The sequence below is a fragment of the Argopecten irradians genome, unplaced genomic scaffold (genome assembly GCF_041381155.1).
Source record: "Argopecten irradians isolate NY unplaced genomic scaffold, Ai_NY scaffold_0317, whole genome shotgun sequence".
Taxonomy (NCBI): domain Eukaryota; kingdom Metazoa; phylum Mollusca; class Bivalvia; order Pectinida; family Pectinidae; genus Argopecten; species Argopecten irradians.
In genome coordinates this window covers 1-63,075 of record NW_027187784.1, presented here as the reverse complement: position 1 = coordinate 63,075, position 63,075 = coordinate 1, and the positions used below count along the sequence as shown (strand labels likewise).

At 34.6% G+C, this 63,075-nt stretch overlaps 2 protein-coding genes, 1 long non-coding RNA gene and 1 pseudogene across 3 annotated transcripts; all 4 read right to left on the bottom strand.

The window, feature by feature from the left end:
* Window positions 1-14,717: 14,717 nt before the first annotated feature.
* LOC138312431 (adenosine receptor A3-like) lies at window positions 14,718-20,407 on the bottom strand. The gene is made up of 2 exons (XM_069253306.1): window positions 19,273-20,407; window positions 14,718-15,009 (listed from the first exon to the last, which is right to left on the bottom strand). The coding sequence occupies exons 1-2, from the start codon at window positions 20,087-20,089 to the stop codon at window positions 14,813-14,815; spliced, it is 1,014 nt and encodes a 337-aa protein (XP_069109407.1). The 5' UTR covers window positions 20,090-20,407; the 3' UTR covers window positions 14,718-14,812.
* A 3,682-nt stretch (window positions 20,408-24,089) lies between these two features.
* On the bottom strand, window positions 24,090-35,138 carry LOC138312432 (BTB/POZ domain-containing protein 10-like). The gene is made up of 8 exons (XM_069253307.1): window positions 35,128-35,138; window positions 34,505-34,607; window positions 33,870-33,990; window positions 33,330-33,427; window positions 32,791-32,890; window positions 29,798-29,908; window positions 29,533-29,586; window positions 24,090-29,169 (listed from the first exon to the last, which is right to left on the bottom strand). Exons 1-8 carry the CDS (start codon window positions 35,136-35,138, stop codon window positions 28,907-28,909), a joined length of 861 nt encoding a protein of 286 aa, XP_069109408.1. The 3' UTR covers window positions 24,090-28,906.
* A 94-nt stretch (window positions 35,139-35,232) lies between these two features.
* LOC138312433 (uncharacterized) lies at window positions 35,233-37,207 on the bottom strand. Its single transcript, XR_011206947.1, has 3 exons — window positions 37,128-37,207; window positions 35,800-35,984; window positions 35,233-35,558 (listed from the first exon to the last, which is right to left on the bottom strand). It is a non-coding gene; the product is annotated as an uncharacterized lncRNA (long non-coding RNA).
* Window positions 37,208-62,043: 24,836 nt separating this feature from the next.
* Window positions 62,044-62,804, bottom strand: LOC138312430 (uncharacterized; annotated as a pseudogene).
* Window positions 62,805-63,075: the final 271 nt, after the last annotated feature.

The following is a 63,075-nucleotide window of genomic DNA, read 5'->3' as shown; positions in this document are numbered from 1 at the left end:
TTTTTGAGAAATAATGCTACTAAAGAGACAATTCACTCAGGCTAATTCGTTTACATAACCAAGGAAGCAAATATGTCATAAAAAGTATTGATCTACATTTATCTTACGAAACATAATAATAACATAAATATTGACAATTCCACGTCATTGCTTATATTTTAATTGACAAACCTGTTGTAATTACAAATCGTTTGATACAATACGATTAAGCAGGTACAATTATGTTCGCATGCAATCCCATATAAACCCGAGCCAAAAGTCTCTAGCACGGTTAAACAAATGAACTCACATAACCACAAGGATGGTGTGGATAAAAATGATTTTTAGGCAAGGCAATTCACCACTTATAAGGTAAACAACAAGTTTGTCTGAGCGATTTAAGCAAGTTTCTAGACAAAATGTCTGCATTACACAACGAGTCAAGGCACAGTGGTATCGGCATACAAGAAGTTCGACCACAATGTGAACCATGGCGTACAGCGTGGAAAGTTTTTGAACATTGCTCACGCATTTTCACCACTAATGGGGCTTTTCTGGCATATCACAACAGATAAAACGGACTGATCAATTACTCCATTAAGAACTGGGGTTTTTTTTTTTATATATGTCCAAATTTTAATGTTCTCCTTTAGACTGAATTGTCCTTTAAAATATTACTGGGAACCAGTTTTTTTCCTAAGTTCATATTGAATGTGTTTTGAAGATGACGGCCATAATTGGATTTATCGGATCGATACTTGGTCAGGACCAGAGGTTTCATTATATTTTTCAGGGGAGGCAATATAATTGCAATTTCAGAGGGTACTTTTTTATACTAATCTGTATGCTATCTATAATGTAAATTAGCCCCAAAACAGGCCTGTACCCATCACTGTGTCACAGTAATTTTTTTTAGATACATTTCGGGGCCAAATAATTATATATAAAAGGCCCATTCCCCTTAAGAAGTTTTGCCCTAGTTTTCTTTCCGAATTTTATGTAAATATTTTTCACAAATGAAACCCCCTCCAGGACCATGGTCAAAATCATTTCCATGCAAGTTTCAATTAAATCACACAGGTAGTAACTTCAAAGGTTCAAAATGTGAAAATTAGTTTCAGCAATGGATGAAACATAACCTTCGGGTCAGATGACCCTAATAAATGCCCTGCATGCATATGGTTTTCTAAAAATGCCTACTTGCATTGCCTGGCATGGGTGTAATAACCCAAAACAAGAGGCCCAAAGGCCTGTATCGCTCACCGCTGGTTTTTTGTTAGTAATTATCACAAGACTCAAACAATTAGAAAAATAAGCAAAATTGACTCCAAAAGTTTAATTTTGAATCACAACCATACAAATATGCTATCCAATACATAGGTTCAGAGACAAAGTAATCTATATGAAAATAGTAGCGTAATTGACCTTTTGACCTCGCATCTATTGCCGTCTAAGGCCCCGGGGGTCAGCCCTATCATTTGTACAATTGCAAATCCCAACCCTAAAAGGATGCTACCATTGCATTATAAGTGCTCTTCCATTCTTAGTTGCAGAGAAGAAGTCGTTTATATGGAAATAGCTAAATTGACCCCTTTTGACCCCACCCTTCAGGCCCCGGGGGGGGGTCAGCCCCATCATTTGCAAAATTTTGAATTCAAACCCTATAAGGATGTAACCATTGCATTATGAGCGTAAATCCCATGTTAATTGCAGAGATAAAGTATTTATAAGGAATTGACCCACTTTTGACCCCGCCCCTCAGCTCCGGGGTCAGCCACTATCATTTGCACAATTTTTGAATTCCCACATCTATAAAGGATACAACCATTTGTATTAATGGGTGCTATATAAACGTGCTTAGTTTCAGAGAAGAAGTCGTTTATATGGAAATAGCCAAATTGGCCCCTTTTTGACCCCGCCCCCTCAGGCCCCCTGGGGGTCAGCCCCATCATTTGGACAATTTTTGAATCCCCTTCCTATAAGGATGCTACATTTGGCTTAAATGGGTGCTATCCCATGCTTGGAATTCAGAAAAGAAGTCGATTATATGGAAATAGCCAAATTGAACCCCTTTTGACCCCGCCCCTCACAGGCCCCCCGGGGGTCAGCCACATCTTTTGTACAATTTTTGAATCCCCAACCTATAAAGATACTACCATTGCATTATGGAGTGCTATCTCATGCTTAGTATTACAAAGAAGAAGTCGTTTATAATGGAAATAGCCAAATTGACCCCATTTGAACCCCGCCCCTCAGGCCCCCGGGGTCTGCCCCTTCAATTTGTACGAATTTTGAAATCCCACCCTATAAGGATGCTACCATTGCATTGTGGGTTGCTATTCCCATGCTATGGTTTTCAGAGAAGGAAGTCGTTTATAATGAAATAGCCATAATTGAAACCCTTTTGACACCGCCCCTTCATGCCCTCCTGGGGGATACTGCCCCGATCATATGTACAAATTATAGTATCCTACCCATAACGATACAACCATTGGCATTATGAGAGCTATCTCCATGACTTAGTTTCAGAGAAGAAGTCGTTTATATGGAAAGTAGGCCAAATTGACCCCATATGACCCCGCCCCTCAGTCCACCGGGGGGGTCAGCCCCATCCATTGTCCAATTTTGAATACCCACCCTATTAGGATGATACCATTTTGCATTAGTGGAGTGCTAGCCCATGCTTGGTTTTTTTCAGAGAAGAAGTCGTTTAATATGGAAATAGCCAAATGGACCCCATTTGACCCCGCCCCTCAGGCCCCCGGGGGGTTCAGCCCCACCATTTGTACAATTTGGAATCCCATCCTATAAGGATGACTACCATTGCATTATGGGTGCTTATCCCATGCTTGGTTTCAGAGAAAGAAGTCGTTTATATGGAAATAGCCAAATTGACACCCTTTTGGGCCCGCCCCCTCAGGCCCCTGGGGGGTCAGCCCCATCATTTGTTACAATTTTCTGTTAGTAGCCCATAAGGATGCTACCAGCCAAATTTTGTTGAAATCCGACCAGCGGTTATGGAGAAGAAGTCGATTGTTGACGGACGGACGGACGGACGGACCGGACGACGGACGACGGACGACGGACGACGGAAACGAAGGACGACCGGACCGCCACGGTAATGCATAAGCTCCACCTTGGTCCTTCGGACCTGGTTGAGCTAAAAAAAGGACTTCGCAACAGACATTTTTTGGACACCTATGATACTTTAGACTACTGCCTTTATCTACTACAACTTAGGATTGTACTCCCTCTGAGAAGCTCAAAATTTTCTTGTAATAAACTTTATTTCTTCATTTAGATTTTGGGAAAGAGGAGTAGTGAAGTAGTTCATTGACCCCTGAAACGAAGTTGAAAAGAACAAGCATATGTCCGTGTGCTCGGTTTATGAGCTACTGATCACTCAGCGATAATTACTAGATTGACAAATTGTATTGGATTTTATGGGAATTTTGCCGTTTTGGACCATATACACTTTAGATAAAAAGCCATAATTTCCTAATAAGGTGTTTGAATATGTATAAATGTTTGTAGAATTTATATTCCAGTAGTCCTTCTTTTAAAAATTACCTTAGTTTTATGATGAATAAGACTAATCTATTTTTTCTCAGAATAACAAACTTATGCTACCCCTACCCCTTATTTTTTGAGCTACAAAATGCACCATTTTCAGCCATGTTTGCCAAATCTAACCGCTTTATAGAATAAGTTTCTGGTAATTCAAAACTTTATTGTTAATATTTTTGCATATCAATAGGGAAATGGTTGTTCTTTCAAAATCATGGCAGAAAAATGGGGGGTCCGTGTGCTTACTTTTTTGCCCCACTTGAATATTTTTTTGTTTATTTTTTTTCAGTATTTTAGAGTAAAAAATAAATGTGCTCAAAATACCATTAAATGTAAAAATAAAGTAAAAAAAGTGAATCATATTCACGCATTAATGCTCAATATTTTAATTACCACGATCCAAAGTAAAGATTTACAGCAAAAAATTAGCTCGATAAAAATGCTGGAGCAGTGATGGATTTAAGAAAAAAAACAATTTCAGTAAAAAATGGATAAAACTTTGGCTCTACTCAAAGCCAAAAAGTGGGACACAAATTTCAAAATTGGCCCGCCAAATGGGCCATTCTTAAAATTCCCCGTATTAAAAAATCTGCTAAAGTTAGAACTGTATTTTTTGACAAAATTTGAAACTGGGCAACTTGCTAGATATTGATAAACTGTGTATTTGAAAATCTCATAACTTCTTTGATCTTTGTCGAAACGAGACTTCAACGAGACTGAAACCTCAGAAGGAATACATCCTTAATTTATGATAATTAGCACTAAAAAACCACATTTACCTCCTCCAGTAAGTTCTTCAGAAACGTTTTCTTTCTCAATTTATCTTCCCATAATTAAGCAAATAGCTTCTCCTCTTTTCAACTGTTTATGGCTCGTCTTCTCCTCCATTTCCAGAATTCTTAGAGTGTCCCAATGTAGATGATCGTCTTAGCTTCCACCGTAACATTTAATTTTCCATCAACTGTTTCAACTTTGCTCTTTACACTTCCCCCTCAGATTCTAATCAACACTTTTTAGTCCCACACCAGGTTTTCTCCTCTAAAAGATAAAACCAAAAAAAACTGACAATCAATTGATAATTTTTTCTCCTGAACTGCCATCCAGTTGTACTATGAGATAGTCCAGATCCAGGTGTGGCTCATACTGGAATTACTCAATATAATACTCCCAGGGGTTACAATCACTTACCATGATTAAACCCCTGTACCTATCTCATAGCTAAAAATGGAGGCAACAGAACAGGTAATTTAGTCCTTTAAAATTTGATGCCTATCAAAGTGAAAAGAGTTCGTATAACGATTGATAACACTGTAGTTGACTATATGTGGCTTTGAAGTTGGGTTGTCACTCTCTGTGTTGTCTGCATAATGAAAATTTTTGTGATTTGTTCAGATTTTTTTTCTGAGCTGCCTTCAGTTTTACTATGAGATAAAGGGCAAAAAAAAAATGTATGTTTCAGGTACCCCTACCTACCCTACCCTATTTTTTTACTTTCCGACCCTTGCTATTTTATCACACTTTTTCAAAACAAAAATGTAGAGTGTGAAGTTTTCAACTTAGATTTTTACGCTGGCTTTAAGTGGTAATGATAAAATAAAAGACTTCTAGCCAGCCAATAGCCTGAAAGACAATTTACTGTCGTAATTGTAATAATAAAGCAACTCAACCCCTCCCCCACCCCTCCTAAAAAAAAAAAAAAAAAAATAATAAATAATACATGTAATACTATTATAATCAAAATTAATGTAAATTTGTTTATGTTTTGAAGTGTAGTGGAATATTAGGTACTTTATTCAACATTGTAATATGGTATTTATATACATAGTCATGATAATCAGATTTCTGATATGTAAAAAAAATTAAAATTAATGGAAAAGATATTGGATGAAATATGATATTCCAATAAATCTTGAAATAAATGTTTTTAGTTAACTATACAACTTGGCTATTTAGATTATTTTTAATTTTAATATATAAAGCTTCATTAACAAATAAATTAAAATGCACTACCAGTTAAAACACATATCCATATTGAAACTAGCATTGTTTTATAACTGTACGTATTTTGTGAGATGTGTACAATGTATGTATGTAGAGAGGCTGCCACCTAAGTACAAGCATGCTATAAATGGACCTCCTGGGTGTTAGGCATAAGGTACTACATGTATACAGGTGTTGTAAAGTCTGTGATACTCACTTAGACTTGAACATATAGCAGGCCCCCTGGCCCCCACTCTGACCAATGTTAGGTAATTGGTATTATCATACCTGTGTGGTTTGATGGAACAGTATGAAGTCCAAGTGACTATGGCAACTGCAGTCCTAGACCTAAGGTGGATCATAACATTAATATATATATATTGTTATCATATAACTCACACGGTTTGTAAAAGAAGGTCAGAATAGGATATTATCAAATTATCAAGGTTTCTAGAATTAAAATAATTATGACAAATTCAGAATCTAATCAAACAACTACTAAGAATCTACAGTTTAAAGGGTTAGAAGTTGGATTTATTTTGATTCTGTCTGTTTGGATTTTGTTATCAGACATGTGACCTACATTTTAAGCGATCGGCATCCTTTTGAACAGTGTTTGATGCTCACGAGCAGCCAGCATGCCCGATAATAAATTTTTGCTTTCTTAAGCCAGTGCTTACAGGTTCCTAAATCGGTTGAGTGTAATTTCTAATGCCGATTTTTAACGTCTATGGACGATTTCTCATTTTCCAATGCTTTGCAATGCGCCAGGTTCCATGTAGCAAATGTATACGTATTATACAAACTATTTCGCGCACCTTGCCGTTTAGAAAACTATATTCCATACATACATAGTTGAACATTTTATGAAGAATTTAATTTGTTTATGTTTATATGTCCTTGCTTTTATTATGTCCATCAATATATTCTTTTTTAATCAAAATAATTTGCCGATCAAAATATCTCTTTTGGCGACGATTTGCTTATACTAAAAACCTACTCCACGCAAAGGTTCATCACTTTATGCGTACGAAAAAGAATTTCATCTTTAGACTACTTATATAACTAGCTAAGAAAAATAGTTTTTACTGGGAACTATCCATTGATGATCCAGACATAACCAGGTATGTGGTTTACCGTACGCAGTTAATTTGCAACGCAGTTAATTTGCTTTTATAAATTCTATAATATTAACGTCCTTATTTATAAATTAAATTGTATGATAATATATATTGGCACATTTTACTTTGTATCTATTCAAATAAACATTACACTACGAATGATTTCCAGTAATTAACGGCAATTTTTATGTTGCAATAAATATTATGTTTCTGATCGCCAATAACTATTTCTATCTGTCAAAGTCCATATAGACATGCAGAATCAATACATATTTCCTCATATTTCTGTGGCACATCATCTAGTCTGTCTGTGGTCTGGATGTAGTGGATATTTTACCTGGACACGATGTCCACCACATGTAGTGGACACCGTGTTCACAGGTATTAGTGCACTCTCCAGTGTCTACCTGTTAGTCTCAACCTTGTGCACTCCGTGTCTACCTGTAGTCTAAACCTCGTGCACTCCGTGTTCCACTTCGTGGTTTTCACACCCGTGTGCACAATGTGTAACCTTTAGTCTACTACTACAACTGTAGTTATAAATTGTAATTTTCTGGCTATCTTGTTATTGGCCCAGACATACTGGGACCCAACCAGTAGTCTGATTGTGAGCATATTCTACTGTGTGTCCATATAAATTTCTGAATGTATGGAAGCTGTTGACAAATACTCCATGGTTTTTTTGTTTAGGTGGAAATATTGTGTTTTCGTGAAATGCAAACAATTACTCTTTTCCTACATCACGACTACGGTATACAGGGATCACTCTAGGTTTGTGGGGGAAACTACCCTTTTTTCAAAATAGGGGAAAAGTTTGGCGAAATATTCATTTTGAGACGAAAAAGTACTGTAAAACAACTGATTTTATTTTTTAGATTTAGGAAAGCAAGATTTTGAGCTCAATAATGAACAAGAGGCCCAGAGGGCCTGTATCGCTCACCTGGTTTGTATATATACGTAATGCCTAGGAATGTTCCGAATACAAGTTCATTGTTTCTTTTCTGAAGGAATTTGAATGTTTACCTCTATTTCCCCTATTGGGGGGCCCCTTTCTTTCTGCTCCAGGGGGTCAAAGCCAAAAGCCAGAAGTTCTGTTCCCCTTCCCCCAAGACATTTATGGCCAAATTTGGTTACAATCCATGCAGAACTCTAGGACAAGTAGCGATATATAGGATTTACCTCTATTTCCCCTATTGGGCCCCGCCCCTCCTGCCCCCAGGGGATCAGAGCCAAATTAAATTTATACAAGTTATGTTCCCCTTATTACCCCAAGGATGTTTCTGGTCAAATTTGGTTACAATCCATGCAGAACTCTAGGACAAGTAGCGTTTTATAGTATTTACCTTTATTTTCCCTATTGGGCCCCGCCCCTCCTGCCCCCGGGGGGTCTACTATTTGACTAGTATAGCGATTTACGATGAAAAAATGACAACGAGTGACATGTTGACGGAAGGACGGCCCACGGACGACGCCATGCATGCCATGACATAAGTTCACCGGCCCTTCGGGCCAGGTGAGCTAAAAATTTGAGTTAATTATGAAATATGCAGTAGCTATATGATAAATATGAAGAAATTTGCAAACAAAAGTATAAAACATTTAATGAAAAATGAGTCACAGGGAAAATTGTGTTACAAAAACGGTCATTTTTGGCTTCAAATGGAGAATTTTTAAATCTTCAGGGGAATTTTAGGCCAGAGGGGAATTCATTCCTTTAGGGGAAACTTACCCATAAACGATAGTAAATCAGAGGCAGATTTATCGATGGTAAAGTAAGTAAAGTATCGGCCTACCTTGTCTATACAGTTAGTAGTATCACCAGAAAAATAACATCAAGAGCGAGACCCTATGGATGAAGCTCTTCTTTATGTGTCTGTATATATAATGTGTTTAGCGGAAAGAAAACAGATGTAATATGATTAGATGTATATCTGTATGTGTACACATATCTGTATGGATTATGCCACTCTATTCCAAAAGGCCAGAATTAATAAATTGTGTGTTTGCCTAAACCCTACCCAAGACTTTATGACTGGGTAGGTAGGTAGGAAAAATATTTTATTTTATTTACATAGTTACATTCTAATTGCTTTCTCTATATGTTTTAAAGCAAAATTTATATACATCACTTACTATGATTCCCTACATATCCAATGAGTGTCAAGGATAAGTAGCAAGACATGTACAAGCAGATACCAATGTAAATGAAATAAAGATCTGATTCTGACATCAATGAAAACAAGTTTTAAAACTAGAAATTGTCACCGGGACAATTTGACAGGCTTTTCACCTAAAAGCTACTTCGTTCAAGGTCATTTATAAAACACTTGGTAGCGCTTAGTTTCAATGTACCAAAAGTCCAATACCAGGTCTTAGGCCTTTCAGAACTTTACAATAAGTCATTTGAAGATTTTAGGATTTTTAGCCCGAGTGCCCTTTGATATAGGTCAAGGTCAAAAATGAAAAAAATTGGCTCTGTGGTTAACGAGCTACGGCTGTCTAAATGAGCTGTATTTTCACTGGATCATTTTCATAGCTCTACAATCACAAGCACTCTGTGACCTGGGATGAAGGTCAAGGTCGTTTATTTTTTCAAACTTGATAGTCAACTTCCTAAGCATACTTCATGCTCAATATCAAGCCTCTATACCATGTAGAACTTGACAAGAAGTTATTTTCGTGATTTTCACCGAAATCGGTGAATTTGCATTACGAGTCAATGATCAACCGGAAGTTGACTCTTTAGAGAAAAATGTTCAATTACAAAGTTTCTCAGTATTCTATTCTACATTCTCAGTGGTTAACGAGTTATGGCTGTCTAGGTTAAACCGAAAGTGACGTCATTGCGAAATCAAATCAATACCATATTAACAAGAATTGGTCACGGTGATAAGTGGAAGATCATGTGTGAGTTTGGGCTTAATCGGACTGGTGAAATCAGAGGAGATGTTTAAAATATAATTGTCGAAATTTTCAAAAAATTCTTAGATAAATATTAATTACGTCATAAAAAATTATTTAGTGGACCAATATTTAATTTGAAGACATCAAAATCTTCAGAATGAGATACTTCACCGATTTAATGCAAAAAGTTTGGAAAAAATTGAATAATGAAAAAAAAATCTAAAAATAGTAACATTAGGTAAACTTTGACCTGTAGCGAACTTTTTAACGAGACATATTTTGTATTAACATGTAACGGAAAAAACTTAGATATGTCCATTCCCTACAATAAAATACCTTCATATTTGAAATAGCTTTCAAACTTTTTGAGTTAGAGCAGTTTTTTTGTGTGTTTTTAGGTTTTCCGTCATGGCGGCCATATTGGATTTTTTGACCTACTTAATTTTGTTCATGGATCACCTTTAGTTTTATGTCTTAAACATACTGAAATAATTTTTATCCTATGTCTTACCGTTTGTCCGATAGAGCGTTCACAAAAACAGGAAGAAGAATAATAATAACTAGAAATTGTCACCGGGACAATTTGACGGGCTTTTCACCTAAAACGTATTCCGGTCAAGGTCATTTGTATTCACAAACTTGACAATCATTTATTTCTGCATCCTGCATGCGTAATATAAGATCTCTAGGCCTTCAAGAATTTGAGAAGTAGTCATTTTGATATTTTATATTTTTTGGCCCCTGTGACCTTGAATATAGGCCAAGGTCAATCATATTGAATAACTTGGTAGGCATTTATGTCAGCATGCTTCATGCCTAATATTAGGTGTCTAGGCCTTCTAGAATTTCAAAAGAAGATTTGTTATTATATGTTAATGATTTTGCTGAAAAATTGCACTTTTGAACTTTGACCCTTATTTACAATCGAAAGTTTACGTATAACAGAAAAGTGGTTATAAAATTAATTGTTTCACTTTCAATTCTACATAACATATCCAAAAATGAAAGAAATTGGCCGAGTGGTTAACGAGCTATGGATGTCTCAATGAGCTGTATTTTCACTGGATAATTTCCATAGCTCTAAAATCACAAGCACTCTGCGACTTGGGATGAAGGTCAAGCTCGTTTGTTTTTTTTTCAAACCTGATAGACAACTACCTAAGCATACTTCATGCGCAATATCAAGCCTCTATACCATGTATAACTTGAAAAGAAGTTGTTTTCATGATTTTCACCGAAAACGGCGAATTTGCATTATGAGTCAATGATCAACTGGAAGTTGACATTTTAGAGAAAAATGTACAATTACAAAGTTTCTCAGTATGATATTCTATATCACATATATAAAAAATCAAAGGAATTGGCTCAGTGGTTAACGAATTATGGCTGTCTATGTTAAACCGGAAGTGACGTCATTGCGGCCATATTTGAATTTGAATCAACATCATATTAACAAGAATTGGTCATGGTGACAAGTGGAACTGGAAGATCTTGTGTGAGTTTGGGCTTGATCGGACTGGTGGAATCAGAGAAGATGTTTAAAATATAATTGTCGAAATTTGCAAAAAAATCTTACTTAAATATTAATTACGTCATAAAAAAATAATTAGTAGACCAATTTTAAGTTGAACACATCAGAATCTTCAGAATGGCATACTGCATAAATGAAATGCAAAGAGTTGGGAAAACATGAATAATTAAAAAAAAATCTAAAAATAGTCACTTTTGGTAAACTTTGACCTCTAGCGAGCTTTTTAACAAGACATATTTTTGTGGAAACATGTAATGGGTAGAAGTTAGATATGTTCATTCCCTACAATAAAATACTTTCAGATTTGAAACAGCTTTCATACCTTTTGAGTTAGAGCAGTTTTTGTGTTTTTAGGTTTTACGTCATGGCGGCCATTTTGGAATTTTTGACCTACTTAATTTTGTTCATGGAACCCCTTCAGATACATATTTTAAAGAAACTGAAATCATTTTTATCCTATGTCTTACCGTTTGACCGATAATAACAAGAAACTTAACGAAAACAATAGGTCTTTTCACAAATAGTGAAAAGCCCTAATAATAATAATAATAAGAATAAGAAACTTAACGAAAACAATAGGTCTTTTCACAAATAGTGAAAAGCCCTAATAAGAATAAGAAACTTAACGAAAACAATAGGTCTTTTCACCTAGCTGCAATATTGTAGCTCAAAAGACTTTTAGACAGAATATGGTGTCGTCTTTAGAGCTACAATTGGTGTCTATTACTGCTAATGGAGCAAAATTATGATTACGCAAACCATTATAAAACGTTTGTTTGCATTTTATCATACTTTATTTGATATTGCTTACCTACTAGGCAATAAAACTGAACCATATAAAATATCAAATTCTCATCGAGGCATTATTTTTTTTAATATATATAAAGGGCTTTCTGAAGGGAATTTATACAGCAAGTCCACAAATTGTGAATCTGACATCTTGTGAGCAGTACGGTAGATATTAAGAATGCTAGTTATGTTTGTTTTGGACAAAAATGATATGTAAATGCATGTATACCCATAAAATAATTGGAAACCTACAAAAAAGTATAGAAAACTGTGCCCGAGTGATTTTTGGAGGCAGTGCTCCACTACGACACATAGGGACCAATTCGTACCCGGCCGAAAGGTATAGCAGGCCGGATTCGTATATTCGTTCTACTTTTCACCATGTAGTGAAAAGCCCTAAAATATGTCAATAAAATAAAATTGAAAGTTTGAAACTCGATAAATAATTTGAATAGGGGGGGTTTCAAATGGATAGGTACTGGCAGGCGACCAGTTCTCGCCGAGTACCAAATCTCGCCATCGCATATGTATGATCATGCAGCTGATGATCACAGACGAATTTGAGACATTTTTTTTGTAGAAATCAGCTTGAAAGTGTCTGCTATCAGAAGAAGGCTTTATTGACTACATTTGCGTGGAAATTGTGTAGATACAGATGCGATGGCGAGAACTGGTCGCCTGGCAAACAAACAATATTTTAGTTTTGGCCAAACTGGTAATCTTGCAGCGGGTGAGAGAGAGCGTAGGAGGTGGTTTAGTAAAAAGTCGTCTGCATCTGGCTTTGGAAAAAATAAAATATCATACCCCTACTATATGAACAATAGTAGAGATAGGATATTTTATTTTTCCAAAACCAGATGCAGACGCCTGTGGCTGATCTGAATGCCTCGATACTGCTACAATGAACTACGTACACTATTTCCCAGGTGGTTCCAATCTAGTATAGTTCTAGTGAACTAAATCTAGTATAGTTCTAGTGAACTAAATCTAGTATAGTTCTAGTGAACTTTACTAGTATATAGAACTACTCTACATTACTCTACACATATGGATCCGATCACTGTAATAATCTTACTCACATTATGTTGTTTACGGTATGCGTTTCATTTTTACCGCCATCGCTGGTCTAAGCTTAATAAGTGCGCATGTCAGTAACATCGGAACATCTCGAACACTTCTACCATCAAGTAAGAAAAAAGGTAAGGCATTCCGATTTCCTTGTCCCTTCTAATTCTAAAACAAGCACAAGTTCCGGATTTCATAAATTATATTGTCGATGTTATTTCCCCTTGGGCATAATCAGCTTCTTAATTCACTACCAAAAACAGAAGCAGACGATTTAGTATTTTTCTCCGGTTACAGAATTTACTTATTTTACACTATTACCACCATTGAAAAGTTTGAGCTTCTAATTTTACTTCAAGTTAAAAACATAGAAAAAAAAAATTAATTGCACCCCCCAATAATTCCGTGGCAGTATAGTATATCAAGGACGTATATATATCTCACTTATAAATCCTTGAGTATATGAAATGAAGTAAGCAAACCCAATATTGTTCAAATGATGAGTATTGTTTATGCTCTGTCGGCGGAGGAGCATCTTTAAATTGGTCCCCAAATTGCGTGTCCATGTAAACATAATATTTCTGCATTAAGCAATTGTTTTTCTCGTTTAAAAATAACACTAGGGATTGTTTTCGACATTTTTGAAGTAACGACATATCTAATACATAACGCGGGTCGTCTTATGTTTCCCACTGTCATCCTAATTATCTCTGTTACATTAGTTGACTATCACTTTAATTACATCACTGCGCTATACGACAATACACCAAATGAATCTTCACTGTCAACTTTGATCAAGCAGACAATCCTGTATTTGTTTTGGTGTTATGACCTCATCTTAGGCCATCGATATATATTCCTATGTTATTATTGTTCTTTGGAAACTTTTTTATTCTGTTCTGAAAAAGTAGTGGGCCTTACCAGTACCTTTCCGAAACAGCTTTTCATTTTTGAAATGGGAATGTGAAACAAGATCGATAATTTTGTACTGTCGCAAAATTTATTAACTTAAAGTTAATGCTAAATTCACCATCACCTTCTGAACATTAAATTCAAATAAATAAAATGTTTATTTTTATAACGCGGGTCGTCTTATGTTTCCCGCCGTCGTACTAAATAACGCGCGGTATTTGAATATCACTGCGCCAGACGGAAAAGTAGCGAAATGACTCTCCGCTCACGGTTTTCATATATTACGCAGGAAATCTTGCATGTGTTTGGTGTAATCTCATCTTTGTTAATCGGTATATATTTTCTGATGATAATAATGGTTTTAAGAAAGCTTTATATTTTGCTCCGAAAAGGTTGTGGGCCTTTAATTATAAGGTCCACCCCGGTCCCGATTTCTCGAACAAACTTAAGTCAAAAACTTATTTAAAGTCTATAATTTTCAGTTAATTAAAGTTACATAAGAAGAAAAACTTAAGTTTTGACTTAAATCTGCACTTAAGTTTCGTAATCGGGGCTGGACTATCTCATAGTGAAAATGGAGGCAGCAGAACAGAACAGGAAATTTATTTCTATAATGTAGGCCTACATCAAAAGAGCCGTATAACGGTACAGTGTGGTTGGCTATGTGTCTTGAACTTGGGCGTTGCTTTTTCTATAGCGTTCTCCAAAGAAAGGAAATCTTTGCAGACCTGTGATTGGTTCAGATTTTTTTTCTGTTGAACTGCCTTCAGATTTACTATGATATAGTCCAGAGGTGGATAAAACGTCAGTAACCCCTGGAGTATCGAGGATGCACATTACGGAGAGTACAACAAAGTGGGTATATTTATATCATTTATTCATAAATGAACGGAAATATATTAAGACACAATAGCCTAAATATCAAACACCACATATTAAAAATAGTTTATAAAAATGACAACGTTTAATAATTATCGGATCTAGAGCAGTCCATAAATCGCCGGAATGCCTTGCGGACCATAGGGATCTTGTATGCGTAGATAATGGGATTGGCCAAGCTGTTGAGGTAAAGAGGGCATGATATATACAGGAGTAATGTCCCCTGTGTTCCCACATCCAAGTCATCCAGAACACCAAACAACACACAAGGCACGTATATACCTACAAAGAGAAAATCAAAGACGAAGTTAAGAAAATGTCATTATTTGTTGACTTAGCAAAATAGAGATTCAAAGATTGCTTCTTGATTTTAATCTTATATAGAACCTTTAGAAATCAGAGAAAGTCAAAAAGCCTTTCTTTATATTGTGTCTAAATGAAGCTTTATCATGAACAAAACCTTCTCTAGAATTTATTTGAAGGAAACTAGTTCTTAGATTCATTGGCTTCCCCCCCCCCCTTTTATTGTCACACTTTTTTTAAGGATGGGGAAGGAAGCTCGTTCATAATTTCACTTTAAACTCTCTGTGAAGTATAATAGAAGTTAGCTTGGATCCTAAATTCAGTGATTTTCTCTAAGAAACTTATTGGTATGTAGATTTCTGTTCTAAAATCGTTGATTATATATATATACTTCATTTGAAGAAAACTGTTCTTTTTTATATTTTGTAGGGATGTATGAAGTTAGTTAGTTTCTAAATATGTTGCGTTTTTAGACTTTATAGATAAGTTAGATTCTAAAATTGATTTTCTACAGAAATTGTTAGAGGGAAACTCCAAAGTTCAGATTTTTTTTCTAATCTTCTCCTAAACCCGATAACTAATTTCTGTACACACGCTCCTCTTCAGTCAACGTCTAGAGTAAAAGTCGTTGATTTTAGAACCTAGTGTCATCAATTCTCAGACTTTCCATAAAGAAATTGTGCATAAAGGGGAGTTAGCGACTAATTTCAACTTTCAACTGCGCGGCGTATTTCCTAAAACGTTCAAGCACATAATGTCAAATCTTAAATAGGCCTAGTCAAAATTCAATGCACAGGATTTTATGTACTACCTAAAAAAAATCTCTTAAAAGATCAATTTGTTTATGTCTTAGCGAGACAATATTAATTCATTTTTTATGTTACACAACCATGTGCCGATGGTGTGAAGCCGGTGTATTCAGATCGAGTAGGGTTGCATAATGTTTTGACGACACAATTATCATTTCTAAATGCAAGCAGCTTTAAATAGAAAAATTACCATGTTAAGAACGCTTTATAATCATTAAAATACATCGTAAAACTTATCTCAGCCATTCTAAACCGTAATTTTTTTCCGGGGTAGACACCCGGACCCCCCAAACACCAAAATCTCGCGCTTTCGGGCGCTCGCAAATTCATCAAAACTCATTTAAGCTATTCTAAATCGTAATATTTTTCCTAGAGGAGGCCCCGGACCCCCCAAACACCAAAATCCCGCGCTTTCGGGCGCTCGCAAAATCATCAAAATACATTGTAAAACTCATCTCAGCCATTCTAAATTACTATATTTTTTCCGGGGGTCACCCTCAGACACCTAAAACACTAAAATCTCGCGCCTTCGGCGCTCACACGCTAATCTGGCCAATTTGCGTATTCGTTAATATCCTTTTATAGCGACCCCACTGTCTATAAATGTGTACAAGGATTAAATTTACTGATATATGAAAAATGTACATAAAACATATATGGTTGGGAGTTGAATTAATCTCCTCCTGTATGTGCGGCGGCGGGGGGGGGGGGGGTGTTACAAAATATTGAGGACCTTTGCCCCCCCCATTACGTTCCATCTTCCTACGCCACTATACCATACTTAAGATAGGTGAATTTTAGCAACCATGACTTTCTTACGTATTTGTGAAGCCGCGATGTAACATTGGACAACAGGAAAATGACGTTATGGTGACAAATATATTCGGTTTTTTCCTAAATGACTTCTTTATAGATGTATCTGTTAGTTGGTCACATATTTGAAATTTGTGAGTCTTTCCGATTCGTTAAGTATATGATGCTCCATAGTTTAAAGCATGACTAAAATGATACACCGCGAAATATGTATTACGCGACATATCACCACTAGGTCTATCTTACGTCGCGTGAATATCAAATATACTCGTTTAGCTATTTTCTTTCACGTTTTATTCCTCTTATCTTTAAAATCAATTAAGAAACATTTTATAGCTTGAAGCTCTTTAGTATGAAATAAGAATTTCTTTGTCATGTTTTGGTACACCTTGATGTAATATGTAGAACATACTATAAAAAAAATAAAAAATAAATGCATAAACATAATTTTTTCCATATCATCTTCAACCTTTCATAATAGTTTAAAGACATTTTCAATGGACCTTTGACTTCTTTCTCCGGTTTAAATACTTAGAAGTTTCTTTGATGTAGAACACAATGTCAAACGACACACTTTGTCGTTAAAATTGTCTTTCCTATAGTTCTAAAATAGATTCTGCCACACCACGTGTCTGAGATTCACATGCGATCAATAATTTTGATTTCTTGTCGACATGACAGGTAGTTGTTAATTACAGGTAGATGTAAATGTCACTCTGGACTCTGCCCAGTTTGATTGGAAATACATGATTGTACACTCCTATATCACTTACCGGATATTTCATTTCTTCACCACGCGCATAAACAGATATATGTCCGTGAACATTACGTAATTCTGAAACCCTATAAGATATGTGATGCTGATTTATTGATTTGTTTTTTTGGGTTTTTTTTGCGTCTTGAACGATATGTTCAAAGCATAACATGAAACGTGATAAATTAAAGGCCCACTACCTTTCCGAAACGGCTTTTAATTTTTAAAATGGAAATGTAAAACAAGATCGATAATTTTGTAGAGTCTTAAAAATTATTAACTTACCGTTAATACTACTTTATCATCACCTTCTGAACGATTTGATTAAAATAAATAAAATGTTTATAAGGAAGGGAACCAGTCTATTTATTTCATAACGCGGGTCGTATTATGTTTCCCGCCGTCGTCCTAAATACCGCGCGGTAGTTGACTATCACTGCGACAGACGGCAAAACAGCAAATTAACTCTCCACTGTTTTCATATATTACGCATGAAATCTTGCATATGTTTGGTGTCGTAACCTTATTTTAGGTCATCGGTATGCATTTTCTGATGTTATTAATGTTTTTAAGAAACCTTTATATTTTGCTCCGGAAAGGTAATGGGCCTTTAAGACTCTATTTTTTTATTTCTGGAAAACAAAAGTGGAGATGAAATCCCTTTTCCAAGTGGCATGCTTTAAATAATCTAATGGTCACCCTGAATAAAGGTTGTATAATTATATTAAGAATATCATATATAGCAAACGCTTTCAATATTTCTTGTCCAATATATCTTGATATTGCCAGTTTTTTTTCTCAATACCGTTTAAAACCTTATCGTATCGGTGATAATTCGTGAGTTGTTATGGCATTATTCAAATATCTTTTATACTATTATTTGTCGATTGTTGTTGGAAACACGATAATTCACTATAGTTGTATGTAAACACTATCACTTGATTAGAATAAAACCGACTTTGGTCAATGTACATTTATGTTCAGACTATCGCCAAGAATAAAACTATAACGCTTAAATTTATTATTGCACATATGAATCATCGTTATTCACTATGATCTCTTTTCGACGTTACATTATACATATGCAACTTTTAAAATATTCTACATAGGTTATGCTTACTTAAAAGTGGTGCCCACATCGATATATTCTCAGGCCAATAAATCTTTCGTTTGGAGTAGCTTTTATTTCTACATTTTGATTTATTTGAAAATTCTTATTTACATTAAATAAGTACCTAACCTACACAAAATGATGTGAAATATTTTTAACCATTGTCATGTTCTCATCCCGTTTAATATGATTTCAACACCACAGGGTCCGATATTTTTTTTTACATCTACAACCCAACAGAATCGGGTTGGAATAACTGTATCATCTCGTTTGTATTCACCTTAAAGTTGTTTTTAGAATTTATACCATACACTTCCCTTAAATTAAGATTTTTACGGCTTTTGATGTTAAAATATTTTTGAAAAGAACTTTTAACCACAAAAAACAGGAAACAAATTATATTTCAAGTACTTGGATGCTATTTTGCTATCGTTGGCAAAATAGGACAAAACGGTAACTTGACTTTAATATCTAATAAACCGTACTGTCGTTTATCTAAAATTACGACATTTCTAAGAATTTCCGATGAAACAGTGTCGTTTGAGCAAATACTCCATCCAGTTTCACAGTAAATACTGTAGGTACGCGTATATATTTTAACATAACGTTTTGATAAATAGACCAGTATGAACAGACTTGTCTTGTGTAAGTAGAGAATTAACCTTTGCTGTCATCAAAACGTTTGGAGTTATAAAGTTACAGTCATATTATTGTGTTTAAAATGTTAGAGTTATGAAGCTTGATAATACACTTACCGATAGGGGTATAGCAGAGGACGTTAATACCGATGATGAAGAGGATAATTTTTGTTGGTTTCCACCACAACGCCTTGACAGGATTTCGTGGTCTACATACACCGGGTCCTTGGACCTGTAGCATCCGCTCTCTGAAAATCTGGGTCTGTGAGTTCTTGGCCGAAGCAATTATCAGAATATGTATGTACATAGCACACAGCAAGACAAACCCAACCAGAACCAAGGAGAGGAGTACAATCAGATAGGTTCTACTGAACACGCCGAAATAGCCACAGTAATTACTCTCTTGTTTGGTATGCCATCCCGCAAGAGGAACCACGGCAAGAACGATGGTGAAACACCAGGCCACTATAGTGAATACTCGAGCCCTCTCCTCCTCGAATATCCTCCAGTAGATATAAGGAGCAGTTATCTTGACATACCTGTCAAATGTTAGAGCGAACAGATTGAACGACGAGTTAAATAGTATACAGTTCAACATGCTAAAGCGAAAAAGGCACTCGTAAAACATTTTGTAATGAATCAAGTTATAGCAAATGTTGTAAATGGTGAACAAACCGCATAACGCATCCGAAATAGCAAGGTTCTTTATGAACACATACGTAACATCCCAATTATGAGATTTACACGAGAGAATGTAAGCTGCGTAAGAGTTGAGGAGCAAAACCACCAAACCTAACACCGCCACGATGAGGTTCATCACTAGGTAAGTAAGAGTGATTTCGTATCCATTAACACCACTGTATAAAACTACATTGTACCATTGTGTCTCCGTAGCACTGTCCGACATCTGACTTCTGGCACTTGTGTTATCCATATTAATCCACTGTAAGTTACAAACATTAAAGTGAAAATATATTTGATGGATAAACCATTTGCCGCGTTCTTTTGACAGTTGAAACTGTAACCAGTAATTAAATGAACTAGCTTACAGCGATCCGACCACAGCGATTCAGCGATTTGTTACTTCTCAACGCCTTAAAGTGCCCATGTCCCCCATGCACACAGATCCAATGATTTTTTTGTTTGAAAATCTGTCCCGCTCATATTATTCAGTGTTCGAGCCTTTTGTACCAACTTTGAAAATGCGGATTTTGTCAACAAACACACCGGGTTTCCCATTTGACTCCAAGTGTCTCCGCCACAAACTGAACACGACCTTCCTAGCTATGACTACAAAGCTTCGTACTACTTATTTAATCCACAGACAGATGTGACTTTCCTAACCATAATTACCTCGTCATCCAGATTATGTGACGGTTGGAAGCTAGGCGACCACTGTGAAGTGATCCCTAATTCAGCTTATATCCTATCTCTTCTGATTGCGAGACTTATACATCTATATATAAGATGATAAAATCAATGCGAGCAATATCTATTACAGATGAGAATTAAACTCGCTGTCGCCGGATCATTGTAACACCTACGAAATTAGAAATGTTACTGCTGTATAACACACCTAGCTTATTCATAAAATGTATCTACAAATTCAATACTAGACAAACAGTGTGAATTTGAAGTCGACGTTACTAAGATGAATATTGATCCGTTATCAATTTCATGACAGTATCAAGTATAAGAAATGTTTATTGGTTTGAGAAAAAATACTGAAAACTAATATCAATGTCCCTTTATTTCGAGACGCTTTTCTGTAATAAGTTTCGTATTCCTCGTATAACATGGCATCAGAATACGAAGACATTAGATATGTCTTATCGTTTATCTGTACGTCATCATCCTGAATTTTAGATTGAATGACCGTTTTTACTGATATTTGGAACAAGCAAACCCAACATTATTAATATAAAAACTTTTCATAGTTCCAAAGTCAATATCCGTATATAAAGCAAACCTCTTGATATTACTATCTTTATTATTTTCAGTATTACGAGTATAACATGAAAATAAGAATGGAGCTACAGTCGTGCGACATAAGAATTCGTCACTGTTGTTTTTTCTCTATATATTCTACGTATTTTTACTTTCTTATATAAATTTTCCTGATCTGATTTATTGATAGATTTTCGCCAAATTTGGCACTTAATTTCAGCTCATAATATTTTCAAAATTTTCCAATGCTTCATTTTCAAAATATCATTATTTTGGTGCACCGTTTAATTTTGATGACGTCATTTCCTTCTTTGTTCTTAACAAAATGGCAACGAAATAGTTTTGCTTTAACGGATAATTATGCAAAGATTGTGAGCTGACAATGTAGACAATTTTCTGTAAGTAAGTCAAATTTGGTTGAAATCCATCATTAGATGAGATCAGGAAAAGTCAAAGAAAAAAGGTAAAAATACATAGAATATATTGTGAAAAACAACAGAGACGAATACTAATGTCCCATGACTGTATTTGAATTTAAACAGCACGAGAATCCTGACATTGTGTCACATTGGCAAACTTTTTCCCTCTTCTAACATGAAGGTCACAAGGGTCTCAGAGTAAAATCTACAGATATATTGGGGCCGCGGTGGCCGAGTGGTTAAGATGTCTCGACATATTACCACAAGCCCTCCACCTCTGGGATGCGGGTTCGAATCCCATGTGGGGCAGTTGCCAGGTACTGACCGCGGGTCGGTGGTTTTTCTCCGGGTACTCCGGCTTTCCTCCACCAACAAACCTGGAACGTCCTTTAATGACCCTGGCTGTTAATAGGACGTAAAAATAAACAAACCAAACCAAACTACAGATATAAGTCTTCTGTAGTACAGTATAATCGAATTGCCTAATTAAGATATCACTAACACAAATGACTTGTATATAGCATGAACGGATGGTGTTCTGGATTAACGGTCCTCTCTGATTGCGGTCAGGCAAGTTGTCACTCCCATTATCCTCATGTTAACTTCATAGCAAAACAAAAACTCCTGTATTGATCTATACTGTAATACGTTAATAAAGTTACTTTACATATCCATGTATAGAAACCGATTGTTTTATTTGAAATATATTAGGATGGTATACAAATTTACACATATATAGATTATATTCCGTTCATTATTTACAATGTAAGTTGCATTCATAAGTGGACACGTACATATTTCAGCTGATGATGTTGACATGTCACAGTCATCCCTAGATTGAAAATGTCGGTGAGACACCTGCAACTCGCAACATTAGACGTCCATCATTGCTACAGCTTCAGCGAAACATCATTCATGAGGTAATTAATACGAAGCCTTTGGAAAGACCCCCGACTTTAACGATTATCGCCTTGATGACATATTATGAATGGTCTTTGTTTATTATACGCCCCCTGTTGGGATTGTCGTCTTCATCTGTCATTGATACTGACCTAAATCGCTTTCTTCTCTGAGTAATTTTATCATTCAGTTCAATATGCACTGGTTTCTTAGCGATTCCCATTCTCGATATTCAAGGGGTTACTATCACTGTCGTGGATATTACGACAAGGATAAGGACCCCTGGAATAGCGAGGACGAGCAGTTACATGTTATAAACGTATTCATTTTTCGTAGCATATGATTTTGCAATTTTGTCTGGTAAACTGTATGCTAGGGGCTCTTTTTGTGACTTCGTCATATTCGTTGTGAACAGTACACGTGCACGCAGAATTGTTCAAAATGGTTTTATTCTTTCATCTTGAATACAAATATACATATTCGATACGATTTGTAATTTCCTAGAGACTTTATTACTTATAGTACCTGTACTTAGCAAAACAGCGAATAAAATATTTATGTCAAAGCTCTGACGTTCCTAAAATTGTTTTGGTTGAAATAAATTGTTAACGAGACTTTTAGAAAGGTCGACATCGTGATCTTAACAAACATGTCCTTTGCGATATGTTCGTGTCTTTGACTAGCATTTAGAAACACGAGACTCGAAACATCCATCGCCTCCGATGTTTTGAATTCGAGATTACGTCGTTATGTTCACGACTACCTAAAGGTGGGGGTGATAATTTCAAACTACGGCATAGCTTCTGTGTTTAGCAGTAATATTCAGATCTAGTACTAAACTTTTTTTTAAAGAAGAAAAAAGAGGCAGGCCCAATTGCCTGAGTACCTTGGCAATAATCATATATGAAATTAATAAGATATAGTGTCATGGTAGCAATCTTCGATTTGGGATAAACCAGAGATGTAACAACACTTTCTCGGAACCATGTCAGGATCATTTCATGCAAGTTTCAGGCCAAATAGTACCGGTAAAACTTTAAAAGAAGTTCAAAATGTGTTTTCAGGAGGAGAGCTATAACGGCCATCTTGGACTTTGGATCAACACGAAAAATAACAACACTTTGTCGGGACCATGTCAGGATAATTTTATGCAAGTTTCAGCCAAACCGCAACGATAGAACTTGAGAAGAAGTTCAAAATGTGTTTTCAAGTTGGCGGCTGTGGCGGCCATCTTGGATATCGGATCGACCCGAAAAATAACAACACTTTGTCTGGACCATGTCAGGATCATTTTATGAAAGTTTCAGCTAAATTGCACAGGTAGAACTTGAGAAGAAGTTCAAAATGTGTACGGCGCACGGCGGACGACGACGGACGAAACATGACGACTATAGGTCATCCTGACCCAGATGACCTAAAAATACAAACTATATTTGTTTACGGTAATAATCAAACTTCCATTAACAACTTGTTTAGTATTAGTATTTGCTTTAAACGAAACCATAGCGATATTTATAAGTTACAAGTTTCAACTGCTACAGTTTCATAACTGATGATGTCTTAACAGTTAATCTGAGCAAAATCTGAGCATATAGGTATATAGTTTTCACTTAAAAATTACTTTCAGTATTATTTTGAGCTTGAAATGAAAAGACATAACCAAACTCCAAGATTTATCAAAAAGATATTTATTGATGCATCGATCTGGCAAATTCTTCAAAATATCTAAGAAAAACTGTAAAATATTTGCTTACATCTTAGATAAGTTGTGCGACAAAAATCTGCTGGTACATAAAAATTACCGGATTACACCTCAATAACATTTCTTTACATTGCTTTAAACAAAATAATCACATATACACAATTTCAATAAATATTTCTATCCATATCACCTGGACATGAATGACAGCAGTATCCTTATTCCTAGTAACATTAAACAAAGGAAGTATCTTTGGAGAAATTGACAGTCAAAATGTCCCATAAACATGAACACAATTATTCAAAATTCTTAGACCTCATCGTTCTTACTCAGACAGCACAGAAAATGCAAGCCGGCATTTGAATAACACTTCAATATACTACATCATATAATTACAATACACCAGTGGTATTATTTGTTTTAAAACGAAAAACAAACTAACAAAGTGTATATAAGAGTGAATCATAACTTAACATTGTTACCGTAAGCCTACTACCCAAATACTACAAATGTGTGATGCATTGTACATGCAGTTTGCTTGTTTTTTTAGTTGAACTCAGAAAACCGAGTGATGTAAAAACAGAGTTTATTTTAATAGACTTAAAAATTATATCAAAAGAGTCAGAATCACTGGGAACTATTATTTCTTGTGTTTTGGAATGTTTGAAGAAATCTATAGTTAACTTGTTTATTATTTGTAACACATCCCCATATAAATACTTATTTACCCATTGGAATTGCATGATAGATAAGACAATGTATTAATTTTACACTGTCTTGGTACACAATTATATCCATTATTTGATTGCAACAGTCACAAATGCCATCATCCACAACGAGAGTAAATTTCACACAGAACTTAAATTTTGAATGTCTGGTGTTCTAGTTTAATGCGTATTGAGTGCTATGTAAAAATAGCATCATACGCATATCATATACATAACATGCGACGCAGATCTTTGCATTTCCGACTATAAAACAAATCCCACTAAATGAATCATAAACCTGTAATACCATCAACACCTTTGACAAATTGAACTTTTGCTTATTTGATCTATATACATATGTATTAACTTGTAATAAAATTGTATGACCCTGGCTGACATCAAAGGTTTTAATTAGGAAGTCGACAAATCAAAATACAGTGTGTATTTTCAGTAAAATCAACCTCTTATCCATTTTAATCCATGGGCAATGGCATAACATTTAGACATTTCTTGACATCTATTTTTTTTTACAAATAAAGAAAACATATCTCAGATATTACAGATCGCATTCTTCTAGATTTTACTTATCATTACACTTAATAAAATATCATAATGTGCGTATTAGTTTTTTAAATACATTTTAAGCAATTCAATAGCTTTCAAAATAATATTTAACATGAATACACAAAAATTAAAACAATATCATACATCCAATCATGTCAAGCATAAAGATAAGGATTTTGTTTCATTACTAGTGTACACAACCAACAAAAGCTTCCAGTTACCAAGAACCAGCCACTTTTTGCAACAAACATATGATATCCCATACTACAAATTACTGAAGATCAAATTATTTTCAGATGCAGATTATTTAGGCATTGACCGCAAGCAATCTAATTTTTCAGAACCTATTTTGAAAAGAAATGTGTAGGTGGAGTTGGCCGTTTAAAATAGATACCAATCGAATAAACCTAAATTTATAATTGTGAATCATAGCCTTAAGAAATTAGTCATGAAAAGTGATATATTTAGTCTTTGAAAAGATAATTTGGTTATCAGTTGTATAAATGACAACAAAATGATTCAAAATACACATTCTGTGTCTCACTATACTGACAATATCACATGTTTAAACAAACAGTTGTCGTTCTCACATCATCAACGCTTACAAAATCTATTCATATGACAATTACATATGCAAAATATCCAAAATACAAAATATGTCTGAATTTCTCTCCTCAATAAATATGTAATGTATACCAGCCAAAGGATGTGCCACACAGGTGCATAGTTATCACATTTCTAGCTGGTCATCACAAGGCATAGCTTTCACCAAGCCAATACAAAAATGTAAATGATTTTACATAATGTTATTTAACTCCTCTGTAAAGCACTTAGAACTTGGTCGACCAGCATATTTCAATAATACACCCAGTTAAAACTCAAACGCCAAGCATTATTATCTCTTCTATAATAGGTGTTTTACTTTAAAAGATATTAATATATGACTGTCATACCTGTTGAATATCAAAATAATATTTATAGGAAGTTTAACAGGAAGTTATCTCTTTCTGACAGAACTGGTACTTGTAGCTATAATAGGAAATACTTCTTCAATTTGTACTGTGACCGGAAAAAAATCCTTCAGTACTGTTATCAAAACCATTAATTAAACCTGTATAACAATTAAAGGAATAAAACAATTTGGAAAAAAAATATCCAGGATGTCCTAAAATCTTTATGATATAAAGGTGATATATGTATATTGATATATTACTTTGGTTTATGTTACTCAAATCTAACCATGCCAATCTAAATACTGTATCCATATTGTAAATGAATATAACACAAGTGCAAATCATTAAACCGACAATATACCCTGTTTGAATTACCAGCACTAATATGGCAGTTTAGACGGTTTTAACTAGGGTTTCAACAAACTTATCAAAGAATCACACAGCACCAGTGCTGCAGGATCTCCATATTACTATGTACAAAAGTGTAACACTGCAGTTTCTTTTAGTAAAATTTATAAATTGATAGTTGGGTCGTTGTACTGGTTAGGTAGGTCAGAGACGATGTTAGATCTAATTATATCACCTTAGATGTTGACATTGACTTTAGAAGAGTATGTATATTACAAGGTATATAGTACTCCATATATGAAATGGGAAAGGACAACTGGAATTTATAGAGCTTTTCATCTTATGTCGTGCCATAAAAGTCTACCTTAGAAATCAGAATCAGTATCATTCTATCATCATTGAAATTTTCAGAATAAACAGAAAGGTTTCATAATATCAATAATATAACTTGAAACATGATATACAAATGGCAAAGATATGAAATCATATATGGATTTCTCAAAATGCATATTCATTAAATATTTGAAGTATACTTCAAGCATAATGAAAATATCATGTTTAATTATAAATTATACTTTGTAAACATGAATGTAAGAAGCAAATATTAGGAATTGTATGCAGTTGTCAAGACTTTGGATATATAATGTATAATTAATATAATTACTACTACAGTGTATATATGTCACCAAAACCAAGTAGATATATTCAAGATGATTTGTTCAAATGCAGCAAGATTTAACTACCTGTTGATATTTACATATTTTAGGCAGTAGTTTTAATTTTGACTTTTTTAAAACTAATTACATGTTTTCTGCAGGAAAATCGAACTATTATTTCTGTATACACTTTATTTTTACATTATTTCATAACCTATCTCTGCTTACTAGTAATCATTTTATTAAGAGGTGAGGAAAGCAATGTACAGAGACGATCTATACAATTCACAGCCATTTTGAGCTTCATCATGCTTTGATGAATAAACAAAAGGTTTATAACAAATTATATACATAACACATACATACACACACTAGTGTTTATATATATTAGCTTTAATACCAACAGGTCAAAAACTGGCCATTTTGTTATAAATTTGTTTCTGAAGCCAATATTTTCTTATTTACATTGCTAATCAATGAAATCAACTTCAAGCTTTAATATTGGAATCTCAGATTTCTACAATCGATATTTGGTGCATAATAGATTTATAACAATCAATGATGATTTTTAATGCGAGTAATTAAGAACACAATAAATGGTTTAGTGATAATTTTGCCAGAAGGTCATCAGTTTTAAATATCAATACATATTTTGTTAACAGAAAGGGTTAAGTATTATCGTTTTATGTCAGACAAATGTCTTTAAAACGTTTAATATAATATACTGTTATAATGTATTGAGAAATACACCTGATAATGGGTATGATACAAGTGTTTTACAAATATTTATAAATCCTGATGATCTCAGTTGGATTTTGTGTTGTTGTTCATATCGTTCTTTTCAAATCTTGAAAAAGAAAATAACTTTCCTTTATACACAGTCACCATCCCATGGTTATGAACTATTGTCTGGCGCCAAAGATAGCACTGAATGTTCAAATAACTTGATATGCACATAGAACTTTTCTTTTAATGTGATCAAGCATTGCTAACCAATGACCTTAAAAGGTTAAAATTTCTCAATCCATGTAAGATTTGCTGAAGGCGAGAAACAATTACAATTAGCACAATATAATCACAACACTTCTTGACACCATGCTCACGATCAGGCTTCCATGGAAAAACATTGCTGGTTTCATAGAAGTAATTCTTAAGCTTGCGCTATTAAAGCACCATAATAATGTATGGTGGAAGTATTTTAAAATCAAAATGGTGCATTTGGCAATATATTTCTTAAATGCTTCAATTGAAGAAAAAAAAATCATATTTTGATTAAATATCGCAATCAGCATGATTATCATTGATCATATTAACTGCATATAACAAAATTTTACATGCTATCCTGCTACAAAAGTCAATAGGATATCATCTAATTGATAATTTCTTTCTTGTCCCTTTGATTAGTTTGAGCAAGTATTTGTGAAAGCAGTGCACAAGCCCAGTAGAACATGTGACGTAGGGTGATAGTATACCAGTACAGGCTTTGCTATGGAATACATTGGCGTCCTGACCTACATCATCAACCTTGGGTTGTATTAATGTCAAACGTCCAGGGTCCTCATTCTGCGTCCCCCTCAGGAGGGATTTGGACCCCGGGGTAGGGCTCTGAGGGGGAGGGTTGGGGAGGAATAACGTTGATGCTTCCATCTTGCAGGTGCTGTTGCTGGACCAATCCTTGGTCTTGGATTGTATCTGCTGCGGCTGCGGCCAGATTGGTGATTGACTTGCTCTTGACACACTGAAAATCCACATGTCGACTCCTGGCTTCCTCTTTCTCCCATGACATCCGAATAAATGGTCGCTGCACATAGTTGTATATCACTGTAATTTCAATCAAAATTCTGTTAGTGAAGTTATACTGCCTTGAAATTTCCAAACAATATTTCATAGAATATGCAATCACAATCATTAATGAAAATTTATTTTTCTACATATAGACACTAGTGGGAAAATACTTTAAAAATACTGAATATAGTTTTACATTTATTTATAATAGTTTACGAAAATACACTTGTCAAATCAATACATTATCATATACTCAAGTTTATGGCAAAACCATCAGATCATATTATCAGTAACGCCAAAACAATATTATTTATTATATTGCAAATATTAAACTCAAAATATATAACATGGGCGTAATCATTTGAGTATTTTTATTAGCTTGCTTCTCATTTGACCTACCCTCTGGTCTGCCACCTGGCCGTTTCCTTACTTTCTCCTTGTAGGTAGGGTACCCTGAAACCAGCAGAACATGTGATAAAGGATACAAATGAACGAAAATATTTGAAAGGCTTCAGCATCATTAAAACCACAGATCTTAACCATACAAATTTGCTTCATTTTAATGTTTCTTAGACTAACAACATGTTTTAATATTCACTTTCTTACATCTTATAATTTTGCACATTGTTTCAGAAGGGAACTTATTAATTTTCTTGTTACACACCTTCAATGCCAAGCCGTATCTTTTTCAGTCCTCGTTCCTTCAGTACCTGCTTGGCAACATCTCTATTTTCTATGTATTTGAAAAACCTATACATGGAAGTGCTGTAGATAACTGGAATAAAAATTACAGGTAACAATATGAATTACCGGTATTATAAATGACAAACAAATAAATACCGGTATTAGTATGTAATCAGTTAACACATAGAAAAGTCAAATCTATCTAATGAATCACAAAATACCAAATAAACAGGATATTTTGCGGGAATGCTTTTATTATTTTGTGGAACATTTTAGTTGCTGCAAATGTTTTTTATCCAGAAGTGCTAAAACAACTGTGATTGTCTCTTTTTACGGTAAGCTACAGTGAACTGCGTTCAAACGTCTGGATTAGACTCCTCCCTCAAATGTTGTAACATTCTGTTACGGCAGCCAATGAAAACTCTTGGAAGTTGCCTCGATTGGTTAGACTCGATGTGGTGTAGCGCAAACAATGTTGACTTCAAAGGGATATACTGATTTGACTTGGTCACACCTTTGTACCAAAGATTTGTTAGCATACACTTGGCGACAAAAAGGTTTCAAACATGTTTTTGAATTCAATTGTACCATATAACCATCGAAAAGCAATACCACCATATCTGGATAGCTTCGTAAAACGTTCCCTGTAACATACACGGTTGTAGCTGTATATATAAGGCCAACTTATATGTATGTTTAAAAGATATAAGGCTCCTATTTATCAATAAAATTATTAAACATTAGTGTATTTCACTCTAATTGGAGATTTGACGAAGAAAGAAGATATAAACAGCTCAGATTGGCCTAGAGTAAAACTATTTTAAAATAGGAGTATCCTTTCACGAACAGAAAAAATAGGGCCGGGGCTAAAAAATTAGGGACGGTAAACAGACATATTTTTTGGGTCTAATTTAGATGTTACATCCGGAAGCAAACATCCCATCTCTAATTGTTAGTTGTATGAATTGTACAGTGGACCCTCGATAATCCGGACACCTTCGTTCCCAGTCTAAACCGTCCGGATTACGAGTTTTCCGGACTGCCGAATTCCGTGCTCTTAGTCAATTAAATTGTCACGTACGAGTTACTGCCCTTGGCCTTGTAATCGATGACAGGCTTTTATATAATATACGTGTATTATAATCAATACTTCGTTTGTTATGTTTTATAGGTATTTATATATCATTACGTTAAGAATAATAAATAAACGTATTTCTTTTTCAAAATACTAAACCTAAAGCAATAGTTAATTGTATACCAAGTATGCATATAGCTACGTATCCAACTCTTGATCTGTCGTACGGCAAATTGCCTAAGTAACCAAAGATCAATATCATCTACGTTCTTGGCATCAAAAAAAAATATGATAACAAATAGTTGTGAACACTTTAGGAACTCATATAATTGTTATTTTGTATAATGTGTGTTTTTAATGACAATCTCTACAAGTCTTTGCTTTCTGACTTACAGACGTGTGTAACAACCACGCGCCCGTTCACGTCTAACTTCGTGCACAATGTCACACATCTTTATGGCATGTGCCGGGCGCCGTAGCCTTTATATCTTATACCACAGACGATGAATTCGAATAGATTTACATACATTTAAAATTCTTATTAATTTTGTAAGTATTATCTCACTTTATTGTACCTGATACTCATATCGATATATTCTGCATGCGAAACAAGTAAGGTATCTACAGCATACGTACCCGTACCCAAGCTCAAACTTCATGTTTAAAAAGCGTGTGGCTAAAAATATATATTGCGTATCTCAATTACAACACTGAAGTTTGATCTCCTATAGAAAACCAATGAACCGTTACATGACTGCATGTACCCGTGTGAAAGGTGTTCAGGTAAACGCCCGTGGCTATGACCTGGCAGACGTCGTTATGACAACACACTCATGATCAGTGTCAAATGATAGTGTGTATTGTACACATGAGTGAGATGGCCTTGGATTTTCTCAGCACGTGGCGACAACAAATTGTCCGGATTATTGCGGGAATTTATTAACGAAAATTACGTTCCATTCCCAAAATGGAGTTCCGGATTCGGAATACGAATTTCCGGACTAGTGAGTATAAATAACGTTACGGAAATCCGTTCCCTGACATTTCCGTCCGGATTGTGAGTTTTCCGGACTATCGGCGTCCGGATTATCGCGGGTCCACTGTAGTGATGTTTAAAAGTATGTCTGTGATGTTTAAAAGTATGCTTGTAAATATGTAGATTTCTATTCAAACCTATGATAAGTTTGCTAAAAACACTCCATTGTAGTTCAAGAAAGCATAATATGACGTTTGGAATATACATGTACATGTATAAAGGAACGACTCTCTAGCTCATGCGATTTCAAATAAAACAGTATTATTAAGTTAAGATACCAAATACCAAATTTCAACTCACTTTAACCTGTGACTATGGCTATGCACATGTAGGTCATGACTACATGTATGTAATGCTGTTTTTATTTTACGATTTTGTATGCCAAATTGTTGCGGTATTAATGATTGAAATTGCTTAAGTTTTTGAATGTGTAACAGCTATAACAGGTAAACTCTGCCCTCAGTTAGAGTATCGCTGATTACTAAACTCCGCCCACAGTTTGACTGACACTATTCCCGAGCCGGTAAACGCGCATACGACTGGTTAAAACTATTCACGTGATTTGTGGTTTGAACAATCCGAAAGTTAAATCCGGACGCTTGAACGCATTTCACTGTAAAAATCCTAAAATTGTTGATCCGCGAAAATAATCATCTCAACAGTCTATTTTCTTCTTTACACATTTTATACAGAAATATTATAACACACAGATATTGTTTTGAATAGTTACGTTCATAACAAATACCTGGAATTTTCACAAGTGTTCCATATTAAATGGGTTTTGTTCAGATTTATAAAATGATACTACTTCTATTAAGCAAACATAACCAAGGAATTAGTGTCAAAGACATGAAGTGCTTACTTTGAGTGTATTCTTCTCCCATCTGCGGGGGATATTCCTCGTCCCAGTCTACAACATCATCTTCTACCAGTACTACAATGTGGCATTCTCTATCTCCAGTCTGTACGGAATAAAATAATATTTAAACCTCTAGCGTCCTCTACTAGTACTATACAATGTGGCATTCTCTATCTCCAGTCTGTTCGTAATAAAATAATATTTAAACCTCTAGCATCCTCTACTAGTACTACAATGTGACATTCTCTATCTCCTGTCTGTACGGAATAAAATAGCATGTCAATATCTACTGCAAAACATTTCTTACCTTGAATTTTCTAAAAAAAATTTAGATTTTTTTCAGTGAAATAAAAACAACACTGAACCTTGATAATAACTCAGAATTTGTTTACATCCAGCCCAACACTCTATTCAGAAACACACTAGTCTAGTCTATATGTAATTATATTGTCTATTCTCTTATCTGCTCTGCAATAAAACTTAAACAAAATAATCTGACATGAAATCAGAGAGTCTTTAGGAACAGCATGATGTACATGTACCTGTGCTGAATGAACCATTTGTGGCATAATCATCTCCTCCAGGAAAATATCAAACTGTTGTCTAGCTCCTTCATTGGAAAGCTCATGTAAAAATCCTCCTGAAATATCAAAATATTTCCATCATTACTTGATAATAAGCGCATCCTTTGGATAATTCCTTATAATGAACTAGAAAGGTATAGAAGTCTTAAATGCCCCTGCATGCTGCTACATGTAATGACATGTGACAAGGAGTGGGTAACACTCCATGCCCCCTTTTCATTATATTACTGAGGCATATAAATGCAAAATATGAGCCATCTTAATGGTATATATAGAACTATATGTTGATATTGATTCTACTGACGAGCTATTTCATATAATTTGTTTTCATTGTAAATACAACACTTAAATACAACTGTTTAATTTCAACTTCTTAGAAAAGTCTCTCTACTTTGTTACTTTAGCTGACCGATTCAACAACAAGTGATGTATAATTTTGAGTCAAAATCTTCTATAACAATGATATGGAAATGTATAAAATCTATGCATATGACTTACGAAGGTTTTGACATTTTATAGTTCCGGGCTCAAATGGAATCAGGAGATAGTCACACGCTTCCCGTAGATCCTGAACGGTGACACTCGGGGGACATCTTACACAACCAGTTTTGTAGTATTCCTATAAAATAAATCAAGACCTTTCAATTTAGCAAAGATTAATTTTTATCACTGCAATTTTATTCAAGAGTCCAGCTTTGATCCAATCCAATTAGAAAACTCAAAACTTATATTGTATCACTTTATAACAAAATTAAGGCATAGAAATTTCAAAACAAAACCTTCTGATTGTTCCAACTACCAATTTTCAAAAATCATAAAAAGGAAATTGTTTGTCAATGTTTGAATTGTTATATATATATAGGTTTTGATTTTCAAACACACATACAAAAGGTTTCCGAAAAAAGTTTGTCTGATTTTATGCAAAACTTCAGCAGTCAAAATAATTGTTGGTATGATTTTTTTTGAAGTCAATCATAAAGTTATGAAGCAGATTTCAAAAGAAATTGACAAAAGACAAAGTGACTGCAATATACTATCTTTTTTGTAGAATGTATACTGTATGTATTAAAAGAAAACTCTATGAGTCATGCACTGTTTACATTCAAGTAAATAAGTAAATACTGCTATCTTACCAGAATTGACCGGAATACAGTTGCTGATATTACTTCTGCTACCTCATATTCGCCTCTATCTTTAGGACGTGTTATATTGTTCTCCAATGAGAAGTGAACATTTCTGGAAATAAAAAGGAAAATAAATATTAAATATTTAGTTCAAATGGCTTCAACTGATTAATGAAATTATATTACTTCACATTATTCCTTTTTTAGTATACATGTATTTTATATAAAATAAATTGTAGCACAGTTGATTCCCTTGTATGTGTTTAGCTGTAGTTACTGTAGTGTATCAGAAACAGTATTATACTGGTATTTGGAATTTTAAGAAACAGTAATGAACACATCATAATCATCATTTATGGCCCATGGTTGCAAAAAAAAACCCATTCCTGACAAAATTGAAATGAGGATAAAACGCAAATTCTCACTGAGACTGAGAGGTTGATAACAATTGTCAAAAGACTGGTCATAATTTATTATAATTATACAAGTGTTCACAAGGTCACAATATCAGAAACCTTGAATACTTAATTAGACATTTCCTTGATTGTATTTTTCTTTATAGCTATTAAATTGAAGATCTTAATAAAAAGTCTTCAAGTTGGGATGTTATACACAACCTAACACAAACTTACCTTCCTAACATAGTGTTGGGATGTTTTCTCAATAAATCTGGATTCTACAACGAAGCGTGTTTCGTCCACCACCAGTGTGTCAGACGTTCTCCTGACACACGAGGACTGTTATTTCCAGGATTCATAATACCAGTTCCTTGGGCCTCACTCATATCAGGTGGGAAGGAAAAATTGGGATACGTCATTTCTATATGACTGGAAGTAGTTGACTTGTCTGGCAGGCTGGGTATGGCATAGCACGCCCTGGTATACCCGGTGTCGGGCACCGACAGCGTTAGAGGGAAGAGATGGCCGACTCGTCATGACAAATTCCTCATCACCTGTACTCAAATGATGAACATCTCCATCTTCGTTACTACTAGTATTCTCCAAAACTCAGGGTTCTTGCACGATTAACAAGGCAGGGTTTGGATTTTGGAGCCCCAAGAGAACTAAAACATATATCAAATAGTGCAAATTAAATGTATGGCAATCTGCCAGGAACTGCAAATTTATTTAATATCAAATAGTACAAAAATTATCAGCTGGTTTTTATGAAAGTAAGAAATGAGTAAGGAAATAAGTTATTAATTAGTTAAGAAGTGAAGAAGAACTTATTCCTGATTTGAACTCTTTCTAGAAATATTATGGATTTGCCTTAAAATATAAAACGCTATGAAGACTGCTGTTTACCTGGTACGTTTAATACAGGTCTTCTTCCTGTCGTCCGTCTCGGAGTAATAATCAGTATCACTATCAGTGTTGCTGTCGTAATTGTGTCTATTGTGATGTCGATGTCTACGGTAAGCCATCCCACTATATGAAGGGATGACTACCAAATGGGCTCCATATCTGTGTCCAACCAATCAGTAGCTTATCTGTACAGACAAACAAATGAAAAATGCAAATGAATTAAAAAATTAATAATAGCACTGCGAAGATGCAACATCATCATATATACACTTATTATAATCATATTCGTCAAGACATTTTAGTAGAGGAAGGTGTCCTCCTCGTATATACGTAGTCCTCAAGTAGTCCAAAACCAGCTTGGTGGCTGGAGGCTTGGACGTCCTCATATCAAAATTGCCCCACATCCCTGCTTCATTTTGTAGTGTGTACTGCTTTTAATATATATTGTATGTGTATATGTCAGTTAACCAGTGTTTATGTTGAGTTTACCTAGTATTTGTGCTAAATGTATTTTTTGTTTTTTTGTCTCACTTATTTTGCTTATTGTGCAAGTTTATGTTATCAATTTACGTTTATTTGGGGTGCAGTGTTATCCGTAATTTCATATTACCAACTGAGACATTTTAATTCAAGTGGAGCAATGCACAGCATTTACATGAATTTATGTGCTTGATGAATGGTCTATGCTTGTGATTCATAATAAATTTCTGTTCGGGCATTTAGCTTGTCTTGTCTTATTTGGACCAGGCTAGGGATTATAATTTTATATTTGTTCTTGTATATATATATATACGTACCAGTCACTAAAATCAAAGTGTGCCAATTTTCCCTTCTATTCGTACAGTGTTCGTGTATCGATAGGGAGTTATTAAACCGTAGTAAGAAATTGTGTTACTAGTTTTGTCTGGGTAATTACTAAGTGGTACTGTAGTATTTTATATCGACAGTCAGTGTCAAGTGACAGCGTTTGTTTACTTTTCGAACTGTGGAAAGCTAAAGCAGAAACACACTTCAATGACTTAATTATCTGAAGCCCTCATTACCTTTGTAGAACATAGAAAATAACAATTCTTATATTTTAATCAACAATAATATAGTTTTCCGTAATTAAGACTTCGGAAGACTTCTACTTAAAGCATCACGGATTGCTCACTTGATGACTGGATGCATCATGTTACTGACAGCATCATGCATGGATAGTGGATATTCCCGGATGTAACAATCGAAACAACTGAAGATAGTTATAATCCGTGTAATCAAATTCAAAATCGTAATATATTGTCAAACAATTCTAAAACAAAGTTTATGAAATGTTAATAAATACTTACGGATTCAAGTTTAAATGCGACACAATGCAAATATTGACAGCAAGTGCTGCCATTGAATTTAGAATTGTGGGTAATTTCAGCATTAAAGGGAGGTAATACAAATCGATTTTTTTATAGGTTGCATACCACTATCACTGGTAACCCAAAATGTGTTAATCTTGCCGAAACTTGTTAGAATAACGGCAGAATACTTAATTTTTAACAAGTTTCGGCAGGATTAGCATATGTGCTTTTTTTATTCAGTATTAACCCTTTATATTAAGTCTTTTCCTCAGAATTCCAATTCGATTAATAAAATTAAGTATTTCTGCCGTAAAATTAAGTATTTTTCTGTCCGCCGTGGGTCGTGACGGCTGACGGTCGAATAACAGAGGGTATCAGTCACAATCACGGCTATTTATTGCTACATTGTCGGAGGTTGGGAATCGCCAAACTTTTCCGATGCGACGGTGAAATTAACAGATTCGGCGATAGAATTAAGAGTTTCTGCGTTTATATTCAGTGTTTCTGCGTTTATATTCAATGTTTCTGCGCTAATATTAACACATTTCGTCGCTTACATCGAGCGGGCGCGCCGAGCCGTGACGGCCGAGCACACGGCTTACACAGGTAAACTTTACCTTGTGAAACGAGACTTACAGTACGTACAGCCGCCAGCCGATTGTACATGTAAAATATTTATGTTTACAATTCTCTTTTCCCCTTTAAAAATACATATATCCTCATTATCCTATTCTCCTATCTTTTGTTGTTTACTTTCCCGCGTCTCGTCATTTGAGCTATGCATTTTGCACCTTTTTTCGGAAGAGTTCCGATACGAGCGGTAACAAATGAATAACTGTCTAGGTTATGTGTAAAATATGTGTATATACACGGGGATTAACTATGACAAACAAATTATGTGTTTGATTATATGCAATTACATGTATGTATATTCTTCTCACAAATTTGAATTGTTGACGATATTAAAATAAGATCGTTTTCCATAAAATAAATAAATATTTGTTATTTACAGACGTTTTGAAAGATATTTTGCTGTTGCCTTTAATTGTAAAATGCTGATTAAGTGTTATACATAATGATCTGCTTTTCAGGTTTGCTGAATTGATTTGATATACATAAAACGACTGATATCATATTCTGGTAATATTTGATTACTTTGTTGCATGTAATTCCAGTATTTATTTATTTCTGCGTTTATATTCAATGTTTCTCCGTTTATATTCAATGTTTCTGCGTTTATATTAACACATTTCGTCGCTTACATCGAGCGGGCGCGCCGAGCCGTGACGCAAGGTAAGCCTAGTACTATACATGTATACAGCATATATATACGTATACGTTAGATCTACAATTTGAGTTTTTCGAGTAAATGGTTATTCTAGCTTTATAATGTAGATATTTTCAGTTTCAAAACATTCCATTTACACCACTTCAAAAATTCAAACAAGCATATATTTAACTTTAGATTAGATAATCAGTCCAATTTGATATCGATATCAAAATGATGTTCGGATCAGTCTGGACTGAGATTTAGAAAGCATATGATGTAAATTTCAGTGGAATAAAAAAAAAGTATAATGTAACACTATCTTTTTACGAGTAAAATCCCAAAATTTAGCATGAATATATCTAGAATCCGTGTTTTTATTTCATTCAAACTTCTGCTATAATGGTATGATGATGAAAACACGGCACCGTTTTTGAGTAAAAATAAAATGTGGACGGTTATCAGTTATGTGATATTGGAGTTACAGTACCGAACTTATACCGAAAATAATATGTATATCTATATTGTTGCCTTTGAAACTTTATCCATAACGTTTACTAAAAAGCAGAAATACATCAATGGTATTTCTGATATATGTTCCTATATTTAAGGTGTAGATTTAAATTCATTATTTCAAAATTATACTAAATCCTTAATAGTATATTCATTGTCGACCGTTTTGTATATCATACCGAGATTTAATAGTATGATATATGAACATTTATCGTATAATCCAAAAAGTAACCACATACAGTGTTCACAGGCATTAAAAATAGATATAATATCTTGTATCTTTTTTATATTTAGTGTGATAATGTTGTAACCCTTCTTGTATGACTATACATGTACATTAAGATTCGAAACGGTGAAAATACATGCTTAGAATTTTTACTAATACCTTAGAAATTACTGGAGATTGCTATATGCCACGATTCCGTAATTACAGTCTAGACTGGAATAATTTTTAAGGTTAAACCTTTAGTTGAACTAGTTCTTAGAACCATTTTTGTTTCTGAATAAGACACCTTCCATTTTTGTTTTACCTGCGTACGACATATATATATATATGCATGTAATATGTATTCCTAGGTATGATCAGGTATATTTTATTTCCATTTGCTTTTACATCTTCATTCTAAAAATGGAGGTGACAATAAAAAAAACCTAGAGCATAGATGTACGGGGTTTCCATAATTCAAATCACAATCCAATTAACGGATGTCCTAACCTGATTGACAGTAAGACAATAGCAAATACCCGATATAGTCCACCGAATAGCAAATTGCCCGCGGCCAGGTAATTACAGGTGAGTTCGATGTATGGCGTTGTGTACGGGTAAATAACATCCTGGTCAAGGTATTACATAACCATCAAACCAAAGGCATGGCTAATTATATACATGTATCTATAATGTCGGTGTATCTACTAGTATATCGATTAAAAATTGAAAGCGACCGCACGGTCTAAAAAAAATAGTTTGTTTTGTTTAATATCTCAATATTTAGATCTTTTATAATATCGAAAGTTAATTCTTTCTACCACATGTTGAAACGTTTTACGGTATTGTAATAAATGTATCTCGATTTATTCGGTTAGCAACACACAACACAATGTTTGTAATGATAAATCATCGGTGTGTACGTATGTCAAGCATCATATCCTTGATGCTTTAATCAAGAATTTCTTCAATTGTTACGTAAAATTTCATTCTACAGTCACAAACTTTGCAATTCACAATGTATCAAAGATACAGACTACAGGAAAATATTATTTAATTAAAGCGTATTCGTTGCTGAACTCCTCGACAAAAAATCGGAAACTTTTATTTCTGTGTGGATTTTCTTTCATAATTACACGAAGATACCTGCTATTAGAGCACAAATTAGAGTATTTGAAACATCGAATTTCACTCTTTTAGTTATTTATATTCGAGACAAAGTTATTGTACGATTAACTTCACTCAAAAAGTAATCATAAAAAAAATCTTTGATCGGCTTTTCCTGTGACCGTCGATGTAAGTGATAGCACATCAGTTAAAGTACAGCAATAAGCCACGGACTATTGTGACGTCACACGGTTTAGGGCTAGAAAATTTGACCTCGATATCGGCGGTTTACAGGTTATTCCGGTCGCGCGCGGCACGGAGAGGTTTCTACACGGTCTAATAAAGCCATTTCCAGCATAAACTGAAATTATCATTTTTGACTGCACAAATCCTTTAAATATATATCATGGATTTATAAATGCTTATAAATCCTTGTATATATGTAATCGTGTTCCGTATTTTATTAACACTTTTTGAACTTGATTTAGGCCTAATAGTTATCGGACTAACGCACCATTTTATCATGATAAAAATGTAAATGTGTACAGATTACCGAGTACCCGAATGTACTGTTACGTGAATCTCCTAAAATTGCTGACTTGCAATATGGCGTGTGTGTCAATGATTATATATATAAAGTCAAGTGAATGTATTATATATGCCAATTCATAAATACTTGGTACTGAAACCACCCCCATTTTGTATATCCCAACATCGTCAAAAGTATCATCAAGGATTTATAAGTGAGAACTGTCTCTTTACCTTACTAAACACCACGCGTAACGCTAGAAGAACCGGGAAATCGAGTCCAACGAAACACCAATGTAAAGTTAATAAAATTTCACAACGTTTAGTACTTGCTTTAAGGACGGAAGATTTAGAAGATATGTCTTAAATTTTTGTTAAAAAATACGACAACTCATGAAATGACGCTTCAGAAAGTAAGACGGTAACCCTCGCACCCACAAGCTACATCAAAGGCTGCGCCGGCGGATATCAACGGAAAATCAGTCGTCGCCCAACGTCACGGTCAGTACACAACGCAAAAGCTCCTACGTCGTACTTGCCCAAAACCCAGCGTGACTTTTTCACCTCACTTAAGTCCTTGATATCATCAAGGATGCATTTTAGACAAAAATCCTTAGTATCATATTATCATCTTATTATAAGCGACCGCGGTGTGAAAAAGTGTTCACAGAAATTAGACATACACTACATATGAAACTATATATACTATGGTCTCATTAAATTATTAGGTAGCTGTATGACTGTGTTTCTGGTGTTAAAAAATCATGTGCCCCAATATAGGGCAAGCAATATAGCTAAATTTGTCCACGGCGTCCGTTATCTGTGGAGTTAATTAGTCGGATGACACGTGTGCGGTACACAGTACACCTGAGAGGTGTATCTATGGCGACAACATGATAAGTAAATGTACAGGTAATATAATTCACCTGACAGAGAGAGAAGAAAATATACTGGCAATAAGTTTTTTTTTTTTTTTTTTTTTTTTTTGTAAAGTTCATTCTTTGTAAACCCCCATTAAAGTGTACTGGGTTAAAAAGGGTCTTCCCGAACTTCACTGACAATCTAGTCTCTGTCTTTCGTTGATTAGCATTTTGAGTATATAATTTTTAACAAATGTATAGCACAGTGATCGTTCATATGATATTTTATGTTTAACATAGTGACGTTGTGTATCGATTACGTCACGCACTAAATATAGCCTTGAAAAAATTGCTAGCCGTTGGTCGGTTTGTGTTGACACAATATATTCCATGTAAATGTGTATTTTATGGTGTAATAAATAACATGCCAGCTATGATAAAACTCCCAGTAACTGGGTTTCGAAAGGTGTGCTCTTAAACTGAAAATTGTATGAAAAATTCTGTTATTATGTGACCTTCTTATTAGTGCTTTTATTCGATTCTTGCCATGACGGTTCATCAGGATATTTATTCAAACCAATATTATTTTCACTTTTGTGTCTCATTTTTAGATAATACAGATATGATGATTAATACAGACACGTATATCCCGATGTCATTTTCACTATAACGAGTTGTACATAGATCTAACAAATATCCCAGCTAACCAGTTGCTTTTAAAGGGACGTTTTTTATATTGTCCAGTGATAGTAATATTAGGAAAAAAAAACCCTTTTATAAGATATTTTTTAGGTTGTATACGACGTCACGAGTATAAAATTTGCATTTACTGATATACAGAATACGTATAAAAAAATTAATGTATGTTCGTAACCCAGTAAGTTTCAGATTCAATAAGTTAAACGTGACAAAGAAATAATAATTTTTAAAAAAATTCGTTGAAAAACTCACTATCACCATTTTGTGTAAACTGGATTTTGAAAGAAAATATATACACGTTACATATCATCGTAATGCCACGATGAACCAGCTGACCAGAACCTATACTAATACACTCCTTATGGCTTCAATCCAGAGTCACCTCTTTTTGACGAATACAAAATATTAATCATATTACCAAGCATAAGTTCGCTTCGGTTTGTAATAACATTAGGCTGGGCATTCGTCGTAAATTTAGGTACATTTGATTAAAAATCCTTGTACCATAACACGTGACTAATTAGCATCTTGAAGACAAATAATATCAATTTATAAATCGGTTCATTAAGGCTAGCAACATGTAATTATTATCTTCATATCAAACTTTAAAAAAATACAATGTGTTAAAAAGATTGATCAAAATAAATGAATTACAATTTGAAACTAAAAAAATTGAATGGATAATTGCCGTAATCTTTTTGAATTTAAAGTCTTTGTCATTATAAACAAAAATACCAAGTACATAAATACCGACCCATCAGGATAAATCGCACTAATTATCATGGCGATTCTCCGCTGACAAATCCTAATTTACCAAAGGTGTTTAAAAATTACAGGATTCTGGAATGAAATAACAACTGATCATTATATCCCTTTTGCAACATTGATCCCCGAAAATTATAGATACTCTTGTGGATTAACCAGAATTAAATTTTATGACACTTGTGTGACGGCCATTTTCTCGGATTTAATGTAAAGGTGCCGTATTTATGGCGGTAACATCTAATTTTTTAGTACAAATATACAGGTTTTAATTCACCTTGGTCACAGAGAGAAGAACATATATACTGGCAACCTAAGAGTTTTTTCAATAAAACCTTGTAAATAAAGTTCTAATTCTTTGTAAAAGTTCATTTTGAGGGTAAATATAATTTGTAATTTCAAACTTAAATGACAGCAAAACCAACTTCAATGTTTTAACTGACATTATCTAGGTCATAAGTTCGTTGATTAGCATTTTGAGTATATAATTTTTAACAGTATGTATAGCACAGTGATAGTTATTTATGAATTTTATGTTAAATTGCCAATTGTGACGTCTGTGTTCGATTACGTATTTAACGCACTTAACATATGTAGCTATTGAAAAAATTGCTAACCGTTGGTCGGCTTTGTGGTTGCACAATGACACTATAAACCATGTTTATGTGTATTTCTATGGTGTAATCGTCAATAAACATGCCAGACTATCCAATGAAACTCCCAGTAACTGGGCTTTCGAAAGGTGTGCTCTTCTTAAACTGAAATTGTATGAATTTCTGTTTATTATGGGTCCTTCTTATTAGTGCTTTTATTCGATTCGATGCCATGGGACTGGTTCATCTGGCATATTTATTCAAACCAATATTATTTTCACTATTGTGTCTCTTTTTTAGAAATAAGATATGATGATTAACTACAGTCACCGGTATATCCCGATGTCATTTCCTATAACGATGTATGTACATAGATCTAACAAATATCCCCAGCTAACCAGTTGCTTTTAAAGACGTTTTTAATATTGTCCAGTGATAGTAATATTAGGAAAAAAAACTTTTAAAGATATTTTTAGGTGTAACGACGTCACGAGTATAAAAAATGCATACTGAATCAGAAACGTATAAAAAATTAATGTATGTCGTTAAGTTTCAGATTCAATAAGTTAATCGACAAAGAAATAATAATTTTAAAAAATTCGTTGAAACCTCACTACCATTATGTGTAAACTGGAATATGAAGAAATATACACGTTTTATCATTTAACCAATCGATGAATACAGCTCCCTATACTACTCTCCTTATGGTCGTATCCAGAGTACCTCTCTTTGACGACACAAAAGAAATCATACATGACCAAGCTAAGTTCTCTTCGTTGTAATAACATAGGCCTGGGCATGGCCTCGTAATTAGGGTAGTAGTTAAAAACCTTTACCATAACACTGACTAATTAGCAAAGACAGTATATCACCATTGTTTATTTAAGTCAAACATGTAATTATGTAATATCAAATAAAAAAAAAAACAATTGTGAGAAAGAGTGATCTTTTTAATGACCAATTAAACTTCTTAATTGCCGGAATCTTGTTTTGATTTTATAGTCTTTGTCATTCCGACAAAAAAATTATCAGTGGCCAAGGCTATAAATACTCCCTCACACAATCCTTATAGTATCATACAACATGAATACCTTTCAAGAAGCAACCTACCGATTCCTGTCCAGCGACACCAAGAAGACCGGCATCCTCGGTCACTTTATCAGACACCTCATCGCCCGATGGAGAAAAGAAGAAATAACCACTACCCAATTGGTCATTCCATGCCTTCGGACGAGGTGGTTTGAAGCTTCGACATCTGAGAGACATCGTACTAGCCGAAGATTTTTCCATCTGTCACTCCGTCTTTGTACAGATAGGCGAAAATGACATCGCTGACCAGTCAACGGCCCGTACAATTGGACTTCTTCAAGAAATCCATCAACTGTTTATCGCCCAGGGTGTAGAAGTGGTGATGTTCGGCGAGCTTTTTCCCAGACACGATCGCAAATTCAACAAGACCGCATCACTTATCAACACAATGATGAAGAAACAACACCCTGACATCATTTGCAACACGACAGAGACTTGTTGAAGACAACCTCTATCCGAGCTAAAGATGGTACACACCTGAAACCGCGGCGGAAGTTGCTTTCTCCAACAGCATTGACCGGGCCATCAGACATATGAGGGCTTGATCTTATAATCAGCCAATCCTTTATAAAAAAAGCCATTTTCATGGCTACCCAAATATCACAAAAAGACCCATGAACACTCGAAAATACGCATTTATATATTACGAATTATATATCTTTAGCATGAATAAAAACAACTGAAAATTGACACGTGTATACTATTTATAATTTTATTATAAATAATTGACGAATACTTCTTAAAACTAAACATGTATTTAATCAGAAACATATATGTATAATTGTTTCTGACAATATGAATTAAATTTTATCGATCGTATTAGTTCACCAGTTAAGTTTGGCCTCTATACTGGCATTACGTGCAACAAAGTACATCAAATAATTACCAGAATATGATATCGGTCGTTTAATGTATATCAAATCAATTCAGCAAACCTGAAAAGCAGATCATTATGTATAATACTTAATCAGCATTTTACAATTAAAGGCAACAGCAAAACGTCTGTAAATAACAAATATTTATTCATTTTATGGAAAACGATCTTATTTTAATATCGTCAACAATTCAAATTTGTGAGAAGAATATACATAACATGTAATTGCACATAATCAAACACATAATTTGTTTGTCATCGTTATTCCCCGTGTACATTTGTTACCGCTCATATCGGAACTCTTCCGAAAAAAGATGCAAAATGCATAGCTCAAATAACGAGACGCGGGAAAGAAAACAACAAAATATACATGTAGGAGAATAGGATAATTAGGGTATATATATTTTTAAAGGGGAAAAGAGAATTGTAAACATAATTATTTTTCAGGTACAATCGGCTGGCGGCTGTACGTACTGTAAGTCTCGTTTCACAAGGTAAAGTTTACCCGTGTAAGCCGTGTGCTCGGCCGTCACGGCTCGGCGCGCCCGCTCGATGTAAGCGACGAAATGTGTTAATATTAGCGCAGAAACATTGAATATAAACGCAGAAACATTGAATATAAACGCAGAAACATTGAATATAAACGCAGAAATAAATAAATACTGGAATTACGTGCCACAAAGTACATCAAATATTACCAGAATATGATATCGGTCGTTTAATGTATATCAAATCAATTCAGCAAACCTGAAAAGCAGATCATTATGTATAACACTTAATCAGCATTTTACAATTAAAGGCAACAGCAAAATATCTTTCAAAACGTCTGTAAATAACAAATATTTATTTATTTTATGGAAAACGATCTTATTTTAATATCGTCAACAATTCAAATTTGTGAGAAGAATATATACATACATGTAATTGCACATAATCAAACACATAATTTGTTTGTCATAGTTAATCCCCGTGTATATACACATATTTTACACATAACCTAGACAGTTATTCATTTGTTACCGCTCGTATCGGAACTCTTCCGAAAAAAGGTGCAAAATGCATAGCTCAAATGACGAGACGCGGGAAAAGTAAACACAAAAGATAGGAGAATAGGATAATGAGGATATATGTATTTTTAAAGGGGAAAAAAGAGAATTGTAAACATAATTATTTTTACATGTACAATCGGCTGGCGGCTGTACGTAACTGTAAGTGTTAAAGGGGGAAAAGAAGCGTACTGTAAGTCATTGAATATAACGCAGAAAACATCGTTTCACAATCTGTAATTTGTAAAAGTTTACCTGTGTAAGCACGTGTGCTCGGCCGTCAAACGGACAGAAACCTGTCGGAATGGAATAGGGACGCGAGAATTGTAAAACGGTAAATCGGCTGGCGAAACACTGTACAAGTGAAGTAAACGTTTCACAAAGGTTAAAGTTTTACCTGTGTAAGCCGGTGCTCTAATCTGCCCGTCACGGCTCGACCGCGCTCCCGCTCGATAGTAAGCGTACGAAATGTGTTGAATAAATTAGGCAGATACACTGAATATAAACGCAGAAACTCTTAATTCTATCGCCGAATCTGTTAATTTCACCGTCGCATCGGAAAAGTTTGGCGATTCCCAACCTCGACAATGTAGCAATAAATAGCCGTGCACGTAACGGAAGTTGGGTAATATTGTGACTGATACCTCCTGTTATTCGGCCCCGTCAGCCGTCACGACCCACGGCGGACAGAAAAATACTTAATTTTACGGCAGAAATACTTAATTTTATTAATCGAATTGGAATTCTGAGGAAAAAGTCTTAATATAAAGGGTTAATACTGAATAAAAAAGCACATATGTAATTCCTGCAATTTGAAACTTGTTAAAAATTAAGTATTCTGCCGTTATTCTAACAAGTTTCGGCAAGATTAACAGACATTTTGGCCATCGTTACAAAGTGTTTGTTGAGACAAATACGAATCCTTTGTGAACTTTCAGAGTACCTTTCCCTATAAATTAACCCTGAAAATTATTGGTTGTTTGAAAATTTAGAAATTTTTTTTATTTTTATAATCAATAGTTCGAGTTGCGTGAACTGGATACTTCCAAATTCGAAATTTGTGCATTCGTATTACTTTTGGCTTTAGGGTCCCTAAAGGTAACTTTTATGATTAAACTTTTTGCTATATTATTTTTTTTCTTATTCTTAAATTATCTTTTACTACGAAGCGAAATCATTAAAAAAGGCATTTTCGGACGGATTACTGCGAATTTATCGTGTCAGCAAGACTGATCCTAGCCCACCATGGTTGGGGGTATGTAACGAAGTTGCTTTACTGCGCTTCGATTGCTATATTTTTCCGAAAAATCCTATATTAACGAGACTTTGACGGGATTTTGCATGTGCTCGAGATCATCGGACTGGCGCCGAGGACTTTCAGTTTTTACCGGGCCTTTGAGCTTGAGGGTTGTCTTTCTTTGAAAAATCCTATGTAATTTTTTAATATTTGTGAATGATGAATTTTTTCCCTAATTTGCTGTTATCGTATAAACGGTTTTCGATAGTCTTTAAAAGTAAATATTCACCCTCTTGAGTCTAAATCAAAACATGGTAGCTGGAAAAGAGTTAAAGCCTCCTGTGTTGAGTTTGGGGTTAACCGTTAAGGAGATATTTTGAGAATCTTGTTACAAGGACAAAAGGTAAGTTTGTGAAAAATACAGTTTAAAGCTATCGAAAATTAACAGCCAAGGTGTGTAGCGCCACGTGCCTAGTTTTCATTGATGGGAGGAGTTGTTTCTGATAGCGAAAACGTGGAAATTTTGACAGCCAAAACTATCAATTACACACTACTTCAAACAGACTGAATAAAAGTACATAATGCGGGTATTTTCTTGTTGTTTTTTTTGATTGTTAAAATCATATGGATAAACTGAGAAAATGAAATTTGATGTCGTCCAAAGTCTAATTAACCCATACAAACTCAGGTACCTTTGATTATATTGTAGCGAGACATAGGAATCTAGCAAGCTACGCGGCAGTCGAACCAGGGCAAAACAAATTAATTTAGTATCATTAACTTACCCTACGCTTTGGAAAGACTCCGTGTCGAGCGAAATTAAGTCGTGAAACATATGTTTGATACATTTTCCTGTACGGGCGAAATCTATAACCAAATACCAAAACATTATCGACCTGACTAGTGAGCGCTTTCGTTCCCTAAACATGTCAACTGTAGTCTGGTCATAGACTGATTTTTTTTCAATTTTCCTCCAGTAGATATAAATCGTACGTTTATAGGCACTCATTGGTAATTGTACTCTTGTCAGAAAACGGCGCTGAATAACATTTTACGGGAGTTTTCATATGAAGTATTCTGAAAACCCTGACTATGGGCTAAACTACGAATTTATTATTTAATTGTTTTTAATAATTTTACGGTTGATCCAATCACGGATAGTAAATCCAGATTTTTTATAATTTTGAACATAATTAATTAAATCAATTTTTTGATAACAGTTTTCGAATGCTAGGGGTTGAGGACCCGAGTTTTGTATGAAAGAGCCCAATTTATCAGTTAACTATAGAATTAAATCATGACATTCATTTGAACGTTCTCTAGGCTGAAACTGACAATAACCTAAACCATCTTGGCCATGATAAAACCCCAACCAGTATTAGTGTTGCATCAGAGTTTATTCTAAAATTAAAACAGTTGTTGTAACGTTCTTTAATGTACTCTTTTGTGGTTGTAAAAACATTAACTTATCAGTATATCTTTTTTATAAAGACATACTATATGATTTAATAAATTACTGGAATTGTAATGTATTAAAGCTCTTTGTTTTGTTCATCCGTCTTTACCTGGGCTGGGACGAGGAAAACAATACTTACTTTGCATTCCAATGTTTGTTTTTACCTCCTCTGTTTACCAGAACGACATGTCAATTTTCGTGTTTTAATACAACTGTGGCTAGTCATGTGTGGTTGTTTTTTTTTTTTGTTAATGATGCCAAAACTTTTCTGAATGTTCAGTTTTTATACATACATTACTGGAATATTCTTCACGTGAATTTCACGTGAACCGGGGTCTAAAAACGTGAATTTGCCTACACATGTGAAGTCTGTATATTCATGTGAAATTTTCAAATGTGAAGAATGGCTGTATTTAAAATGATAAGTATTAAAGTTTTCAAAAATACTTATTAATGAATTTATTTTGAATCACATTCAAATGCATATATAGATTCTTGAAGATTTTAAAGCTGCAAAACTGACACAATAATGAGTGTCTTTAACCTGTCAAAGGATGAATACTGTAAGTGTGTAGAGCTTTTTACCCATTGATGACATTTAAATTTTGCACATACACTTGGTACTCATCCTATAATTTGCTAGTTCAAACAGCTTCAATTTTTGTAGGTCTTTTCAACTTTTCCAGATGTTTTTCTGCGCCAGTTTTAAGGTTCCTGTAAAATGGCATCAAAATAATGTGGAGGTTTATGCAAAGCTGCAGCTGTATTGCTCACCTGGATATTACCTACATGATATACATTTTATTATAAAAATTGTGAATGCCAGTGAGAGTATTTGAAATTATTTGTGTTACCCTTTGCACAAAAAATGTTTCTGTGTTTAATTTACTGGTATGAGTACTTCATAAAGAATGGGTTATTAACTGGCAGTTAAATTTATGTGTGAGTTTTATTAACAGCCAGGGTCAATGTGAGAAGGACATGCCCGGTTTATATTTGGTGGAGGAAAGCCGGAGTACACTGGAGAAACACCACCGGCCAAAGCGTTCAGTACCTGGCTAATGCTCCCACAATGGGATTCGAACTCGCGGTACTCAGAGGTGGAGTGTGCTTTAAGGTACCATATTGTCGAGTGACATCTAAATCATACTCGGCCTTTGTTAAGTCTGTGATTGATCGTTACATAAGGTTTGGATATATGCTTTGACTTGTATACCTGTGATAAAGGCGTTGAAAGGCCAAAACTGTTTTTAAGTTTTGACCTTTCATTAGGTGTGTTGTTCAAAAACAGAGGTTAATACATAATCTAAACTGGCATTTCTGAAGTGAACCCGGATGGCTATAGAGTTACCACATTATCAAAATACATATTCATTCACAGTTAATAGCCTAAGCAACTCGAAACCGTTTTAATTTCTTATGGTTACAAATTATAGACATACTTCTGCATAGTTTTAATACCTGTACACCTATTGATTAAGTCTTATATTGGCCTGTAGTATTTCAGGGAGGTAATAAAAAAAAAGGGGGTGAATTATAGTTGGGGGGCTCGAATTAATCTTGACCCATAAAGTTATAAGAAAAATAGCACTATATAATACGTCAATAAATGGGTTATTACATGAGAACGTCCTTATACGAAATATATCATGACTCATAGGAGTATATGGAATACATCGGTTTTGCTTTTGATACCATTGCCCAAGGATATCATGTTAAATTTCACCATATGGTCCGTGTCATAATAAAATCACCATTAAAAAAAGTAATATTTATTGGTATAAGTGGATAACTACTACAATCATGGACAACAGGTTTTCGTCAACAAAATCGAGGAACCGTACAGATAACGGCAGTTGTATGACGTAAAATGAGCAGTTAGGTTTTTGACATCTAAAAATTGTAAGTGGTACATATTTTGCTGATATAAAACGTGTAACTCAGTAACACAATTCTGTAACTGTCCGTTTTCCAGCCAATCGTAATAAACTGACCGGTAGGATGCGGTTCAAGGTTTTACCTGCATTACTTGGTCAAAATTTGTACAGCTTCGCTTCAATTACACACCCCAAATGTAAAACAGCACATTTTTGGACACCAATGAATAACATAAAAAATATAGTATGACGGACAATAAGGTAATACTGGTTGCCTAATGATCTGTGATGAAATTTGATTTGGATGATATTGGGGTTTGTCCCATAGGGGCGGTACCTTGGAGAGTTCAACCTTAGGATTGCATGCAGAGCTGAAATCAGTCTTCATGTGTGAGTAGTTAACAGTACCAAAAAGGGTCAAACAGATTGGCTGGGAGATGATAAAACGTACATTCACCATCATTGATAAGGAGAATGTTCGAACACTCTTTCATAATACGGAGATGACGTCGTATGTTGATATATTTCATAATGGATTAAAAGGACGAGTTTACCAAACTGATTGTAGAATAGATTTTCCAAATATGAAGTCTGAGTATATTTAAATATTTCCTATACATATAATGGGTCGGTATGTTGCGATTACCGGTTTGTAATCCGATCAAATTTACCCGCTCGGTCCACGAGTTCAAATGTAGACCCCTAACTAACCTGGACATCACAAAGCATAACACATATGGTGAGATTAAAAGCTTTCTTGAACTAAGGATTAACATTCTTTGAGTGTCTAGGTTTTAAGGATCTATGTTATGCCATTTGTATGATTCGACGTTGGTAGATTTTACAAACAATTGGTCAGTCTGAATGTACTCTAAATTCACATGGCAGCGATAGTGAGAGTTTTTATTAACAATTTCAGATTGAATACTCAGATCTGTAGTGTTGTGTTATAACCTCCACTACATGGAAAATCTTAACGAGTATTTAACCTACATTTATTTGAATTTCATTCATTAGTTTTTCCTAGAGTGTGGTATTTACTTAATATAATTATCCTGAAACAATATTCAAAATACACTCATTATATGTGAGACTCTTTTGTCTACTCATATAACATTAATGTGAAGGTTTCTTACCTGCACTTAGCCTAATCATCTGAAGGAACGTTTTAACGGCGTTCGGGCCATTTTTCCTTTTATTGGGGATTTTAATAACTGGCAGTAAAGCAATGGTGATAGTTTTACCTTCATTAATGGGTAAATTTGCTCGTAACTGCAAAATTTTCTTATTTATACTCAATACAAAATGTGCTGGGGAGTCTTTTTGAAGAGAATTCTAAACAACCATAAAGAATGGCACATTTAATACTCTGCTCCTCAAGTGTCAATGATGAATTAATTTGGAGAGCATTGTTAGGGGATACATGTTCAATGGCGCTGATCGGTCAAGATGACTGTCTCCTTAATAACACTACTCAATTGACACTTGAGAATTTTTTACACAGCAGAATAATTTAACTACAGAGTTGTCAGGCCAATTCATTCGTATATTACAATAACAATAATCAGTGATCCACGAATTACCAAAACATTCTTGCATTGGGAGTTATAAAGTGAGACAATGAATTGTTCAATCATAGTATAGTTTCCTAGGGCACAATATGCCCATTACACAATATTGACACTGTCCAGAATGATTTTGGGGGTGAGGGTTTTTAATTCAAGAACTCAAAATCCAAAAGTTCACGAATGATTATGATTGTCATCAATTATTGAATTTCCACATATAATTTTAGCAATTTTTTTTCAAGATCTTAGTGATAACATCTATAAATTGTCTGCTTATTACAGAGTTTTAAGTCTATTAGTGCTGTAGTGACAGTTTGTCAATCCTATGTTAAATGAATCATTGAAATATGCCTTTCAGTTTGAACATGAGCCAAGGTATTGTGTAAGTCTCAATACAGGGACTACAAAGACATAACCCGTTTAGATCCAGTGATTTAGACGTGACCATTGGTATTTCCTACACTAATGCAATTTTAGCAAAAAATACTATATTGAATATGATCTTAAGTATCTTCAGAAGTATTAAACTGGAAATTTAAAACACTATGTGAGACTCCATCATGGGTCAGGACACTACACAAGGGGTTCAAAATAACACCATGTATACAAGGGGTCACAGCGCAAGTTTAATAATATGTGTTCAGGGAATTTTCTCAAACCAGGCTAAGATGCAGTACACAACTCATTTGGTCAATAAGAGTGATTAAAATCCATTGATCAAAGTCCTACCTGGAGTATGTGGTTGTTTAATTCTCCAATTATACAACAGTTTGGTAAATCTAATACTGAATAAGGCATGGAAAGATCACCCAATAAAATTTACAGTGCCTGAATGCTACGGATTTCAGCCTGAATGTATATACCCATTTGTAACATATTGTATTCACAATGAATGCTATAGAAAAATGACTTTAATAAATTGTAAGTAACTGTTTCCTCATTATTCTTCAATGAAGGGTACGTCAACTGATGTGTACAACTAATTTCTAAATCAATACAGAGTTTCAGTTACCAATTTGAAAGTATTTATTCCTCAAGCGTTCATCAAAATGTATGATAATATAAGTAAATTTAATTAAAAATCCTTTATCTATATGTGACTAAATTATATACGTGAAAAAATTAACAATAACGGACTGTTTATGTGAGCGCTTTCGCCCCCCGTTTTAAGGGAGCTCTTCAGTCCATGTTTATTGAAGACTATTAAGTCGTCATAATGTCATATATACCATACATATAGTGTTTTCAGTACATAAATTTGACATTTTTCTGTGTCAGTAATAAATATTTGAAGCCACCCCCCCCCCCCCCCCCCCTAAAATGGAGCAGTAGTATTACATGTATAGTACATACATTACTGGTATTAATTTGTCATGTCTAGATGCAAGTCATAAAAAGCCATGTAAGATACCCCATTTCAGAAGGTCTTGGTCATATTATCTCCAATACAAGATGAGAATAATTATTTTATAGTTAATGTAGTCCTCCTTCAAATATTTCCATTTAGTTATGCCTGAACAATATTTTTTATAATAATCAAACACACATACATGTACATATAGCCCCCTTCACAGTAAAACAGTTTGCCATAGGATAATTTTACATATGTATACATGCTACTGTACGTATGTATATAGTAATAAGTGTACAGTAGGTACACTGTACATAATATATTTATTATTGTTGTATAACACAAAACAGAACAAGTGCCGTTTGTCAAGGTTGTAATTATCAAATATATACATCAACAAGAGGCCCCAGAGGGCCTTAAATCGATCCAAGGTTTTGTAATGACAATTAATGGTTTTACTGAATACAGGTTGCATTTGGTTTTAAACTTTCTGAAAGAAAAGTAAGCCGTTAGAAATATTTACCTCTAATTTCCCTATTGAGACCCTCAAATCATTCTGCCCCAGGGAGTCAGAGCGAAAATGTTAACGAAACTGTGTTTCCCCTTCCCCAAGGTGTTTGTGGGCAAATTTGGTTAGGAATTCATGCAGAACTCTATTGACTAGTTGGAAGATTTTAAAGGTTTTGTCTCTAATTTTGCCCTACATGGGTTCCCCCGCCCCTCATTGCCCCCGGTTTGTCCAGAGCAAAAAATTTCCAGAAACTCTGTTCTCCTTGCCCCCAAGGTAATGTATTCTGAGTCAATATTTGGTTAGAAGCCATGCAGATCTCTATGACAAGGGGATGATGTTTTTAAATGATTTACCTCTTTTTACCCTTCGTGGGACTGGGGGGCAATTTTGTCAATCCTTGCCCAGTGGGGAACGTCAGTGCTAAAATTCAATCACATTGTATCACAATAGATCTGTATCCCCTTGTTGCAAGTTATGTTTGTGGCCAAATTTGGTTACAATCCTTGGCTGAACGTCTAGTGTACGATGGTTAAGGAGCGAGAATGGTGTTTCTTGTGATTTTTATACAGATTTTTTGAGCCCCTATTGATGGTGTGTGTGGGTTTCTGTTTTCCCCTGTCGTTTCCATGAGAGGCCGAGCTTGGATTAGTTGTCCGACGTCATAATTTTTACAGAACAAATGTGTCTAATGGTATCGATGTTATTTTATAACATTTACCTAAAGAATGACAAATCTGGTGATTGTTCACTTTCCAATATTTTTGTGGAATGTAAACTATTGTAAATGAATCCCATAGCAGTAGAAGGCCATCTTCTATTACGAAGTATGATAGTTAAAAACCTCACTATTGGTAATCCACAGTCACATTATACGACTGTTTCAGCCATATTGGAGATTTTCTAGCTCACTGCCCCGGGCTCACTGGATACCCCTGGGGGGTGCATCAAAGTTCCCTAAAGAACAACGACGTACAAACTCTGTTAGTGAGAGTATCTCACACTGATCCTGATACATAGTATGAATCATCTGATCGAATTAAATTATTGGTTAGGAGAATCCAGAACTCTTGAACTTAGTAGCGGTAATAAAACGGCTGAGTGATTGAACACTGGAACTGTTTACGGACCACGGACATTTATGCCATCAAAATGTCAAGCGCACCGTATACTGCCGAAAACTTGGGCCAGGTGTGGTGCGGGAATCAAACGGCAACCAGTTCCCGTGAAAAACGAGGCCCCTGTGCGCGTGATATCGTGATTGTAATTAAACAAGTTATGACATTTCCGGCTACGTCGCTTACTCTAACCTCCTGTGACGAATGCAAAACATCGACACGTTTTATGTTTCGCCATGCACCCAATCTATTGGACGCACTCTGTTAGTTGTGCCAATATTCAACAGCACGAACACAAATAACCATCACATACTATCAACAGGAGTGACACATGACAATTAACATGATAACTAGCCATGGGTGATAACAGAGGAGAGTGGTTTTGTAATCTTTAATATATACTCTTTAACATTGAATATTCGAGTGTCTACAAAGACATGCAAATGTCTTGAGCAGGTACTGTTGCAGCACTCGGTTGGTAAATAGTGACCTAATGAGGGGCCTAAAGTAATTGATTGGCGACAACAGGTGTGACGTTAACAAATGGGACAGTTTATGTCAAGTTCCCATGTTTAAGGATAGTAGACAAGTTTACCCGGTTTTGACCGGAGGTTCGACGTAGCTATGTTAGACTCTAGTTTACACAATAAAAAAAATTCTTCATCAATCGACTTACACGGACATGTTTCACAACCAACTGAAAAAGGTTCACATAAACATAATCCATCGTCGACATTTCAACTTCGGTATTTTCACTTGATTGAACCAAAGTTCCGTAATTGTTGTACTCCCGAAGCCACGCCTACCGCCTTATCCCCCAGGGAGTATAACTCTAACTATGAGATCCGACATCAATTCAGCATCTCGCGATGGCTACCATTCCAGCCGACTTACGAGATGTAACCCTAGGGGTGGACGACCTTAGCAGCGTGTTTATAAAGGTTACCATACGATCCAACATTACGTCAAAAACAGAGGGCCAATGCATTTAACAAAGGCTAATATTTACATTCTTTTGAGTATTGATAAAGAGGCCCAGTGCTATCATTTCAATTTCTTAATCGGCAAAATATACAGAATGTAATGAAGGAAGTCCGACCCTCCTCCAATAATGATCAACAATTGACATTGAGTGAGAATCCCACCAACGAAAACTATTGTTATATGCCCACTGTGCATTGTAAGGCGGTGGTGGTAAATTATTTTTTTCTTCTGTTTTAATTCTATTTATTTGCAGTAATAAAAGAAAAATAAACGAGTTTAGATTTATTTTCTTCTCTGGAATGCATGTTAAAATGTCTACTGTAACTGTTACACTGTTATACCTACTGCAGGCCAGTTAGCCGACTTATTAGCAGTCGACATGCATCCAAATTTATACAGACTCGGCATAAACAGCTAAATAAGAATAAAAATAAATGTCAATTAAAAATGATATTAACTTTTATTAATTCAATTATATCGAGTTTCCAGTAGATACCTGGGACAATAATAATTACTCTTTTTTAATTTAATACAACAACACAGGTCTAATATATATATTCCTTCGTGGAGACGGTGTGACACATGCACTAAGCTTGAACATGAATTGTTTTGAATTATTTGTTTCCTAAGTGCTGGAGGCATATTTGTGCAGGGAATTGTCCTTGCCCTGATCATGAAGGTTGGAGTCATGTGAAAATATGTGGATTTAAAGAAGGGGGGTGCACCAGCAGAACCCATCCGATCAACCAGCTTTGCCACAGCAGTGGTACAGACCTACGGGTCCGAAAAATCCAGGCTAAACCAATTGAACAAATGACCACATATAATGACAACAGTAATTTAAATTTAATGTTATCAAAACATCTCACATTTAATTAAATTGCAAAAAATGTATATATCGAAAGTATGAATTTTCATTTGTTACATTAGAAAACTTAAATTGCTGAATCTATATAAAGTCATATAAAGATACATGAAGCTATGACATATATAAGTGAGCATTTCAAATTTTCAAATTTGATTCACAGGAAAATACAAGTGGAGGTAATCTCACATCATTATGTTAAACAAGAGGCCCCTTGGCCTAAACAGTCACACCTGAGTTCAGATACAGAAATGCAACAGATATATACAAAACACTATATATTGGCCCATCAGGCCCTTGAAGTCAGTCAGTGATTTTATGAATTTGACTTTTTAATCTATGAATAGTATTTAGGTTCCATCAATCTGTGAATTCAGGAGAAAGATTTTTTTTAAAATTTATCCATTTTGACCCCTTTTGTCCCCGTCCCTCTGGCCCTGGGGGTCTGCCAGGGACCAATATGGATATGACGTTAAAATGGCTAGATCTCTGGCTAATAAATTCTAACTCTGTTTGACGAATTTTACTAAGCAAATAATGTTCATAAAGGTGTTTTTCCTATATAAACTATAGTAATTTGACCCCCTGCCAAGGGGAAAATCTGAGATCCCAGGTGCCATGAAAATCACACAATTTCTGTAAGACCTTACAATCGTATGAAAAGTATATGGTTCAATCAAATCTGTGAATTCAATCAATATTCATTAACTGCAGTTAATGAATAGATCGGATGGAAAATGTCATTTTTGTGAAAATGCTGAAACACTGTGTGTCATTTATTTTACACATGTAATTATGTCCAAAATCATTTGTCTTGTATAAAACACAATATATTTTCTAATCAAAATCACTTGGAAACAGAAAATTCTTTATATATTTAGTAATGAAGCAAAATTTCTGGTAATTTATTGAAGATGAAGAGAAAGATTTATTGGAAACAATTGTTATCAGCACTAAATTTACAGTATGAAAAAGTTTTTAGAAATAATTGTGAAGTACCAAAACAAGAATAAAGTGTGTCCAATCTGCACTTCTTATCTTTAAAAGCATTATTATAGAAAATATTGGAAATTATTTGAAATGTCAAAATTCAAGAAAAAAGGAACTTTACAAAGTGCTATCAAATGCCATAGTATAGTCAAAGTATAATCTTCCTGAATTATTTCTACTATATATAAAATTTGAATTACATGTACAGACCTTCAGTTGCTGTATGAATAGAGTTAATGAGAAATAAGAGGAAGGAATAATACGGTTTGCATGTACGAGTTGTCTCCCTTAGATAATTATCTTTGTAGAAGGAGTTACCTCCCCTTATTATTACCAGCAAATCCCTTATTTACTATGATATCAAAACGCAGACTTTATGTATTAACATTTATTTTTTTGATAATTCAATATATATATGCAGATATTATAGACCGCACTGTAAACTAATGCTTATGTGGTCAATTAAACACAAAATTAAAAAACTCGAAATAAGAAAAGTATTTTCAAGAATTATATTCATATATTAATTAGTATATTGAATTTTTTCATTGGATTATTGACCCCTTTTGCCCAGCCCTCTGGCCCCTGGGAGTCGGCCAGGACCAATATGGATAATGCTGTTAAAATGCTATTTCAGGCTAATAATTCTAACCCAGTTTGACTTATTTCCTATGAAAATTGAGCAACAAAGCTCGTAAATGTATTTTTCCTATATAAACTCAAGGATGTATATGAGAAGGATAAGTCACACTGGGTTTTGGGGGAGTACAAGACAGGAGCTTTTGTTTTGTGCTGCAGTGACCGTGACGTTGGTCGACGGCTGATTTTCCTTTGATATCTGCCGGCGCAGCCTTTGATGTAGCTTTGCGGGTGCGAGGGTTACCGTCTTACTTTCCTGAAGCGGGCCGTCATTTCATGAGCTGTCACATTTTTTTTAACGAAAAATTTAAGACATATCCTCTAAATCTTCTGTCCTTAAAATCACGTTATAAACGTTTGTGATATTAAATAAACATTGGTGTTTCGTTTGACTCGATAAGACAAGTATTTGTTGAGAAAAGCGGTTTTTATTCCCGGTTCATAGCCGTCTCGCGCGGTGTTTTAGTAATGTAAAAGAGACAGTCACGAATCCTTCTCACTTATAAAATCCTTGATAAACTATAGTAAACTTAACCCCCACCCCAGAGGGAAACACGAGACCCCCAGGGTCATAGAATTCACAATTTTTGTAAAGAACCTTAAGACCTTTCCATCTATAAAAAGTCGTTGATTCTACCATTTCCATAATTTCAGAAGAAGAGTTTTGAAGTTTTAGCCTATTTGACCCCACCCCTAAGGCCCCTGGGGGTCGGCCAGGACTTATATGGATATGCTGTTAAAATGCTGCTAATTTCAGACTAATAATTCTAACCCAGTTTGACTTATTTCCTATGAAATTGAGCAACAAATGCTCAATAAATGTGTTTTTCCTATATAAACTCTAGTAAACTTAACCTCCTCCCCAGGGGGAAACACGATACCCTATTTGACCCCTTTTGACCCCGCCCCTAAGGCCCCTAGGGTCAGTCTTGGAAAATGTTAAAATGATTCAATGACCATCTTATTACTGATAATTCTGACAATATTTGACCCATTTCCTATTACAAATAACCAAATAATGCTCAAAAATGTGTTTTCCCTATATAAACTATAGTAAACTTAACCCCCTCCCCAGGGGGAAATGAGAGACCACAGGGTCATATAATTCACATTTTTTTGTAAAGGGCCTTATGACCTTTCTATCTATAAAGAGTATTTGATTCCACCACACCTGTGGGTGGAGAAGATTATTGAAGTTTTAGTCAATTTTACCCCTTTTGGTGCCCCTCCCACAGCCCCCCCGTGGGTGTGGGGACCATATAATTCACAATTTTAATTGGCCTTATGCCTTAGAAGGTTTGTGTAAAATTTCATTGGAATTACTTCAGCAGTTTTTGAGAAGAAGTCAAAAATGTAAATTGTTTACGGACATACGACGGACGACGCATGACGACGGACAAAATGCGATTATTTGTCTTGTCCAATATCTTATCTTGTATCAACACCAAAACCATTGGATAAACACATGTACAGGTTCCCCACAATATTCAGGATTATCATATCATGTAAATGGTTGGAAAAGTTCCTAATTTTAGTTATGAGGAACAGCAAAATTCACTTTATTATTTCTTCGTCAACTCTCGTATCAATTGTTGACAGTTTTGTTTTCTCTTGAATGAAGTTTCAAGTTTGTTATATCTTTTTTTTATTGTGTTTGTGTTTTGTTTTGTTTAACATTCTATTAACACTCTAGTCATTTAAGGACTTACCTATCGGGTTTTACTTGCAATTGCATGTCAGGTTTAGGAAGTGGAGAAAAAAATCAAAGACCTACACTCAATACCCGAAACTGTCCCACATGGGAATCAAACACGGGTTTGTGGAGTGCCAGTGGTAATATGTCAAAGTTCCTTTCCCACTCAAACAACATGGCCCCTTTTCTCTCTCTCTCAAATGATGGAATGACATAATTTCACTTGTTTAAGTAAAAGGAGCATATACATTTGTATATATTTGACTGATCAAATCTGAAGCAAAAATGTTTTAAAGCAAATAAAATAAGATCAGCTAACATCCTGAATTTTCTTAACAAGAGTACTCTTTTCAAACTTTCAAGTAACTTTCAACTAAGGATTTCAATCCATAATCTGAATATCAATAACACATTTATAATACAGTATTCATATGTTACTTAAATACAGGTAATTGATTCAGAATTATTAAACACAATTTAACATAAATACACATATATTATTCTCTATGATATGGAATTTTTAACATTCTAATGATGTACAAACTCAGCTATTATTACCTTTATTCAAACATCAGTAATGAATGAGAAAAGGCATGAAATATGTTAAAAAAAACAGCATACTAATCACATTTGGTTGATTGATGCAAATAAACTGAGATCTACTTTTCCAGCTATTAAATATTTTAAACTTCTTAACAACTGCTCTTTCCACATGTACATTGTACTTGATATATTGCAAGGTCATTAACATGTTGACTGTTTTCATTTGCCCAGCAGCAAAAGGTGGAATATTTAAACAAAGGCCTATTTTTTCTCAGTATTAAAATATACAGCCAATTTTTTGAAAGTATTAAACATAATTTAATATAAATACACACATATCCTTTCTGGTATGAAGATTTTAACATTTACATGATGTACAACTCCGCTATTATTACTTTAAACATCAGTCCTGAATGAGAAAAATGCATAAAAATTTGTTAAAAAACAGCAAACAAACCATATTTGGTTGATTGATGCAAATAAACTGAGATCTACTTTTCCAGCTAATATTTTAAACTTCTTAACACGAGCAATTGCTCTTTCAACGTGTACACGATGTATTGCAACCTTTTCTGTCATGAATTCTTCCAGCTACTTTCATGTCCTCTAAAAGGTTTAAAAAGCCACTTTTAGTAGTAATATCGTTATCAGAAATGGATCCAGAAAACAACATGGAGGTAATTATTATGGATCCCCTGGGATCAGTACCCACAAGTCCTTTCAATGTTGTGCTTGACTTGTAATCTGAATAAAACTGACATCTGTGTTGTTAATTAACCGGGTCGTTGAATTTTCACTTCTGTGTCATCAATTATGACCAGAAACTTTTGAGGCATGTTCTTTATAATTACATCCCTGTTTGGCCATATTGAAACTTCACCGAAACGATCAAACATAAAGTTGATCCAGTTAGTAAAATACTGTGCTGCAGTCCTGAGGTGAAACACCAAAAAGTCTAGATAAATGTTTTAAAGTCAAAATTTTGTCGTAATTCAACTAAAACCAGTAAAAATTGATCTTTGAGTTTCAAGTTCTTTAAACTACTGACAGTTTTTGAATATTCAAAAGGAATGTCTACAGGAGCCAGAAATGAGAAAATTATATTAAAAACTTCTAATGGAAATCCAGTATAATAACTAAATTCAATGTCCTTCAAATAAAAACACACCCAAAGTTTGTTTATTTGATTGCTCGGCCTCTTCGTGCCTCCACCTCTCATATTCAGTACCAAGCTTTGCCACAGTTTCTTCCAGCTATTCCTGTTTTCAGCAGCTAAGGCCAACATATCTAAAAAGTTGGTTTCTGAAATTAAAATAATGAAAAGGTGTTTTTTAGACAAATTTTGGAACTTAAAACATAATTATGGTAACTTATGTTCTATTTTTAGACAAATTTTCTAAATGAAAGTAATTTAAAAATATGATGAATATGTTCCATTTTTAGACAAATTTTGCCACTAAAAACAATAATGGTACAGCACATGTTTCTATTTTTAGACAAATCTTATGTAATTGATAAAAATTGATACTAATCAAGAAAAAATATCACATTACAGTCCCCTTTGATAAAACCA

Excerpts from the sequence above, each read along its gene's own strand:
- LOC138312432 (XM_069253307.1), bottom strand. Across the intron at positions 32,891-33,329 it reads AAATGGTTCATTCAGCACAG|ACTGGAGATAGAGAATGCCA; the intron begins GTACATGTACAT and ends TATTCCGTACAG. Across the intron at positions 29,587-29,797 it reads GATACGGCTTGGCATTGAAG|GGTACCCTACCTACAAGGAG; the intron begins GTGTGTAACAAG and ends TGCTGGTTTCAG.
- LOC138312431 (XM_069253306.1), bottom strand. The coding sequence starts at position 20,089 with ATGGATAACACAAGTGCCAGAAGTCAGATGTCGGACAGTGCTACGGAG. Across the intron at positions 15,010-19,272 it reads CCTCTGCTATACCCCTATCG|GTATATACGTGCCTTGTGTG; the intron begins GTAAGTGTATTA and ends TTCTCTTTGTAG.